The sequence below is a fragment of the Chrysemys picta genome, chromosome 13 (assembly GCF_011386835.1).
Source record: "Chrysemys picta bellii isolate R12L10 chromosome 13, ASM1138683v2, whole genome shotgun sequence".
Taxonomy (NCBI): domain Eukaryota; kingdom Metazoa; phylum Chordata; order Testudines; family Emydidae; genus Chrysemys; species Chrysemys picta.
In genome coordinates, this window is record NC_088803.1 from 20,955,535 (window position 1) to 21,027,623 (window position 72,089).

The 72,089-nt window shown below is 46.4% G+C and overlaps 2 protein-coding genes and 3 pseudogenes across 2 annotated transcripts; 1 reads left to right on the forward strand and 4 right to left on the reverse strand.

The window, feature by feature from the left end:
* Positions 1-1,730: 1,730 nt before the first annotated feature.
* Positions 1,731-8,803, reverse strand: LOC135975173 (olfactory receptor 6B1-like; annotated as a pseudogene).
* Positions 8,804-15,575: 6,772 nt separating this feature from the next.
* LOC112060452 (olfactory receptor 5V1-like) lies at positions 15,576-16,501 on the reverse strand (annotated as a pseudogene).
* Positions 16,502-18,690: 2,189 nt separating this feature from the next.
* LOC101941722 (olfactory receptor 5V1-like) lies at positions 18,691-42,950 on the forward strand (annotated as a pseudogene).
* On the reverse strand, positions 25,935-26,900 carry LOC101941979 (olfactory receptor 6B1-like). Its single transcript, XM_008174332.1, has one exon. It carries the CDS (start codon positions 26,898-26,900, stop codon positions 25,935-25,937), a length of 966 nt encoding a protein of 321 aa, XP_008172554.1.
* Positions 42,951-66,596: 23,646 nt separating the features above from the next.
* On the reverse strand, positions 66,597-67,538 carry LOC101941433 (olfactory receptor 14A16-like). The gene has a single exon (XM_005309030.1). The coding sequence runs from the start codon at positions 67,536-67,538 to the stop codon at positions 66,597-66,599; it is 942 nt and encodes a 313-aa protein (XP_005309087.1).
* Between the last annotated feature and the right edge of the window lie 4,551 nt (positions 67,539-72,089).

A 72,089-nucleotide genomic window follows, 5' to 3' on the forward strand; every position in this document is an offset into this window, starting at 1 on the left:
GCCCAGGTTTATTAGTATTGCCAACTCAGCAGAGAGAAACATTAAAAAGAACAAGAAGTGAAGGGGGTGAAGTATGAAGTGGAATGATTACGGAAAACTAGAACAAAGATGATCCTAGTGATTATTGGAGCACTTGGCTATGAACTAGCTGCTCAAGAACACATTGGGGGTGCAAGACATCATGATCAGTGACCTCCTCAAGACAGACACTATGAGAATTTCAAGGTGAGTAAGAGGAGAGTGAGTACAGATGAGCAGCTAAAATGCAGGAATTCTGCAGAAGGTTTAACAACATTCCAGACTACCCAAACCAAAGGCATTAATTTGTGGTCAGCATTTATTGCTGACTTGTGGGGATACATTTAGACAATAGGTTTCTCCTTTTTAAGCTTAAAGATCTTGTATGTTGTGAAGGCTACTTTTTTAAGGAAAATTCTCATGATGTAATACTGAAGGATAATAAGAATAATAAAAATAAAGTTTAAATTGAAGCATTATCATTATTACATTTTTAACACAACATCTTATAATTATTATATCATTTAAACCACCATTAGTAGCGTAAAAAACCCACAACATTTTCTTTAAAAATTAATCTGAGAGAAAGAGAGAGAGAGGGTGTGAGGGAGAGAGAGAGAGAAAGGTCAGTCCTAAATTTTATTGACATATGTTGCTGTTGTAAACCCCGGTGATTCCAAGACTGGAGAGATAAAGAGCAATTAGGGTAGCCTAAAAAACCCACCATATATTGTTTTTAAATCAACCAGATAGACAGACAGATCACTATCAGTCTTGAAAATGTATTGAAAGATGCTGCTGATACAACCCCAGTGAAAGACAACTTCTGAGAGATGATGAAATCCTCCCCTTGGTAAAGGGTCTACACCAGGCGTCAGCAACCTTTCAGAAGTGGTGTACCGAGTCTTCATTTATTCACTCTAATTTAAGGTTTCACATGCCAGTAATACATTTGAACGTTTTTAGAAGGTCTCTTTCTATAAGTCTATAATATATAACTAAATTATTGTTGTATGTAAAGTAAATAAGGTTTTTAAAATGTTTAAGAAGCTTCATTTAAAATTAAATTAAAATGTAGAGCCCCCTGGACTGGTGGCCAGGACCCAGGCAGTGTGAGTGCCACTGAAAATCAGTTCACGTGCCGCCTTCAGCACGCGTGCCATACGTTGCCTACCCCTGGTCTACACAAAGGCTACAGGCCACTTCTTTTACACTTCACTGGTGAAAATAGGGCCTAGGTGGGGAAATGAGTGACACACATGTGTTAGGTAGACCCTCCGCACTGTGGGAAAATTCACCATTTCCAACTCCCTGCTACTCCCATTGATATCAGTGGGTAATAAATGGAGTTGACTGCAGTAGGAACTGGATGGGTTCTGCCCCATTAGCTCACATTTCCCCAGGCAGATATAAGGTCCATCCATCCCAGGGTCAGGGATTGCTTGGCCCTGCTGCCCTTATTTGTACAGGTAGCTCTTCCTGACAGCAGGTGTCCCGTTGTATTTAAAAGAACAGCTCTAGTAAAAAGCAACAGAGGGTCCTGTGGCACCTTTGAGACTAACAGAAGTACTGGGAGCATAAGCTTTCGTGGGTAAGAACCTCACTTCTTCAGATGCTCTAGTAAGTAAGAGCTGTTTGTATGACCTGTGTTTCACAGCATCATGCCACAAGATAAGTTTCCATTATCTTGACTTTATTGCAATGTGCAATAGCTACATACAAAATAATTTGATATTTGTTATGAAATTCATAGCCTCACTAGTAGATTTCCTCAGGGCCTCCTTCACCTCTCTGTTTCTCAGGCTGTAGATGAGTGGATTGGCATGGAGAGTCAGGACCGTGTACAAGAGAGAGAACACTTTGTACAGGTCTCTCAGTGTGTCCGTGTCTGGAAGCAGATAGACAATGATCAGAGTTACATAGAAGATTGTCACCACTCTAAGATCAGAGGAGCAGTTGGAAAAGGCCTTTTGCCTCCCAGCGGTGGAAGGAATTTTGTGGATGGTGATGATGATGCACACATAGGATGCCAGGATTAAGAGAAAGGGAGGCAGTGTTAATATGGAGGAGAACAGGAAGATCACAAAAGCCATCAGGCGAGTGTCACTGCAGGACAGTTTTACTAACAGGGTATAATCACAAAAGAAATGGTCAATTTCATTGGGTCCACAATAAATCATTTGTGAAATCCAACATGTCGTGATGGTGCAAGCCACAAACCCATTTACCCAAGACCCAGCTGCCAGGCGGAAGCAGATGCTGCCATTCATAATAGGGTGACCAGATGTCCCGATTTTATAGGGACAGTCCCCATTTTTGGGTCTTTTTCTTATATAGGCTCCTATTACCCCCCACCCCCATCCCGATTTTTCACATTTGCTGTCTGGTCACCCTAGTTCATAAGGGCTGAATAATACGGATGTTTGCATATCGCTAAATACCGATCATAAGACATTGCAGATAAGAGGCAACATTCCACAGATACCAGAGAATCAAAGAAATACAGTTGTGTGATGCAGTCAATAAATGAAATAGTCCTGTCCCCAGTCAAGAGACCAGCCAGCATCCTGGGCAGGTCTTCAAGCAGGACAAGTTCCCCAGGAAGAAGTACATGGGGGTGTGGAGGTGCTGATCAGCCACCACTAGCACAATGATGAGGATGTTCCCAGCCATGGTCACCAGGGCCGGCTCTAGCTTTTTTGCTGCCCCAAGCAGCAAAAAAAAGCGCCGCCCCCCGAATCCCCCCAACCGAGCGCCGCCGGAACCCCCCCCCAAAGTGCCGCTCCCCCGCCGAGCACCGCGCGCCGGAGCCAGCCCCCCCCGCCGTGCCGAGCGCCGCCGGACTCCCGAGCCCTGTGCTGCCCCCCCCCCCCCGCCGAGCGTCGGAGCCCGCCCCCCCCACCGAGCGCCATACCACGCCGCTGGAGCACCCACCCCCGCGGACTGCTGCGCTGCGCTCCCCCCGCTGCCCCTTACCAGGTGCCGCCCCAAGCATGTGCTTGGGTGCCTGGTGCCTGGAGCCGGCCCTGATGGTCACAATGTAGATCACCAGGAACAGCAGGAAGAGAGGGGTGTACAATTCCTGGAGATTCCTGAATCCCAGTAGGATGAATTCTGTGATGGATGTTTGATTTCTCCAGTCTCCAGTCCATTATAAAGTAAGAGTAAATCCACGGAAGTCTAAAAGGCTCAACATTTGAATAGCTTTGTGTATGGCTAGATTTTCCTCTCACTCACCCCACATGGACAGGTATGGTGGGTCTAGGTCTCCTTTCACTCGCCCCAGTATAAATCAGCAGTAATCCTATTGCAGTCAAGGGGGCTGATTCTTCGGGGGCTCACTTTGGTGTTAATCCAGAGTGACTCTACTGAGGTCAGTGAGCCATATTCTCCTGTCACTCATCCTGTTGTAAATCAGGAGTAACACCACTGAAAGCCATGAGGCTTGGTGCTCCACTCACACAACACACTTTGAATTAGGAATAACTAATGAAATCAATGGGCCCAAATTTATTCTCACTTATGCTGGTGCAAAATCAAGAGAAACTCCAGTAAAGGCACAACAGTTACATTAATATATGAACAATGTTCACAGAACAAGATGTTAACTCCCCCCTTTACACACCCACACATACACCAAAAAACTAGGGTTACCATACGTCCTCTTTTTCCCGGACATGTCCGGCTTTTCGGCAGTCAAACCCCCGTCCGGGGGGAATTGCCAAAAAGCCGAACATGTCCGGGAAAATGGTGGCTCTGCTCCTCCCCGACTCTTCGGCTCTGTTTAAGAGCCGGGCTGCTCGAGCGCTACCGGCTTCGGGCAGCCCCGTGCCTCCGGACCCTGCGCCGCCGGAGCCCGAGAGGGGAAGTGCCCGGGCTGGGGGCGCAGGGTCTGGAGGCACGGGGCTGCCCGAAGCCGGTAGCGCTCGGGCAGCCCGGCTCTTAAACAGAGCCGAAGAGGAGCAGAGCCTCCAGCCGCGGTGGCTCTGCGTAACTTACACTGTGTCAGTTACACAGAGCCGAAGAGGAACAGAGCCTCCAGCCGCGGCGGTTCTGCTCCTCTTCGGCTCTGTGTAACTGACACAGTGTAAGTTACGCAGAGCCGCCGCGGCTGGAGGCTCTGCTCCTCTTCGGCTCTGTTTAAGAGCCGGGCTGCCCGAGCGCTACTGGCTTCGGGCAGCCCCCATGCCTCCGGACCCTGCACCGCCGGAGCCTGGGAGGGGAAGTGCCCGGCTGGGGGCGCAGGGTCCGGAGGCATCGGGGCTGCCCAAAGCCCCAGTGCTACTGGCTTCAGGGTTTGTGGGGCAGCCTCCAGACCCTGCGCCCCCGGCTGGGCGCTTCCCCTCCCGGGCTCCAGCTGCGCTGGGGAAGCGCCGGCTGGGGGCGCAGGGTCTGGGGGCTGCCCGGCAAACCCTGAAGCCGGTAGCACTGGGGCAGCCCTTTCCCCCTGGCTGGGAGTGGAAGGGAGGAGGGGCGGAGTTAGGGTGGGGAAGGGGCGGAGTTGGGGCGGGCTAGGGGTGGGGAAATGGGCGGGGCCAGGGCCCGTGGAGGGTCCTCTTTTTTTATTTATGAGATATGGTAACCCTAAAAAAAACCCCACAACTGATATGTGAACTTCAAAGAATTTCTACATTCTGGATTCAAAATGATATATTTCCATTTGTTGACCAAAACTGAATGTTTTGTGTGGATTTGGGTTGGGTTGACATTGTCCTCTGTGTCTCTCAGAGCCGCTGCTGTATCCTATGGGAACTGCATTCCAAGTCCCAAGTGCTTTCATTCTCCATGGGCCTTCCTCTCTGGCCAGACTACGTCTCCCATGGTGCACAGCAGTCTCTCCCTGTGGCTGAGCTGCTGCAGTGTATCATGGGATATGTGTGGAGAGGGAAGTCCATAACTTTACCCTTTGTTCAATGCTCAACAAACATGTGGCCTGGTTCTTCCCTCACTCATCACCTTTTAGGAAGGGCTGAGCATCAGAGCCGGTTGAAAAAAAACTTCCATCAAAACATTTTTCAGTGAAACATTTCCCCCCACAAGAAATGTTGTCCAAATGTGTCCTTGTTTTTCCAGGCAGCTCTAGTTAGCACCTGGCTTGACTGGATCATGTATTCAGTGCTGCTCTTCATTTAGATCACACTTTGCATTTTATGAGAATTTAGTGAGGACACTAGCTCCTATTATGGCTTGTGGGAGCAAGTTCTATTCCATGCTCTATCTTTGTTTGTCTGTCTGTTTGCAGTAGTGCTGTAGCCATGTTGGTCCCAGGATATGAGAGATACAAGATGGGTGAGGCAATATATATATTTTTGGACCAACTTCTGTCAAAGGAAGGGACAAGCTTTCGAGCTTCACAGGGCTCCTCTTCAGGTCTGGGGAAGGAAAGCAGAGAGTCTGAGCTAAATACAAGTTAGGACAGATTTTTAAGCATAAGGGCTTTACACATGCTGTAGGAGACCACTTAAAATTGAGTGGGCAATTGAGGATTAGCAGGCAGTGGGGTGTGTTACTGAGCCATAAAACTAGTGTTCTGTGGAGTCCATGATTTTCAGAGTTGTGAATATTGATCATTGTAGCAGTGGAGATATGGCTGGCTGTTTTGAATCTGTTATTCTGGAAGGGTCTGGTTCTGCTTTGAGTTGGTGAGTCCTGGTCTGTGGTGAGCATGCATCTGATGATTATCTTGGAGAGGTTGTGGGATTGTTTGAAGGCCATAACAATTGCCCACTTCATTTTAAGTGGTCTCCCAAAAATGTGTTTACCCCTTATGCTTAACAGTCTGTCCCAACTCAGGTCAGGCACCAGAAATGACAGCAGGGAGCCTATCTCTCCTGTGCTCTCATAGACACCCCCCTCCTCACCCCGCTAAGCCAAGACAGCAATGGAGGAGGACGCCATCTCAGTCAAATGCATAGGGGAGAAGATCATACCATGGATAAGGGAATGCAGTAGACAGGGACATGGAGACTGGGACTGGGGTGGATGGGAATAGAAACTAGGCCTGGGAGTTGGGGCAGAGTTGGGCCTGGAATGTTGGAGGTGGTGAAGAGAGACTGGAACCATTTTGGAAAGAAGACTGGGTCTGAGAGCTGAGGGGAGAGATTGGGGTTGGTACCTGGGAGGGGAAGACTGGTTAAAAAAAGGAACTGAGATTGGGACCTGATGAAGGGCAGGAAACAGGTAGATCAGATTACATGAATGAGGGTGCTGGGGCCTGGGATTGGCTGGACAAAGAGTCTGTGACTGTGAGCCAGTGGGGAACAGGGATAGCGTTCGGTGAGGAGGGAAAACACATCTGATGAGAATCTGGGGTTCAGGGAGAAAACTGGGACTGACTGGGCTAAGAGATTGGGACAAGAAGCCAAGAAGTGGGGACCCTGGAACATGGGAGTCTGGTGGTGGTGGGTGACATCAGAGAGGGAGCCCGGAAGGGAGAAGATCTATTAGTAATAGCAATAGCAGTCATATACAAATTAAAGAAATATTCACATATTTTACATACAAATACGTTTATTGTGTACACACGGATCATTCACCCAGGAATTTATAACAAGGGGCATACACACTGCTCTACATACATTCATGGAGGTGTCACTGACGTGATGAAATGCAGAGGCATGTGATAAATTAATTTAATATGCAGCACTGGCTCCCTCACCTGCAGTCTGTGCCCTCGTCCATCTCCTCTAGAGGGTTTTATGTGCAGAGGTTGGGATTTGTAAGGGAGTCGAAGAGCAAACAGCATTACCTTAAAGCACCTAGAGGAGCTACAGAGATCAATGAATGCACAGCATGTTAATGTGCTTTAGAACTCGCACCTCCTATACAGCAACACCACCAGCCCGTCCATGTAGACGAGCCCTCAGTGAGCCAACTCGATTTCCTTAGGCTCCTTGGAAAATCCCATGCATAATCTTTATTCACATGCAGAGTCTGGTGACTTCACTGGGACACATGATTGAATAAGGAAGAACCACAGTCCAATCACTTCATATTTTATTTGACCTTAAACATGTTAGCTTGAATATCGGGATTCTGAGAAACCCCTGATGTTACTGACAGCTTTCCTCAGGGCCTCCTTGACCTCTCTGTTTCCCAGGTTGTAGATGACTGGGTTGACCAGGGGCGTCAAGACAATGTAAAAGACAGAGAACACTTTGTTCAGGGCTCTTGGTGCATTGGTATCTGGTAGCATATAGACACATATCAAGGTCTGTAGAGAGGGTTCGTCAGGGCTCGTCCATATCTGGGGTGGCAGAGAACCACACCGCCACCCTTAGTCCCTACACTGGCCCCTGGGGAATCAGTCGGACCACAGGAATCCTGGCTCAAGCTGTCCGGCAGGGGCTGAGCAAACATAGATAACAGTTAGCAGTTAACAGGCCCAGGCCCTGGGTCAGGGCGGGGCAGTAAAGGGTTCAAGGCTCAGGCCCTCAGGCAGGGGCTGAGCTGCAGTTTATATAGGTACAGCAGAAATGAGTCTAAGACTTAGCTCCTCAGGCAGGGCTGAGCAAACACAGGTAAATAGCACACCTGGGGCTTCAGGATCTGAGCGGCCTGGGAGAGGGGGAGACTGCCACCCACATGTTGGGTGGGAGGGGGGGATGCAGGCCCTCCAACTCCACTGTGTCCCAGCCTGGGGCCCTAGCAGCGGCCAAAGGCCCGCTGCTGTGTCAGTGGGGATCCTGGCCGCAACAGAGTGACATGGGTTCCAGCAGTTTTGTAGCCAGACTCGGGTTGGCTGCCCCCGGGCTACTTCACAACTCCTTCTCTGGAGGTACCTGGGTCAAGGTGGTGTCCTCAAGGGGTCGATCACCATTGGACCCTCAGGGTAGCTGGCAAGGGGTAGGTTCAGCGACTCTCCCACATGCTGGTCCGCGTCAAGTATCAGCCGGTCATGCCAGTCTCCAGGTCCGCCGCTGGTTGCTGGAGTCTCCCCAGTGGGAGCTGGGCTGGAGGCGTCTGGCCTCTCCAGCGGCTGCCTCTCGAATGAACTCTAGGCTTGGGCTCTTATACTTCCTGTCTGGCACCTGACCCTCTGGGGGGTGGGCTTGGAGTTCTCTGGCTTCGCCCATTCTGGTGTCTGGTGGAGCTCATGCCTCTCCGGGGTGACGGGGAAGCACATCGCCTCCCTACAAGATCCCATAGTAAATTGTAATCACAGTAAGGTGAGAGGAGCAGGTGGAAAAAGCCAATTGTTTCCCGGTGCTGGACAGGATTCTCAGGATGGTGCTGATGATGCAAACATAGGATGTCAGGGTTAATACAAAGGAACCAGGGAGAAGGTTCAGGAGCATATGAAAGCCACCACCTTCAGCCCACGGAGATCACTGCAGTTGAGTTTTATTACTGGGGTGAAATCACAAAAGAAACTGTCAATTTCATTTTGGCTGCAGAAAGACAATTGTGACATCAAAATTATTACTACGGTGATAGCTGGAAACCCACTCATCCAAGACCCAGCTGCTAAATGTAGACATAACCTACCATTTGCTATGGCTGCATAAAGTAGTGGTTTACATATGGCTAAATACTGATCGTAAACCATCATGGATAAGAGTTAACATTACGTACACACCAGAGAAGCAATAAAATAGAACTGCGTGATGCAGCTGCTAACAGAAATGGTTCTGTCCCCTGTCAGGAGACCAGCCAGCATCCTTGGCAGGACGGTGGAGGTGTAGCAGTTCTCCAAACAGGACAAGTTCCCCAGGAAGAAGTACATGGGGGTGTGGAGGTGCTGATCAGCCACCACTAGCACAATGATGAGGATGTTCCCAGCCATGGTCACAATGTAGATCACCAGGAATAGCAGAAAGATAAAAATCTGCAGCTCTGGGAGATCCCCATATTCCAGGAGGATGAATTCTGTCACTGTTTGATTTCCCCACTCTGCAAAGTCCATGAACTGTACATAGAAAAATTAAACAAAACCTCTGCACTATAAATTTGATGAAGTTAGAATTTTAATACACAGTCAATAATTAAACACATAAATATTCATAACCCCCTCCCTCCCCTTTCCCTAGTGATCAGTAACACATGTTTGAGCTGAGAACCCTGTAAACATGCATTTTCTGGTCTCTCTGTTGCCTGAGGCAAGCATAAATGCACCGCTTCATTTCATAAGCCACCCACTCTGTTGCAGTCTCCATTTCTTCCAACCCTAACTATAAGACCCTCTGGGATTAGAAACTGGGCCCATAGGCCGGGGTGGGCTTCTGACAGTTCCACATTGCACTGCAAGCTTAGTTGGGAAGAGTCTGTGAAGCTAGGCAATGCAAGAAATACCACCCAGTAGGGCCTGAGTGGTGGACCCTCACAGCTCAGTGATTGGCTGATGCTGGCTGAACAACAATGCAGGCTGCCTGTCTTATCCTGCACCAGACCCAGTTTGATGTAGATCCTAGACTCTGGCTTCTGACTCTGTTTTTTCTGTGATTTTACTGTTTGCTTGCTGTCTATAAACTGGTGCCTGACCCTGACTTCCTGACATCCTGACCTGGTGGGACCCTGACTCTGCTATTTGCAACTTGGTGCTTGGCTCTGACTTCCTGGCATTTTGACTTGGCTCAATCCCAGTCCCAATGCTTGTCTCCTGATTATGATTTTGCATCTGATGGGTGGGCACAGCCTGCCTTCAGCCCGGCCATGACACTAACTCTGGTCTTGCAGACACCTTTATTCAACTTTTTCCCACTTGTTTGGACAGAATGCAAACCCGTGTTGAAATAAAGCAAATCTAAACTCAACCTCCTTTCTTTAGCAATGTGGGACAGGGTGCAGATTTTCAAATGTATTTGAAGCTTGCTAGGGACCTAACTCAGTCAATGGGATCATGTACTTAGCATGTGTAGACGCTTCTGAAAATCCCACACTGGGTACCTATCTGCATCTTTAGGTGTCATTAAACTCCTTTAAAAATCTTCACCCAGGCCTTCAATTCGTGTATATTGTCAGAACTGCAACAAATTCCAAGAACTATGCCAATGTACACCTGCTGGAGGTCTGGCCCATTAACTTCAATGGAGCGCCTCTGATTCACATCAGCTGGCCAACAGATTTCCAAAGTTACACTGGTTTACCACAGGTGCTCCATTGACGGTGGTGGCATGGACCCTGTGTATTTAAAAATGAGACAATCAGTGTTTAAACAGCTCCACCTTGTGGAAGAACTCTACCTCTTTTTCTTCTGTTAAGATTTCCTTGATCTTCCAACTTGTTCTGCTCACATTATAAATACGAAACGGTAGGGCATGCCAGTTAATAGGCGAAAGCACACTAAAGCCATTTCTATCGCCCTTCTTAAAGAGCAAGATATTGATATTTGATTCATATCCTTTAATTATATACTTGTGACATTGACATTTCTCAACAGCTTTGCAAGAACTGGAGCCCAGCAGCTAGCTTCAAGATTATATGTGTATCAAGTGGGGATGGAAAAAAGCTTTCTGGTGTCTTATATTTGTTTGACATGGGAAGCGTCTATAATTGGCAAAGGTGCCTACCAGTGAAGAAGGTGGATCACATTTGTTATTCAGGCTGGGATTTTGAAAGGAGCCTAAAGTTCTTAGGCACTGAGAATAACATTTTCCAAAGGACTCAGAGGTCAGATTTTAAGGATATTAACAAACTTGACTCCTCTTGATTTGACTCTGGCCTGAAGTGACTTAATTCACAGCACTCGCACTTCATAAAGATATGAAGGTGAGGTTCCCCACTAAATCCTCTAGCCCACAGACATTTCAGATCTTCAGAAATAACTTGTCTAAAACCCTAGGTAGATTCCTGCCAGCCAAGGAGCCATCAATTTCATCACAGGTTATAAGAAGTGTATTAAATCGAACTAGCTGAAAAATTTTGTTGACTTCTTTTTTTTAATGAAAAATGGCTAATAAATTAAACAGAAGGAGGGCTCTGGGGACCTCGAAAGGTTGGCTCTTTCACCAAAAAGAAGTTGGTCCAATAAAATACATTACCTCACCCTCCTTGTCTCTCTAAATGTAAAATATCAATGTTCATTTAAATATTTGGGCTTTTCTTTGAAAAAACAAAATCTAAATATCATTTATTTCCCTTTGGCTCTCCAAAAATCTAAAAGAGGATTACATTCTTGGGTTTGCAGGTTTTTGACAAAAACATGAAGAAAAAAAAATCACAGAAAAATGTTGACAAAAGTGATTTTCATTTGCTTTGAAGTTTTGGTCAGAAATTGAAATGTATTTGTGGGCAAGCTCTAACGTTCAATATCTAAATGTTTTTCAAATAGATGACTTCAAATCATGAAGAGAACCCATCGAAGCACTGAAATCTCAAGGAAGGAACAGCGCTATTTCAGGGTCTGTAACCAACCAAGTTCAAGTAAAAAAGTCTGGATCTTCCCAAGTAAATTCCTGCTAGTTCTGACTCCATTCCAGGAATTGATGTAAAAACATCAATTTACCCAGAATAACTACAAGAAGTGGGCGTTTTACCCATAAAAGCTTATGCCCAAATAAATCTGCTAGTCTTTAAGGTACCACTGGACTCCTTGTTGTTTTTGTGGATACAGACTAACACGGCTACCCCCGATACTTGTCACCCAGAATATTAGTTTTCGAGGCCTGAATTTTCAAGACACTTTAATAAATATACCACAAGGCAATGAGAGAAGAGACATTCTTGCTTTCTTAATACAGTCAGAGTGAGCCACATACATCTACTGCTAAATAGATTCCCAGTGGGAGATAGTCTAAGACAGAAATTGAGAAGCAGGGGAAGAGAGTCTCTGATATACCTCAATTATCTCAGTTGGTTCCATTGTGTGAGGGAAAAATCTTGCATTTGGTAGATGGGAAAGAAGATCGATTTATATATATTTCATCTTCTCTAACCCCTCAAATCAGCAAGGCACTTATGATGTGACTGACATCAAATGAAGCACTCATGTCCTTAAAGGCGTGCCCATACTTCTTGTTGAATCAGGGCTTTGCTTTCATTTCAGAGATGAAGGTTGGTTTTACCTTTCTGACAGGTGAATTACAAGCTGATGCCAGTCCTTGATTCAGGTTTTCTGGACCAAGACACAGGATCTGCAGTCTGTTTTCTATCAAATAAATCAATGCTTTCAGTAGGGAGTCTGGTATCTTCCTCAGTCTTTTAAGTTCTGCTGACCTGGTTGGTATATTCCGGCCTGTGTTGTTTACAAAAGGGAAAAAAGGATTCTCTTGATTCATTAATAATCCTTTATGGGAGACGGTGAGCTCTCCAATGGCATTTCGGGTCCTGGGAATTTTAAATTGATGAGCATGGAACATTTATCACAGACAAACTTAAGAGGGTGCAAACAACAGTGTTAATGATGGAGAACTTCCAACCTCAAAGAGAAAATCATGGTGAAAGGAAAACTAACCTCAATCTCCTGATAGGATAGATGAGGTCTATGCCATGTTTCCTATCTATGGAACTTACCAACACCAAAGTATCTGAGCACCCCCAACATTTAAAAGGTTTATATCCTCACAGTTCCCCAGAGAGGTACAGAAGGATATTATCCCCAATTTACACATGGGGAACTGAGGCACAAAGAGAGAAAGGATAGATGTAAAAAGGTGTAAAGATGGAGATAGGCATCATGGGGTAGTCACCTAAGTGATTTAGGTGCCTAAGTCACATCAACTTTCAATGAGAGTTAGAGTCCACATGTTTAAAGGTTTTGGGGCATCTAAAGATGCTGACAGAAACCTAATGGGATTTTCAAAATGGCAAAGCATCTAACTCCCATTGGTTGCAGACACACTACTGCTCGTAGTGCCTATTATATAGGATAGATCAGTGGTCCCCATACATTTTAGGGTTGCGCCCACCCTTTACCCCTGTCCGTGCCCCCCCCCAACCACCAGAGCCGGGGCCGGGAGTGGGGCCATGGCTCCGGTGGGCGGGATGCAGACAGAGGTAAGGGGGTGAAGGCTGGGGCCACAGCAGGGAGTGGGTCTGGGGTCAGAAGTGGCGCCTGAGCTGGGACCAGAGCCGATACCAGAGGCTGAGGCCTTGGCTTCAGACAGGGCTGGGACCAGAGCAGAGCTGGGAGCAGAGCGGGGCTGGATGGTGCCCCCTCCCTGCTCCCCATGGGTCCTGTCCCCTTGGATGTTACAAAGAAGCCCCATCTATGACTTCTCCTTTTATACATTGATACAATAAAGTTACGTATCACACTCCAGATGTTAGTTACCACCCTTATTCTCTTACTTGCTAGTTTGCACAAAACATCTTCATCCATTATCCTGTCATTCGCTCCTTACGTTACGAGGGGTCAGTGTCTTCTTATACTATCTCTTACAACTGTGTTTATGCAGTTACTTAAGAGATCTGTATGTTTTTGTACCATCCTCTCATTTTGGGAATGTGCTTACTTGGTTATCTGATACCTGGTGCATTGCTATTTTGCCAAGGCCAGGCCTATTCCAGTTCCCAGCCTTTGGTTCACACTGTTTCTTATGTTTAGGGCTCCAGCAATCCTTACAGTCACAGCATCCATTATACATTTGTCTCTTAACCTTTTGTGTCATCTTATAACCAGTATAGACCCCATTTTACCATTTGTTACTATTCTTTACCATTTCATTTATTAATTAGTCTAAAAGCCTTGGAAAATAAAGCTATATTTTTTAATTTGCTATGTCATTTTTGTTCTCTGTTTTGTGAGATGAGCTGGTGAGTTGCTTTTCATTGTTTTGTTTTGGTTTTCATTTTGTTACTATGGAGAATGTGACGGGTTCCCCCTGGGGTGCCACATGGAACTGGGGTGCCGCTGAGCCCTCTGACCAACCAGCCTGGGCTCCCTCTCTCACACTGTGCTTCTGTGACAAGTTGCAAAGACCTCCAAGCTTGTACTTTCACCAGCCTTCACCCAGTGACACGCAGGCTCTCTAACCACCAGCATCCCAGCCTAGGAATCCAGAGCAGTACCGTCCTGTCCTGGTCAAATCTGGCCAGTATATGGGTTTAATACCTGGTCCATCTCTCCCTCAATGTGAAGAGGACCATGCACACTTGTGGTGACCAATCTTAGTTTTCCCCCAGACACCTTAGTCAAATGCACATTGGTTTGCATTAAAAAATAAAATAAGTTTATTAACTACAAAACAATAGATTTTAAAAAAAGAACAGGAGTACTTGTGGCACCTTGGAGACTAACAAATTTATTAGAGCATAAGCTTTCGTGGGCTACAGCCCACTTCTTCGGATGCATACGAAGAAGTGGGCTGTAGCCCACGAAAGCTTATGCTCTAATAAATTTGTTAATCTCCAAGGTGCCACAAGTACTCCTGTTCTTTTTGCGGATACAGACTAACACAGCTGCTACTTTGAAACATGTCAATAGATTTTAAGTGATTATAAGTGATAGCAAACAGATCAAAGCAGATTACCTAGTAAATAAAACCGCAAACTGAGTTTAACATACTAGATAGGTAGGATATAAATTAACAAATTCTCATCCTGAGAGATAAACAGGCTGGCAGATTCTTAAGGTACAAGCTGCCTCAGCTTTGCAGCTTGGGCTTTTCCTAGGTTTTCATAAACAGGCTAGAAATACCTTTGCCTGGAACCGTCACTTTTCCCCTGTTGAGTCTTTATTCCTCAGGTGTTTACAGGTGTGTTGTTGTAGGGAGAGTGAGTCCCAGCGTGATGTCATTTCTCCCCTTTTATATCTTCTTCCCACTGCTAGAAAGCTCTTTTTCCTGTGACCTGGGTCAGACAGTTCCCATTGTGCTATCTCTGAGAGGTTTCTATTGTACACAGTTCTGTGGTAATCTTTGTGCTTCTGTGCATTTTCTCAATAAGCCATTAACATTGTTTGGCATTTTTACTATTGTACCTGAAAGGCTGCTTGTGGGTGTTTTCAACCTCACAATATGTTTCAGTAACACATACATAGGCAAACTTCAACTTCACATACAACAATAGCACATACAATCCAATGAGATATTAATGTCTAGCAGATCAACACTTTTAGAATCACAAGGCCTACTTTGTACAAAACATATCCTAATTACATGATAGTGGAGAATGTTGGGGTGCCAGGGTGTCACAGATGAGACCAAACATTTTGAAAGAGAAAAGAAAATCCTAATAAAACAGCCTTTCATAGATTGTGTGTATGTGTATGTGTGAAAAGTTGTTAAGTTTTTAATTTTTGTAGGTTTTTTTGCATTTATTTTTGTGATATAAACATTTATTGAAATAGATTATCATTTTTTTATTTACCTAAGCAGTTTCAGTAAATAAAAAATTGTGCTAACCATTTAGAGAATACAATTTCACTAAAATATTGTAAATAAAAAAAACCTGTCAGTAGTAATACAGTACAAAGTTAAATAAAAAAAGACAAAAATGGGACTATTTCAATGTTCAAATGAAAATAATGTCTAGGCTTTTATTGTATATTATTGTAAATTTTATTTTTTTGTGTTTTCAGCAATGTTATTGAACATAGATAGGAAAACACAAAGGAGAGAACTTTAGCACCCAAATAACGTTGAGTGGCCCCTAGACCAATGCGGGGAAATTTGCCACTTTCATTGCAAATCCAGTTTTCCATGAAAACTTTTCTCAGTGCCCCTTCACATCTTTGTTCCTCAGGCTGTAGATCAGTGGGTTCAACATGGGGGTTAATATCCTGTAAAGCACCGAGATCAGTCTGTCATTGTCCAGCGAGTAGCTGGAGATGGGCCTGACGTAGGTGAGGATGGAGCTCCCGTAGTACATCAGGACGATGGTCAGGTGGGACCCGCAGGTGGAGAAAGCTTTGAGCCTCCCTTCTGTGGAGCGTATCTTCAGGAGGGTGGAGATGATGTAGATGTAAGACAAGATGATGCACAGGAATGGGATCCACCCAATGAAGACCCCGACGGCAAGCAGGATGATTTATTGAAGGAGGTGTCTCTGCAGGAGAGATTGAGGTGGGGCGGGATGTCGCAGAAGTAGTTGATCTGCTTGGCCCCGCAAAAGGGCAGCCGGAAGGTAAAAAATGTGTGCACTCCAGAGTTGAGGAAGCCACTGGCCAGGAGGCACCAGCCAGCTGGAGGCACAGGGTTTTCCTCATGATGACCAAGTAATGCAAGGGGATGCATATCGCTACGTAGCGGACATAAGCCATCACCACCAGGAGGATGCACTCCATACTCACAAAGGCCAGGAATAAATAGAGCTGGACAATGCAGCCTGCATAGCTGATCCTCTTCCTTTCCACCAGTAGGTGCACCAACATCTGGGGACATTGGTGGTGGTGTAGCAGAGGTCCAGGAAAAAGAGGTTCCCCAGGAAAAAGTGCATGGGGGTTGTGGATCTGGACATCCATGCAGACAATGATGATGATGGAGATATTCCCCACCAGGGTGCACAAGTAGGTGACCAAGAAGACCCCAAAGAGCAAGAACTGAAGCTGCTGGAGGTTGGAGAACCCCATGATGATGAACTCAGTTGGGGCAGTTTCATTTGCCATTTTCTTCACAGCTGAGAGGGATGACTCGAAAGGGAATAAATTTAAGGAATGAGGCTGAGGTTGGATGCCCAGTCTTTATTACAGTTTATGGGAACTGAGCATCTAAATCCCTTAGGTAGATTTTGAAAAACTCAGATGTAGGTTGTTTGTGAACTAGGACAGAACATTTTAGGGGATAATTTCAGCTTAAATTGTGCAATATCAAGGCGGGCAAGTGTGTCTGTGTGTCTCCTCATGTGTGTATTTGTATTTGATTGCATGATTGTGTTTATTACTGTATCTGGTTATGTGTGTTTGTGTCTGTGAGAGTTTTATTGTGTATATATATGATCTGTTTTGAAAACATCCACTCAGTGTGCAGCGGCAGTCATCTGAAAACATCTACTCAATGTGCTACAGCAGTCAAAAAAGTGAACAGAATGTTGGGAATTAGTAAGAAAGGGATAGATAATAAGACAGAAAATATCATATTGCCTCTATATAAGTCCATAGTATGTCAATTCTTGAATATTGAATGCAGATGTGGTCGCCCCATCTCAAAAAATATATATTGGAATTGGAAAAGGTTCAGAAAAGGGCAACAAAAATTATTAGGGGTATGAGGAGAGATTAATAAGACTGGGACTTTTCAGCTTGGAAAAGAGATGACTAAGGGGTGATATGACAGAGGTCTATAAAATCATGAGTGGTGTGGAGACTGTAAATAAGGAAGTGTTATGGAAGTGTTATCTAGGGGCGACCAAATGAAATTAATAGGCAGCAGGTTTAAAACAAACAAGAGGAAGTATTTCTTCATGTAATGCACAGTTAACCTGTGGAACTTGTTGTCAGGGGATGTTGTGAAGGTCAAAACTATCACAGAGTTCAGAAAAGAACTAGATAAATTCATGGAGGATAGGTCCATAAATGGCTATTAGCCAGTATGGGCAGGGATGGTGTTACTAGCCTGTTTGCCAGAAGCTGGGAATGAGCAACAGGGGATGGATCACTTGATGATTACTTGTTCTGTTAATTCCCTCTGGGGCACCTGGCATTGGCCACTGTCAGAAGACAGGATACTGGGCTAGATGGACCTTTGGTCTGACCCAATATGGCCATTCTTATGTATATGTTTGTCATAGTGTTTGTGATTGCAGTAGTGCCTATTTTCTATTATATATGGATATGGTTGTGCTGTGTGTGGTGTTCTTCATGTATGCGATTGTGTATGTGATTCTGTGTGATTGTGGTAGTGTCTATTGGTGTTCAATTGTGTATGCATATAGTTATGAATTTTTGCTAATTTATATGTAGGTGTTCGTTTGTACAGTTGTGTGTGCTTTTGTGTGATTCTGGTATGGTCTCCATGTGTGTTTTTCAATGTGCATATATATGATTGTATGTGTGTATTTGTGGTAGTGTCAGTGTGTGTGTTTAATTGTGTTTGCATGTGTGTAAGTGCAGCAGAATATGTGTGTGGATTCTGTGTCTGTATATGTCTGTGGTTTTTTTACTTACCTATTTCTACTCAATACAATTTTGGGTTGCAGATATAAAATTCCTCATTGATCAAAGAGAGGCTAATCCCTATCTATAGGGCTGTGGGATGCTATTTCAGTTCTGGGTTGGGCATTACAGGAGGAATCCTGTCTCAGATACAGCTCTGATACTAAAGTCATAAAGCTCTAAAACACTCTCCTATGGCTGGTGTGTGTAACATTTTCATACCAACCTTTCCCACTGCCACCTCCAGGCATTTTCCATTCCACCTCACAGCCAGGCAGCCCACACCATTTCCTTGTCTATATCCCACCCGGGTTCATACCCAGGTACATCACTGAATATGACAAATATGAATGAATATGAATATGAATAGCACGGATAAACCGAATAATACTTTTCAGCGGTACAAGAATGAATCAACTCGTTCCCCTTATCTCTTGCTAATCACTCATTCACTCACTAACTCCTATCTATCTATCTATCTATCTATCTTCATCACCTTTATCAGGACTCTATGTCTTTCTTTCGTTCGTTCTTTCGTTCTGTAGCGGGGTGAACACCCGCTCCAGCCCTGAAAGGGTTGGGAAAGCCCTGCAGAGGGCTGGGGCTGCGAAAGGGAGCAAAACCCTGGCTGATTGGGGGAAGTGGCTGCAGCTGGGGCCTTATAAAAAGGAACTGGGCCTTATAAGAAAGCCTGGGAAGCCAGAAGGAGCAGTATCCCTCTGACTAGAGAGAGAGACAGGCCTGGCTGCTTGGGAACTCACCCAGGGGACCTAGAGTGAGGCAGGGCTGGGGAAAGGCTTTAGGAGCTCGGAGGCCCTAGCCAAGTAACTCCCCAGGCTGCAGGGCCTAGTTCAAGGCCCATCTAGGTATTGGGCTTGCAGAGGGGCAGCCTGAGGGTGGGTAAAGGCAGCCAGTCTAAACCCCTTGTTGCCTGTGATGATCGGCTGATAGACTGCAGTCCGCCCTAGGGCGCGGGGGCTAAACTGAGACTGGCAGTAGCCACGACTGAGGCGATGTGGGGATAGTGGGTGGGGAAACCCAGTAAGACTGTGGGGTACTGCAGGAGGCAAAACCCTGAGACAAGGGTCCTGGGAGGGAAACGGGGGACAACGGCAAGCGGATCACCGGCCTGCAGAGGGCACTCGTGGGTTGAAGAGCTAATTCCTGAGGATTACTAGCAGGAGGTGAGTCTACACTTCTTTTCTTTCTAGAGTGTCTGTTTCTCTTTTGCTCACTTTCTATGTCCTTCCTGTCCGGGGCCACCCCCTATTCTCACCTCCTTACCTAATTAATATCCCTTTCCCACCTGTGCCATAAAGCATGCAAGCCCCAAGACTTTCAGACCGTCACTAAGGGCTTATCTACGTGGACACTTAGTGATGGGGTGTAAACCTACCCCACACTAGACTGCTGTGTACCCAGAGTATGTCTAGACATTGCTGCCACACACTAACAGTTCCCCTAGTGTCATTTGATCTAGCCTGCTTTGCAGCGGGAGTAACTGAAAGTGCACTCGGGAACTATTATTGCATGAGAGCAGCATCCACTTAGATATTTTGGGCACGGTAGAACACCCCAGCTCGTGGCAAACTAAGTGTTCATTTAGACGAGACCTGACTCTCACACTTAGTCAAGTTATACTGAGTTCCCAGGAACTGTGGATTTGCCTTGGGATGCAGAGACCTGGCAGACATAAGGGAGGGATGGGAAGTGTAGAATATGGGGCTGCCCAGATGAGCAGAAGCCCAGCCAACATATTTAATATGGCATTCAGAGTTGGCACTGGGGAAGGGGGAGGATTTGTAAAGACATGAGCTGTCTTTGAAATGGGAGCTGGATGCCTAGCTATCCCTTGTGCCTTTGAAAAATCTCCCCCTCTGAGTAAGATTTTTCAAAGCTGCCTAAAAGATTAGAGTGGCCCAATTTAAGTCACTGTAAAGGGACATGATTTTGCAGTGGGTGGTGCTCAGTACTTTCTGAAAATCAGCCCCCTTAAAGGCAGCACAGATTAGACAACTGAAAATGGAGGCATCCAAAATCACTAAGATCCAAATTATTTCAATGTGTGTTAGACACTTAGATGTTTGAAAATCCCACCAGGTGCCTAAATGGCTTTAAAAATCTGGCCCATCACTTCCTTTGAAAATTGTGGCCTTAGTTATCAACATACAAGCACAACGGTCTGCCACAAACAAATTCACAGATATAAATAGACACAGAATCACAGAAATGTAGTGCTGGATGAGATCTCAGGATGTCATCTAGTCCAGCTCCCTGTGCTGAGGCAAGACTAACTAAACTTAGATCAAGTCTAACAGCTGTTTGTCCAACCTGTTCTTAAAAAATCTCCAGTGACGGGGATCTCACAACCTCCTTAGGTGACCTGTTCCAGTGCTTAACTATTCTTATAGTTAGAATTTTTTTCTTAATATCTAACCTGAAACTGTCTAGATGCAAATAAAACCAATTCCTCCTTGTCCTAACCTCAGTGGACATGAAGAACAATGGATCCTGTCCTCTTTGAAACTACATAAGAATGGTCATACTGGGTCAGAAAAAAGGTCCATCTAGCCCAGTATCCTGTCTTTTGACAGTGGCCAATGCCAGGTGCCCCAGAGGGAATGCACAGAACAGGGCAATTACCAAGTGATCCATCCCCTGATGCCCATTCCCAGCTTCTGGCAAACAGAGGCTAGAGACACTATCCCTGTCCATCAAGCTTGGGTGACCAGATGTCCCAATTTTATAGGGACAGTTCCAATTTTTGGGTCTTTTTCTTATATAGGCTCCTATTACCCCCCTATCCACTGTCCCGATTTTTCACATTTGCTGTCTAGTCACTCTACTAATAGCCATTGATAGACCTATCCTCCATAAACTTATCTAGTTCTTTTTTGAACCCTCTTATAGTCTTGGCCTTCACAACATCCTCTGGCAAGAAATTCCACAGGTTGACTGTGCATTGTGTGAAAAAAATACTTCCTTTTGTTTGTTTTAAACCTGCTGCCTATTAATTTCATTTGGTGACCCCTAGTTCTTGTGTTATGAGAAGGAGTAGATAACACTTCCTTATTTACTTTCTTTACTTTTTCTTTACTTATTTACCTTGCAGACTATTGTTATAGTTTTCCTGTGGACTGCCTTATGCTGGGGGCTGTGCTTCAAACCGAGGACTTGCCGGTTAAGGATTGTCTAAGAATCCACTGAAGGTGGCCTCAATGTCTATATAAGTATTTCTGGAGTTTCTGCTACTTACCATGCAGGAGTAATCAGAACTGTGCATCCAATTACCTGGGTGGCTTTGAAAATCTCAGCTGTTGTTCTGTGCTGAACTTTTGTTACTAAGTTTTTTATTATTTTTATTTTTATCATATATCCTTTTGAATTAATTCAGGCTGTGCCAATTTGGCTTAGTCAGTGCTGGTGTCACAGGCACACGTGTCTAAATATTCTTACATCTTGGAGTAACGTATATTTATTATTATTATTATACCTGATCCAAATTTAAGATATCATCTCTTTCAATTCATTCTTGTGTACCACAGGATTATGTATTCATTGAAGTTCTCTCTCCTAGGAATAATATGGAATCATTCAGACACAATGGCAGTCCATGCTGGACTGTGTCTTCTCTTCTTGATATTCTGTATTGATATTTTGTATGATACTGAAAAATGCCAAACATCATGGTATCTCCACTCTTCTACTGGAGATTGCTTTCAACTGTGTCTTGATGTCTTGGCATATCTTCTGCATCTTTTATTGCTCTTTCTTCTTATAAAGCTTCCTTAATATCCCAGTCTCTGGATCTGGACAAAAACTGGTGAACATAATTCACTTAAAATTTCTCATGAGAAAATTCAAGTTTTTAACAGGGGCTGAGTTTTGTAGGAGTTGGGTACGTATGCTCCTTGGAAAATCCCAGCTCACTTATATTATATTATGAGATTTGTCCCTTTTCTCTATTCAGATTTGTCTTATTCATCTTCTTCCACTTTATACAAGTCTCATGTATAATACTTCCCAGGGCTCTCTAGAATGGATGAAACATTTCACTTCATTCCACAGACCTGTCTGGGCAACGTGCCATGGTGGTCAGGGTGAGACTAGTTTCTCCCATTCTCTGACACAGTGACAGAGAAGTTCCCTGCAGTGAGAGTCAATGTGCATGAGAAGCAGCTTATTATATTCTATTTATCGTCCCTTGAGTACTAAGTGCATAAGAACGTCCATAGTGGGTCAGACCAATGGTCCATCAAGCCCAGAATCCCGTCCTCCAACAGTGGCCCCCACCAGATGCCCCAGAAGGAATGAAAAGAACAGGGCAACTACCGAGTGATCCATCTCATGTTGCCCAATCCCAACCTCTGGCAGTCAGAGGTTTAGGGAGACCCAGAACATTAGACCTAAGTGCCTGACCATCTTGGCTAATGGCCATTGATGGACCTACCCTCCATGAACTTATCTAATTCTCTTTTGAACCCTGTTATATTTTGGGCCTTCACAACTTCCCCTGGCAATGAGCTCCACATATTGACTGTGTGTTGTCTGAAGAAGTACTTCCGTCCTTTTTTTTAATCTGCTGCCAATTAGTTTCATCAGATGACCGTTGATTCATGAGTTATGTGAAGAGTTAAATAACACTTCCTTAATCACTTTCTCCACACCGTTCCTGATTTTATAGACCTCTGTCATATCCCCCCTTAGTCGTCTCATCTCCAAGATGAACAGTTTCAATCTTTTTAATCTCTCCTCATATGGAAGCTGTTCCATACCCCTTATCATTTTTGTTCCCCTTCTCTGATCTTTCTTTAATTTTAATATATCTTTTCTGAGATGAGGTGATCAGAACTGTATCACACACACTCTCTTGGAGAGAAAATAATGTTTCACTGGTAGCTAATTGTAAAAGGAAATATGGTGTGTTTGAAAATGGTCATGTATTTGTAATTGTGCCAAATCACAGAGATGGGAGTGCTACAGCTGTGAGAACCTTAAACCTCCAATCCTGTGTGGTGCTGAGCAGTTGCTGAGTACCTGTTATTCCCATTGTTTGCAGAGGGAAAGATATCCAATATGGTTAGCATTGTTAAGTGCTGAAAGATGTTATTGCTGCTGAAATGTCATTACTGTTCTTAGAGCTCTTATGTGAGCAACACTAGCAGACAAGTTACCCGACCAGGGGTATTCTATTTGCTACACAAGATCCATAAACCTGGAAATCCTGGATGCCCCATCATCTCAGGCATTGGCACCCTAACATCAGGCTTGTCTTATTGGACTCTATCCTCAGACCCTACGCTACCAGCACTCCCAGCTATCTTCGAGACACCACTGACTTCCTGAGGAAACTACAATCCATCGGTGACCTTCCAGAAAACACCATCCTGGCCACTATGGACGTAGAAGCCCTCTACACCAATATTCCACACAAAGATGGACTACAAGCTATCAGGAACAGTATCCCCGATAATATCACAGCTAACCTGGTGGCTGAACTTTGTGATTTTTGTCCTCACCCACAACTATTTCACATTTGGGGACAATATATACCTTCAAGTCAGCGGCACTGCTATGGGTACCCGCATGGCCCCACAATATGCCAACATTTTTATGGCTGACTTAGAACAACGCTTCCTTAGCTCTCGTCCCCTAATGCCCCTACTCTACTTGTGCTACATTGATGACATCTTCATCATCTGGACCCATGGAAAAGAAGCCCTTGAGGAATTTCACCATGATTTCAATAATTTCCATCCCACCATCAACCTCAGCCTAGATCAATCCACACAAGCGGTCCATTTCCTGGACACTACTGTACTAATAAGCGATGGTCACATAAATACCACCCTATACCGGAAACCTACTGACCGCTACACTTACCTACATGCCTCCAGCTTCCATCCAGGACACACCACACGATCCATTGTCTACAGCCAAGCTCTAAGATATAATCGCATTTGCTCCAATCCCTCAGATAGAGACAAGCACCTACAAGATCTCTATCAAGCATTCTTAAAACTACAATACCCACCTGCTGAAGTGAAAAAACAGACTGACAGAGCCAGACGAGTACCCAGAAGTCACCTCCTACAAGACAGGCCCAACAAAGAAAATAACAGAACACCACTAGCTGTCACCTTCAGCCCCCAACTAAAACCTCTCCAGCGCATCATCAGAGATCTACAACCTATCCTGAAAGATGATCCTTTACTCTCACAGATCTTGGGAGACAGACCTGTCCTCGCTTACAGACAACCCCCCAACCTAAAGCAAATACTCACCAGCAACCACACATCACTGAACAAAACCACTGACCCAGGAACCTATTCTTGCAACAAAGCCCGATGCCAACTCTGTCCACATATCTATTCAAGTGACATCATCATAGGACCTAATCACATCAGCCATACCATCAGGGGCTCGTTCACTTGCACATCTACCAATGTGATATATGCCATCATGTGCCAGCAATGCCCCTCTGCCATGTACATTGGCCAAACCGGACAGTTCTCCGCAAAAGAATTAATGGACACAAATCTGACATCAGGAATCATAATACTCAAAAACCAGTAGGAGAACACTTTAACCTGTCTGGTCATTCAATGACAGACCTGCGGGTGGCTATATTACAACAGAAAAACTTCAAAAACAGACTCCAACGAGAGACTGCTGAGCTGGAATTGATATGCAAACTAGACACAATCAACAAAGGATTGAATAAGGACTGGGAATGGCCGAGCCATTACAAACATTGAATCTATCTCCCCTTGTAAGTATTCTCACACTTCTTATCAACCTGTCTGTACTGGGCTAGCTTGATTATCACTTCAAAAGTTTTTTTTCTCTTACTTAATTGGCCTCTCAGAGTTGGTAAGACAACTCCCACCTGTTTATGCTCTCTGTATGTGTGTATATATATATATCTCCTCAATATTTATTCCACTCTGTATGCATCCGAAGAAGTGGGCTGTAGCCCATGAAAGCTTATGCTCTAATAAATTTGTTAGTCTCTAAGGTGCCACAAGTACTCCTGTTCTTTCTACTAGCAGACAGTTCAGCAAGCTAATTCAGCCGACCTCTATGTTACTCACAAAGAAAGACCATAGGCATGGTTCAGTGGCAAAGGCACTCGATCAGGTTTATTGTCCTCATGGCACAGCCCTAGCTTCCCATAGAAGCTACAGGTATGCTAACACATGAGTGCCCCATGGCAAGGAGCAGCTCAGTCAGCAGCAGGAATGGTCTGCTGTCCCCTTGGCTTCACAAAGGGTTAAAGAGAAGTACCCCATCATTTATAGACTGAGACGAACAACATATGTACCACCTCACATGTTTGTTCACCCTCAGCTTGTTACCTCTCCTTGTACCTTGCTCCAGGTGTCTTGGACAAAACATCCCTATCCATTACTTCTGTCAAGCCCTCTTATCTGATGTTAGGTCAGGATATATCTGGATTAATATTTTGAAGTGTGTTCTCATGCGCACACACACAGACACACAGTATCTGTTGCTTCTTAGGAGTTCCTGTGTTTTAGCAGTGCCCTTGCCAAGGTCATGTTTCGGACAGTGAACTTGTAAGCATCTGATTTCATACATGGCCTGAGTTTAGTTTACTGCATAGCCTAACTTTTCTGATTATGGTTCAAGCCTCATATCTTATATCAGGCACAGTGCTTCAGGATCTCTCTCTCTCTCTCTCTCTCTCTCTCTCTCTCTTACATTCTGTGGGATTTGACCCTCTGTCCTCATTTTGCACTAATATTGTATCAGATGCCCAGAAGTAGGGAGCACCTAATGTGTGCTTTCTGATAAAGGAATGGTCTAACCTAGGAAGTCATACTCATGTGAATTCACATGAGGATTCTCAACTATATATCATTAGCTCAGATTGTCTCTATTTCATTCTATCTATATCTATCTCTATATATCTATATCTAAAAAGACCTTAGTTTATCTGCATTCTTGTGAAAGACAGAAATTTCCTGACAGCTTGTCTCAGGGCCTCGTTGACCTCTTTGTTTCTCAGGCTGTAGATGAATGGATTGACCAGAGGAGTCAGGACTGTGTAGATGACAGAGAATATTTTGTTTAGATCTCTCATTCTGTTTGGTAGCAGATACACAATTATGAGAGTCCCATAGAAAATTGTCACCACGATGAGGTGGGAGGAGCAGGTGGAAAAGGCCTTTTGCCTCCCAGTGGTGGAAGGGATTCTGAGGATGGCAGCGATGATACAAATATAGGATGTCAGGGTTAGTAGAAATGGGGGCAGTGAAAACACAGAGGAGAAGATGAGGGTCACAAGTTCTAACAGATGTGTGTCAGTGCAGGACAGTTTAATCATTGGGGTGAGATCACAAAAGAACTGGTCCATTTCATTGGGGCCACAAAAAGTTAGCTGTGATATCAAATATGTTGTCACAGAGCTAACCAGAAAGCCACCTATCCATGACCCAGTTGCTAGCTCAGTGCAGAACTTGAAATTCATGAGGGTTGAATAACACAGTGGTTTGCATATTGCAAAATACCGATCATAAGACATCGAGGCTAAGAGATAACATTCTGTAGACACAAGACAGCTAAACAAATTGAACTGCACTAAACAGCTGTTAACAGAAATGGTTCTGTCCCCTGTCAGGAGACTGGCCAGCAGCCTGGGCAGGATGGTGGAGGTGTAGCAGGTCTCCAAACAGGACAAGTTCCCCAGGAAGAAGTACATGGGGGTATGAAGGTGCCCATCAGCCACAACTAGCGCAACGATGAGGATGTTCCCGGCCATGGTCACAATGTAGATCACTAGAAACACCAGGAAGAGAAGAATCTGCACTTCAGGGAGAATCCCAAATCCCAGGAGAATGAATTCTGTGATGGTCGTTTGGTTTCCAGATTCAATATTTGTTATGTTTTGCATCTAGCAGGAATAAAATAAACTCTGAAACAAAAGACAAAGAAGCAAAACTTTTGTATTTTAATATAATGTTAAAATTTTAATTCCAAGTTGTTCAAAAGCTTCCATTGTGGGTTACTAGCCCAATGGCTGGCTCAAGAAGCTGGACTGAGAAGGATAATTCTCTAGTCACTCAGACATCTGAACTTTGGTTTTATGTATTTTATGTATTCATAGATATATAGATTCCAAAGCCAGAAGGGACAATTGTGATCATTTATTCTAGCCTGACTCCTGGATAACACAGACCCTAGAACTTCCCCAAAATAAATCCTGGAACAGATCTTAGAAAAAAGAAAAGTCAGCCCAAATTGCTTTGAATTTTTAGGACATTTCCTTTTCATTCATTAGCTGCGAGGGCAGCCATATCACTGAGCCAGGCCCTAATATTTGGCGAGGATTGACTTTTCCATCATTGGCAATTTTATATCAAAATTGTTTTTTTTTTTAAAGATCTGATGTAGTTCAAACAGGGATCATTTTGGGAGATTTCTATGGCCTGTGTAATATAGGAGGTCATGATACCTTCTGGCCTTAGACTCTAGGCATCTATAAAAACCCTTCAAGATCAAGTACTTCTGTCAGGTATTCCTGATACAGTTTTTTTTTCTGTTTCTTTTATATTAAATGTTAGGGTATTTGGAGAAAAATTTGACCTCAGATAAGGGGTTGCCCACAATTTGTTACCCAACTTCCTAAAATAGGCATGTTGTTGGACTGAAACCTGTATTTACATAGCCCAATATAAGTGACCCTGACAACTCTCCCCTGCCTCATTCTTGCTAGGAGCACATAGCACTTTCTTTCTTCTCGCTCCCATTGCCTACAGCACTGTCTCTTCAGGGATAGGTCACTGGTATGAAAAGTGGAGGCACGCTTGGGGTATGATGGATTGCACCCTTAGCAAGTTCGCAGATGACACTAAGCTGGGGGGAGAGGCAGATATGCTGGAGGGTAGGAATAGGGTACAGAGTGACCTAGATAAATTGGAGGATTGGGCCAAAAGAAATCTGATGAGGTTCAATAAGGACAAGTGCAGAGTCCTGTACTTAGGAAGGAAGAATCCCATGCACTACTACAGGCTGGGGACCAACTGGCTAAGCAGCAGTTCTGCAGAAGAGGACCTAGGGCTTACAGTGGATGAGAAGCTGGATATGAGTCAACGGTGTGCCCTTGTTGCCAAGAAGGCCAACGGCATATTGGGCTGTATTAGTAGGAGCATTGTCAGCAGATCGAGGGACGTGATTATTCCCCTCTATGCTGCACTGGTGAGGCCATATCTGGAGTATTGTGTCCAGTTCTGGGCCCCCCACTACAGAAGGGATGTGGACAAATTAGAGAGAGTCCTGCGGAGGGCAACGAAAATGATTAGGGGGCTGGGACACATGTCTTACGAGGAGAGGCTGAGAGAACTGGGGTTATTTAGTCTGCAGAGGAGAAGAGTGAGGAGGGATTTGAAAGCAGCCTTCAACTACCTGAAGAGGGGTTCCAAAGAGGATGGAGCTCAGCTGTTCTCAGTGGTGACAGATGACAGAACAAGGAGCAATGGTCTCAAGTTGCAGTGGGGGAGGTCTAGGTTGGATATTAGGAAACACTATTTCCCTAGGAGGGTGGTGAAGCACTGGAATGGGTTACCTAGGGAGGTGGTGGAATCTCCATCCTTTGAGGATTTTAAAGCCCAGCTTGACAAAGTCCTGGCTGGGATGATTTAGTTGGGTTTGGTCCTGCTTTGAGCAGGGAGTTGGACTAGATGACCTCCTGAGGTCTCTCCAACCCTAATATTCTATGATTGTGACAATGATGTAAAAAACTGCCATTTTTTAAAAAGCTGGCTAAATTGAGTCAGCTATTCTGATCTGAAACACCCTGAGACACTTAATGTAGTCAGAGCTTAAGATCTTCACAGTCACCTTAGCTCAATTAATTAAATAAGGCTAATAAGAATTTTGAAAGCATAGTTTTTCATTGTATAAATAGTGCCATGAAGAGAGGAGAAGGTATAGGTCAGCCGTTCTCTGTTATGTACATTGCCTGTTGCTTAACTTCTGGATAGAATTTATTCTAACCTCTAAAGCCCTAAATGAAATGGAGCGTGCAGATCTGATACCACCTGCCACCCCTAGTGAAAGGAGAAGGTACATGTGTTCCATCATCGAGTTTTCTGGGTAGAATTTAAGATGTTTGCTCTACTCCTATACTGTCCACAAGTAAGACATATAAACTTGAGACTGTCTTTCTGCCCCATATTGATACAACCACAGTCAGTGGAGAGCCTCATGCCACCACCTCCTCAATATAATACAGAAGAAGCTGCTGGAAGAGTATTCTCCATAGGGGACATACATTGCTGGAATTAATTTCCCCGCTTGATCTGAAATAGCCTAAATCTGTTGAGATGGGTAAGGTTGGTAGAATTGGGAATTGATCTGCAATTGTGTTTTGAGGCTCATAAACAAATAGCATTATTCTGCCATGTGACCAAGCACAGCTTTCTAGACGCACATTCAGAAATGAAGCTGAAACTGTCTCCCTCTCTTGATCACATCTGTGGTTTATATTTTAATCCTCAACAAGTGTAGAAATGTTAATAAACTTGTTCTAGCCCCCACCTCCGCCCCCAGGATTTCCTATTTGTTCATATTTCTCATAGACATTTTGCCTGGAATTTTCAAAATAATCCACACTGGTCTAATTCTGATCACCTTTGAATATCCCACCTGAAATTCAGTGGGAGTTGGTGCCTGAATTCATTAGGCTCTTGGGAATATCCTACTGCTCTTTCTGATCTCTCCTATTGGAGAATTGATGGCGCACTGGTTTTTATCAGTTTTTCATTGGCCTTTTTGGCAGGGATATCAAACTCCAAAGTTTAGGTCTATCAGTTATCCCTTATGAAACCTAGCTGATATGTCACTCAGCTAGCATAATAAGGATAGAGAAATGTAAAAATAAATTAGAGTTTTTAATGGGAGCTAGGTGCCCCATGCCCTAAGTCATGTTTAAAAAAATCCTAGCCTAAATAGATAGATAGATAGATAGATCTAAAACTCTAAAACCTAGAAGAGGTAGAACAGTCAGAACCATTACAGAACACTATAGGCTAAATCCTGAGAGGTGCTGATCGTTTACTATGCACCTAGTAGTTTGGTAGGTAGATTTCTCAGCAGTTGATATTCCCAGACCTCTCCATCTTTATCATTATTTTTTATGTTATCCTAGTGCCTAAGAGCCCTAGTGTTGGATCAGGACCCCCATTGTGCTAAGTGCCATACAAACAGAGAACAAAATATGGTCCCTGTCTCAAAAAGCTTGCAATCTAAAACCTGGTCTACACCAAAAACTGGTCAACCTAGCAACTTCACACAGGGCTTTGAAAAAAGTCATGTTCTGTACAATGTAGTTAGGTCAACATAACCCCCACTGTAGGTGCAGCTAGGTTGATGGAAGATTCTTGGGCTGACCTAGGTACTGCCTCTTGAAGGGGTGTATTTGCTACATCAATGGAAAACCCCTTCTGCTGTTGTAGGAAGAGTTTATGGTACTACAGTGCCACAGCTGCAGTGTTGTAGTTGTGCTGTTGTAGCCGCTTTAGTATAGACATATCCTCAGTTTAAGACAGACAAAAGATGGAAACAGACAGATGGGGTATGTAGGGAAACAATCAAAAAGTATTGGTCAATTGATTTACCTCTAAGTCAGGTGTGTTTCATGCTGGATTCCCTGATGTCACGTCTTCACGTTTCCGGAACCGCGATTGTCAGAGCTCATCTTCTATTCACACCTCCTTCCTCTGCTTTGGATCCTTCAATAAAGGGACTTATACATGTCTGAGATGATTTTCCATTTCTTCTACCCTGATTGGTGCGTTTTGCCTCTTAGCAAAGAATGAATCTCTCTCCTGCAGCATTATTTATTCTCTGCATGAAAAAGTGGAATTTCCCTTGGCAGTTCAGTGGTTGGGAATTGTACATGACTGTGAAAGGATAGTAATAATATTGAGTGGGATTCTCAAAGCCACTGGGGGATGTGGATGTCCAATTTTCAATAACTAAAATGAGAACTGGGCATCGAGCTCCTGTAGGGACTTTGTAAATCTCAGCCATATTTATTTCTGGAGATTAACAGGAGCGACGGGAGCACAAATAATTATTGGTCTAAAGGGGAAAGCACTAGAGAGAGAACAGCTAACCTGAAGGGATATCACTCTGTTTGGCAGTTAGATGAGATGAGTGTTCTGGTATAGGGGAACTAATAACTTACCAGTTCTAAGAGTAAAGTTCAAGCACCTGTGTGACAATTTGTGGAATCTGTCTGTAGAATTTATGAATTCTGGATGAGATTATGAACTTTGTATATGTCTGTGTCAGACCACAAATTCCATTTTGATTGCAGAGCTGGTCTTTACCTTCCTACTGTCTTTTGACCTCCATCTTGAACTAGAGTTCCAGAAGGGTGCTGGCACCTGGATAACAAAGGAAGGTCACTGATGTTAATTGCCCTCCCATTGAAATGGAATACCTCTAAATAATAGACTGGCTCCCAACCAGGAGAACTGGTTTATCCGGGAACAGGACCTGAAATCACCTGAGAAAGGGGAGCAGGACCTGACCTGGCAGAAGGGGCTAAATGTTATAAAAGAGCAGGAACTGCTCTTCTTCAGGGCCATTTTCCTCCAGCTCAGGAGGAGGGAGAAGCATCCCCACATGTACATGCTTGATGAGGCAGGGGACCCTGTCTACCCTCCTGAACCCATATGGTCCCTTAAGAACTCCCAAGGGAAGGGTGAGCTAGTGAAGGGTATTTCTGTGTATGTTATATGCTTTGTGGTTTCCACATGTGTCCTGAAATAGTTAAATGGTGACCCAGAGGGCTCATCCCTTTGGTGGGATTCTGGGAGAGGGTGTGTTTAAGCTACGGGGGAAGCGGGGGGGTTTGAAGGATCTGCACTGAGCCCAGGGGCTCCAGCTCTCAGGACAGGGTGCTAGACAAAGGGTCTGTGCCCTAAGAGTGTGCCAAGGGACCCCCGAGATTGGGGCAGTGTCTGGGCTCCATTCAGGTTCTGTAAGCTTAAAGCATCCAGGGACTCAACAGCTGATTTCTCTCACTACAGTGGCTGAAAAGGAGTGCTCCCTTTGGACAGCCCAATCCTAGAATCTCTTTGCGCCTCTATCTCATTCTATTGACTTCAACAGGCTTTGGAGCAGACATTCATTTATCTCTGGTACAGCCTGAATAGGATATGCAAGAGGATGGGATTTTAAATAATTAGCTACAGATTTCAGGCAATAAGAACAAGAATAATAAAATCACTGGTGGCGGTTTTTGGCTGTACATTTTGAAAATTCAGTTGAAAATCTTTGGTTTTCTATTGTCAAACAAAAAAAGGTTTATTTTTTTTTTCATGAAAAATCACAAGTGTCTGCATAATGCTGCTTTCCTCCCACCTCTGTTTTTTTACCAACTTCTGCTATTTCCTCAAAGCTAGTGAACCACCAATTGGTAGGGGGTCTGTGATGTGGGTGCTGAAGGTACAGTTGTCAATCCTCCGCTAGCAGGAGGGTTCTCTGCCAATTGAAGTAACTAAAACACAGGATTTGGGGACTTCAACAGCAGAGTCAAGGGAAGGGTAGGGACGGTTTTGTGGCCTGCAGCATGCAGGGGGTCAGACCAGATGATCATAATGGTCCCTTCTGACCTTAAAGTCTATGAGTCTATGAGATGATCACATTGTCCATATATAAGCAGCTGAGGTTAGTTACAATAGACTCTGTAGACAATATATGTAGGCTAAAGATGATGAGACTGATTCTTCTCTGACTTGTGCCTTGCATAGTCATTGACATCTTTGAAAATTGGAAACTCAACCTCCTCACCTGATGTAAATTGGTTGCCTACAGCTAAGGATGAGGATCCTTGGGTGTTTAAAAAGCTATCATCACTGTGAGCACAGTCTCTGGTTCATTTTGCCCTCACTTCCCGCAGCTGTAAATTGCTGTCATTAAATAAGGAACACAGATGGCCTGGTTCTCATCTCATTCACCCAGGTGTATCATAGAATCATAGAATCAGAGAATATCAGGGTTGGAAGGGACCTCAAGAGGTCATCTAGTCCAACCCTCTGCTCAAAGCAGGACCAATTCCCAACTAAATCATCCCAGCCAGGGCTTTGTCAAGCCGGGCCTTAAAAACCTCCAAGGAAGGAGACTCCACCACCTCCCTAAGTAACACATTCCAGTGTTTCACCACCCTCCTAGTGAAATAGTTTTTCCTAATATCCAACCTGGACCTCCCCCACTGCAACTTGAGACCATTGCTCCTTGTTCTGTCATCTGCCACCACTGAGAACAGCCGAGCTCCATCCTCTTTGGAACCCCTCTTCAGGTAGTTGAAGGCTGCTATCAAATCCCCCCTCATTCTTCTCTTCTGGAGACTAAACAATCCCAGTTCCCTCAGCCTCTCCTCATAAGTCATGTGCTCCAGACCCCTAATCATTTTTGTTGCCCTTCGTTGGACTCTTTCCAATTTTTCCACATCCTTCTTGTAGTGTGGGGCCCAAAACTGGACACAGTACTCCAGATGAGGCCTCACCAATGTCGAATAAAGGGGAACGATCACATTCCTCGACCTGCTGGCAATGTCCCTACTTATACAGCCCAAAATGCCGTTAGCCTTCTTGGCAACAAGAGCACACTGTTGACTCATATCCAGCTTCTCGTCCACTGTGACCCCTAGGTCCTTTTCTGCAGAACTGCTACCTAGCCATTCGGTCCCTAGTCTGTAGCAGTGCATGTGATTCTTCCGTCCTAAGTGCAGGACTCTGTCCTTGTTGAACCTCATCAGGTTTTTTTTGGCCCAATCCTCTAATTTGTCTAGGTCCTCTGTATCCAATCCCTACCCTCTAGTGTATCTACCACGCCTCCTAGTTTAGTGTCGTCTGCAAACTTGCTGAGAGTGCAGTCCACACCATCCTCCAGATCATTAATAAAGATATTAAACAAAACCGGCCCCAGGACCGACCCTTGGGGCACTCCGCTTGAAACCGGCTGCCAACTAGACATGGAGCCGTTGATCACTACCCGTTGAGCCCGACGATCTACCCAGCTTTCTATCCACCTTACAGTCCATTCATCCAGCCCATACTTCTTTAACTTGGTGGCAAGAATACTGTGGGAGACCGTATCAAAAGCTTTGCTAAAGTCAAGGAATAACACATCCACTGCTTTCCCCTCATCCACAGAGCCAGTTATCTCCTCATAGAAGGCAATTAGGTTAGTCAGGCACGACTTCCCCTTCGTGAATCCATGCTGACTGTTCCTGATCACTTTCCTCTCCTCTAAATGTTTCATAATTGATTCCTTGAGGACCTGCTCCATGATTTTTCCAGGGACTGAGGTGAGGCTGACTGACCGGCCCCGGATCCTCCTTCTTCCCTTTTTTAAAGATGGGCACTACATTAGCCTTTTTCCAGTCATCTGGGACCTCCCCCGATCGCCATGAGTTTTCAAAAAGAATGGCTAATGGCTCTGCAATCTCACCCGCCAACTCCTTTAGCACCCTCGGATGCAGCGCATCTGGCCCCATGGACTTGTGCACGTCCAGTTTTTCTAAATAGTCCCGAACCACTTCTTTCTCCACAGAGGGCTGGTCACCTTCTCCCCATACTGTGCTGCCCAGTGCAGCAGTCTGGGAACTGACCTTGTTCGTGAAGACAGAGGCAAAAAAAAAAAATCATTGAGTACATTAGCTTTTTCCACATCCTCGGTCACTAGGTTGCCTCCCTCATTCAGTAAGGGGCCCACACTTTCCTTGATTTTCTTCTTCTTGCTAACATACCTGAAGAAACCCTTCTTGTTACTCTTAACATCTCTTGCTAACTGCAACTCCAAGTGTGATTTGGCCTTCCTGATTTCACTCCTGCATGCCTGAGCAATATTTTTATACTCCTCCCTGGTCATTTGTCCAATCTTCCACTTCTTGTAAGCTTCTTTTTTCGTTTAAGATCAACAAGGATTTCACTGTTTAGCCAAGCTGGTCGCCTGCCATATTTACTATTCTTTCTACACATCGGGATGGTTTGTTCCTGCAACCGCAATAAGGATTCTTTAAAATACAGCCAGCTCTCCTGGACCCCTTTGCCCTTCATGTTATTCTCCCAGGGGATCCTGCCCATCTGTTCCCTGAGGGAGTCAAAGTCTGCTTTTCTGAAGTCCAGGGTCCGTATTCTGCTGCTCTCCTTTCTTCCTTGTGTAAGGATCCTGAACTCGACCATCTCATGGTCACTGCCTCCCAGGTTCCCATCCACTTTTGCTTCCCCTACTAATTCCCTGTTTGTGAGCAGCAGGGGAAGAAAAGCTCTGCCCCTAGTTGGTTCCTCCAGCACTTGCACCAGGAAATTGTCCCCTACACGTTCCAAAAACTTCCTGGATTGTCTGTGCACCACTGTATTGCTCTCCCAGCAGATATCAGGGTGATTAAAGTCTCCCATGAGAACCAGGGCCTGCGATCTAGCAACTTCTGCTAGTTGCCGGAAGAAAGCCTCATCCACCTTATCCCCCTGGTCTGGTGGCCTATAGCAGACTCCAACCACGACATCACCCTTGTTGCTCACACTTCTCAACTTTATCCAGAGACTCAGATTTTTCTGCAGTTTCATACCGGAGCTCTGAGCAGTCATACTGCTCTCTTACATACAACGCAACTCCCCCACCTTTTCTGCCCTGCCTGTCCTTCCTGAACAGTTTATATCCATCCATGACAGTACTCCAGTCATGTGAGTTATCCCACCAAGTCTCTGTTATTCCAATCACATCATAGTTCCCTGACTGTGCCAGGACTTCCAGTTCTCCCTGCTTCTTTCCCAGGCTTCTTGCATTTGTGTATAGGCACTTAAGATAACTCATCGATCATCCCTCTTTCTCAGCATGAGCCAGGAGTCCTCCCCTCTTGCGCTCTCCTGCTTGTGCTTCCTCCCAGGATCCCATTTCCCCACTTACCTCAGGGCTTTGTGGTCTCCTTCCCCCGGTGAACCTAGTTTAAAGCCCTCCTCACTAGGTTAGCCAGCCTGCTGGCAAAGATGCTCTTCCGTCTCTTCGTTAGGTGGAGCCCGTCTCTGCCTAGCACTCCTCCTTCTTGGAACACCATCCCATGGTCGAAGAATCCAAAGCCTTCTCTTCGACACCACCTGCGTAGCCATTCATTGACTTCCACGATTCGACGGTCTCTACCCCGGTCTTTTCCTTGCACAGGGAGGATGAACGAGAACACCACTTGCGCCTCAAACTCCTTTATCCTTCTTCCCAGAGCAACGTAGTCTGCAGTGATCCGCTCAAGGTCATTCTTGGCAGTATCATTGGTGCCCACGTGGAGAAGCAGGAAGGGGTAGCGATCCTAGGGCTTGATGAGTCTCGGCAGTCTCTCCGTCACATCGTGTATCCTAGCTCCTGGCAAGCAGCAGACCTCTCAGTTTTCCCGGTCGGGGCAGCAGATAGATGACTCAGTCCCCCTGAGGACGGAGTCCCCGACCACCCTCCTCCTCCTCTTGGGAGTGGTGGTCGTGGAACCCCCATCCCTAGGACAGTGCATCTTTTGCCTTCCAATCGGTGGAGTCTCCTTCTGCTCCCTTCACTCAGATGGGTCATCTAGTCCACTCTCCGCATTGGTACCTGTAGATACTCGTTTCTCCAGCCCTCGAACCTTCTCTTCCAATATGGAGACCAGCTTGCACTTTGTACAGACAAAGTCGCTTCTGTCCTGTGGAAGAAAGACAAACATGGCACAACCTGTGCAGGTTACAACAGCTGATCGCTCACCTTCCATATCACCATCCTCTTAAGAACTTCCTCACCTGTTGCAGGAACTACTCAAAGAAACCTACAGATGAAAGCCTCAGTGAGCTCTCCCTAGGCGAACTCCCAGGCAAACTCCCGCTGTTAGCCTCTGCTGTTTGCCGCTCCTCGGAGGGGTCACCAGGCACCTGAAGAGGTGCCACAACAAATCCACCGCCTTCAGCTGTGCCCTCTGCAGCCTGCCCTTCGAGTCCCAGAAGAGATGTAAGGCGCACCAGGCCAGCTGCAAGTAAATAAGGAGTAACTCCTCTGGCGATGATAGGGCTGATTCCCCTCTCACTCGCACAGGCATAAATCAGGAATCATTAGTTCGGTATCAGTGGGGTAATTCTCCTCTCACTTAGTCTGGGATAAATTAGGAGTAGCTCCATTGCAGTCAATGGGCCCAATCTTCTTCACACTCACCTTGGCATAAGCCAGGAGTATGTCCACTGGACTCAATGGACACATTGAAAGTACAATTAGTCCCACTGTGGAGTATTTAGGCTGAGATTCTCAAAGGAACCTAAGGGGGATTTTTAAAAATTAATGGAAATTGGGCACCCACTCCTGCAGTGTCTCTCACCCTTTCATGAGTCTGGTTTGTCTGGCGCACCCCAGGTTTTACTACACTTAAAAACTACTTGTTTACAAAATCAGACATAAAATACAAAAATGTCACAGCACACAGTTACTGAAAAATGACTTCCTTTCTCATTTTACCATATAATTATAAAATAAATCAATTGGAATATAAATTTAGATGTATAGTATATACATTTAAATGCATAGTATATAGAGCAGTATAAACATGTCATTGTCTGCATGAAATTTTAGTTTGTACTGACTTCGCTAGTGCTTTTTATGTAGCCTGTTGTAAAATTAGGCAAATATCTAGATGAGTTGATATACCTCCTGGAAGACCTCTGTGTATCCCCAGGGATATGCATACCCCTGGTTGAGAATCACTGCTTTAGAGGAGATCAATTTCACACCAGAAAAAATACAGGGAAAAGGGAGAGTGAGAGAGAGATGAGCACAGGAGTCAATGTAATGGTTAAAGTCCAAAGAGAACACATGGGTAGTAACGTTCAAATGTTGAACAAACAGTCCATGAATTTAGTTCATGATCAGCTTATATCCCAAAGGAGAGTAAGTCTGCTCCTTTTGCAGTGACTTCTCAAATGTCTTAACTTCTCAAAGCCTTTTGTTTTCTGGGCTGGTGCCTCCAGAGCAGTGTGGAGAAAAGCCTCTTTCAGTAACCTGGGCATTCTACTGTTGACTGACTGAGTAGGACAATATATCTCAGAAGGCCTCAATATGCAGCCATTACGGAGGGGCTTATGGCCATTTAGCAACCCTTAGGTTCTTTCCAGTAACACTCTGGGCCAAATGATTCTGGTGGGATAAATCCAACCCTCACTACATTGCTTGGAAATGGGAAATATTAAAATACACAAGACTAACATGGTACCTCCCATTTCAGTTTATGAGTTTTGAAATGCAGCACTGTGAATGATCTCAGAATGAGGTGATGGACTTTATCTCTTTATATTTTATTGGTCTTCCCAATGGTAGAGAAGTCTGACCAGGTTTTACCAGTGGCTAGACACATGAATAATCCACTTTAGTTCATGTTCCAACACAGCAACTGAGATGTGTTTCCCATAGATAAGTATACCAGCCCTGTTTTGCAGATGGAGAGAGATGGAGACATTGTGATATATTGGCTAAGATATGGTCTCTGGGCCACATGGTTTTATTAGGACATAAGTGGTGAACAGGCCTTTTTCTGAAATTCATCCCAGGTGAAGGGGTATCAGTTTACTGGTGTGGCATGCTATTGATGGAAACATGCTCTGACACATTAAGCATTGTAGCAAAGTATTATCATTCTGACACTACTGCCTCAAACAAAACCCACTTGGGGCTACCAACAAGACTTGGTTGTCCAAGGTGTGTTGTAGAATCATAGAATTCTATGATTGGCAGAGGTCTTCTAGTCCAGTCCCCTGCACACAGAGTGACACACTCCACAGAAGCGAGCCTCCTAGCCCAGGTCAAGAGCACTGTCTACACAGCTATTTTTAGAGAAATAGTACTGGCCCCGATAATCCAAGTCTATAGACCTGGGCTGGGATGTCATGGTGTGTGTTGATATACCCATATAGACACCTGAAAGTGACACTAACCAATTGGGATATGACAGGCAGCCAGGTCAGGACCTTGCCCGACAACTAAATGCTTGCCTTTGAGTTTTTGTTTCTTTATTTAAAAGCACAGAGAGACAAATTCTGTTATTTTTTATTTAACTGTTTAGAGATGGATGCTGAGCTTATGGCACGGCTCATCCTGCTCCAAGCAAGTGGCCAAAACTTGTGGACTAAGGCAGGGAAGTGGCTGCAGTACCAACCGTGGTCCCATAGGCTGCTTCAGTGCAGCCTCACCTGACACAAGTTCTCAATCCAATTCCCCCAGAGGTCGATTGACGTCAGTCGGAAATAGACCAGACCCTACACCGCCGTATTACAAAACACAAAACAAAAGTTCAGGAAAGTAAGAATGCGGGGGAAATACTTGAGATGAGTAGAAGATACAAAAGAATCCTTAGGGAGAGTTGCTTTAAGAAAAGTTATGAAGATCTGAAGGAGAAAATATACTATAAAAATAACAGGGAAATAAGTAACAACCTAGGTCTACACTGTTTATTTATATTTAACAGCAATAACAGAAAGGCCATGCTTTGTGGGGAAAAAAGGCAATTTCTGGTTATGGAGTGTGAGAAAGTTCATGTGGTGTGTCCCAACAGTAACAGAATATTTCCTGATAAGTTAACAGTATAAATAAAAATAATTAATTTTTTGGGTATCAGAAGGCTTTCCTAATATAGATCCCTTCTAATTAAGTCTCTAGTTCTTTGCCACTATATTTGCTAGATTGCATAACTAACACAATATTCTCCATTCTTCATCAAACATACAGGGTCAGGTGGAGAGAGCCTCCGAATGCCAGAGACAGTTGTGAACATCGAAAATTATTTACAAGCGTCAGGTATGTGGAAATGTGTTCTTTACCTTGGTTCATTTTGGTAGAAAGTACAGTAAATGATACCATGGGAGTGTAAAGTCAGGGCTATCAGTATACAAGGGTCCTACATTGGTAGGAGCCGAACATCTACCAGCAATATTTAATCTCACAACACCATATGATTCCAAAAGAGTAGAAGAGTGCTAATATTGTGGCAATATTCAAAAAAGGCACAAGGGCTACCCCGGGTAATTACAGCTACCCTGACATCAATCCTGGGAAAAATAATAGAAAAGGTGATATATGATACACTTAAAAATGAATTAAAGGACAAGGATAATAATAATGCTAGTGAACATGTTTTTTATGAAAAAGAGGTCTTGTCAAACACACCTCCTTTTTCATAAAAGTAAAAGTTTGGCTGATAATGATAATTACACAGATGCAATATACTTAGACATCTGTAAGGCATTCTCTTTAGTATTGCATGACATTCTGATTGAAAACTCACCGCTATACAATATCAATAAAGCACACATTAAATGGATTAAGAACTGGTGAACTGACAGATCTCAGAAAAATAGTTGTTAATGACAGTCAAACACTGTTGGGGTTTATGCTCCATCGAAAATGTCAGCCAATACTAGCAAATAAATAAACACTTGGATGCCACCATTATGGGCACGGTACTATTGGATAGATAGATAGACCGTCAATTGCTTGGCTACACTTTGGTACATTATGAAATATATTCAAGAGACCAAATAACCAAAGTCAGTCTTGTTTATCAATATGGTACAGGGAAAAGTTTTTATATGATACCAGTCTACAAAGAGCAGTCCCGTGCAGCAATGTTACATTCGCCTTACACAGAAAGTGTTCTCCCAAGATTACACATTTCAGTTATTACTTATATGATTTTACAAGTAACACATTTCTTTACACATTACTATAATCCAACCCATCAGTTCATTCCAGTTTCCTAACTTGTAGTTCTGTTTCTTCCTTATCTTTGTTTTGGATACTAGCATTCCAGGTACTGGTCAGTGAAGGTACCTTCATAGCTTGTACTAAGAAAGAACAAATGTATCTTATTTTGACAAGTCTCCTACCTATTGTGCCAAATGCTTACTTCAGCAAATGCAAAGTGTTATGGGATACTTAGCATAAGTGAACAGGATTATGGTGTATGACAGATTAAGCTATATCACTGTTACAATATTTGTGCTTAATATTATTGGTGCTTAATGCATACTATATACATATATATATATATATTATATATATATATATTGCTGATAATACATACAATTATTATGATATATATGTATATGCTAGCCAGCATTCATTAATAGATAGATAGATAGATCTATTTAATGCATTAGCTTTACCGCATTCTGCTTTGTTTAATGAACTCACTATCTTACCTTCTTATCTCTACCAGGTCAAGGCCTTTACGAATAAAGGATGATGGAAAATCAAACCACAGTGACTGAGTTTACCCTATTGGGACTTTCAAATGACTCACACCTCCAGATTCCACTCTTCCTGGTGTTTTTAGTTATTTACCTAATCACTCTGGTGGGAAACATATTGATCATTCTGGTAATAAAGGTTGATCCTCATCTCCACACCCCTATGTATTTCTTCCTGAGCAACCTATCCTTTCTTGATATCTGTTACTCTTCAGTCACCGTTCCGAAGATGCTGGAGAACTTCCTGGCAAAGCAGAAGACGATTTCACTTAGTGGCTGCATTGCCCAGATATTCTTCTTTATTTTCATGGTTGGGACAGAGATTTTTCTCCTCTCAGTGATGGCATATGATTGATATGCTGCCATATGCAACCCTTTAAGATACAGCACCACTATGAGCCACCAGGTCTGTGTGAAGATGGTGTTGGGTGCATGGATATCTGGTTTCCTGGATTCCTTGTTCAACACAGTTTACCTTACCGACTTGAGTTTCTGCAGTCCCCATGAAATTAACCATTTCAGCTGCGAACTGCCACTTCTGCTGCAGCTCTCCTGCACCGACACCTTTGCTAACGAGATGGTGATACTCTGCTTCAGTATGACATTAGGCTTTGCCTCTCTCCTCCTCATTCTGACTTCATACATTTGTATCCTCTCCACCATCCTCGGGATCAGATCCTCGGAGGGCAGGCGCAGAGCCTTCTCCACCTGTGCCTCACATCTCACTATAGTTCTGTTGTTCTGCGGGACGGCATTCATCAGGTACATGAGACCTGCCTCTGGATATTCTTTTGCTCTTGACAAGCTAGTGTCCGTGCAGTACAGCATCTTAACGCCCATGTTAAACCCCATCATCTACAGCCTGAAAAATAAGGATGTGAAGCTGGCTTTGAGAAAACTGTTGGGATAGATGATGTCACATGTGTGATGAACCGGGGAAATGTCTGTATTACTTTTTTATGTGCGACTCTGTTTTCCTGTTCAGTGTGGTTGTGGTACCTGACTGAATGCATGAAGTTAGATCAAAAGGGATTGCTAAGGGGAAAGCAAAACAATAGCCTAGATAAGTGTACCTCCTCAAACAATAGCCAACTTGATAACCATGAAGAGGGATGCCTCAGCTCCAAACAGCAACAGGGCTCAGCCAAGGCCGAGAATCTGGAGATCACAAGACAGTGAGCTGTTAAAGGTGCCCCCAGTGGAAAGAGAAGGGAGAAGTGATTGCATGCAATGAGGCTGACACAGACAAAGCTCACATGGCATAGCTTCTGGTTGGCCTTGCCATGCATCCCATTGCCTTGGGCAGTGGCTTCCTACTGTTTCCAGCTATCACTACATAAAGGCACATTTCATTGCTTCTTCCATTTAGCCTGAACAAAGGACTGCTAGTGAGCCCATCAGCTTTAACCACGTCTATGATTCATGGCCGCTATTAACAATATAAATGTCCAATCCTTTTCTGAATTGCACTAATTTCTTGGCAAATCATAGCTTGGAATTGTAGTGAAGACAGCATTCAGGGAGAAATTTTCCTATACTGAGATTTCTTTGACTCAGATTCTTCATTACTGTCAAATCCCTTACACAGACTTAGACTGGAATTCACAAAGCCACCTAGGGAATTAGGAACTTCAATGACATTTGGGTTTATAACTCACTTAGGCTCCTTTGAAAATCTCAATTCTACTTCGCTGATACCTTCTAGTTACTTTGAAAATCGCAAATGCTGCAATGGAGGATACTATATTTACTTAGTCCAGCCTTGAGTGCAGGGGACTGGCCTAGAAGACCTCTTGAGGTCCCTTCCAGTCCTACACTTCTATGATTCTATATTGAGCATTTATAACACTAATAAAATAGGTTACTATTGCACTCATAGAAAGTTTCATTGCTCACTTAACTCTCTTAAGCTCCTTTGAAAATACTAGCAAAATGTTTAAGAGGCATCTGATTCCTTTTGACTGAAGATATTTTCTTTCTCTCTATGTACTCTACCTCCTAACCGACTAAAACCCAAAGTTATTTTTTTAGATGTACTCAGGCAAATGTCTCCTTGGAGTCGATAGGAGTTTTGCCTGTATAAAGATTGAATAAAAATTCATGAGATAGGATCTATCTCAGTTAGAGATGGAACTGAGCTAGGAAAATTGCATCCAGATTTTGAAATCTAAAAAAAATTGGTATGGGTTTCCAGTTTGGGTTTTCAGATCCAGAAGACCCACAGTTTCATAATTCAATGGCTGAAAATTGAAGTTAGGCAAATTCAGACTCAAAATTTGGTGTACATTTTTAACAGTGAGGCTAATTAGCCATTGGAACAATTTACCAAGTGTTGAGATGGATTCTCCATCACTGTCAATTTTTAAATCAAGATGGGATGTTTCTATAAAAGATCTATTTTCATTCAATCAACAGTTTTTTGGAGGAAGTTCCGTTATACAGGTGGACAGACTAGGTGATCCCAATGATCCCTCCTCACCTAGGCATCTACAAAAAAAAAAATACAGGGATTTTCAAAAGTGCCTAATTTGGCTAGTTGTCCAACTCCCATTGGATTTCAGTAGGGGTTAGCCAATTTACTTCCTTGCACTCCTTTGTGAATCCCAACCTCTATTTTTAAAGTTAAGATGTGTAGGACCCAGTTAAAGTCAGATAGACATCTTTCAAGATAACACCTTTATTGTGGTTAGGAATTCACACATTGGCTATGTCTACATTGCAGACCACTTGCAGTGGCATGTAGGGTATGTGTAGCTACACGCCACAGTGAAAAAACAAGGCTGCTTCCACACGGTGGTATGTACACATACCAGTGAAAGGCTCAGTAGCAGTGAAAGACTATGGCAGCAGGGAGGCAGTGGGACACAACCTGGCTAAAAGAAGCCATGCAGATGAGAGAGGCACTGCTTGGGTGAGTAGATGGCCATATAGTGACTCATCATCTACACCGCTATTTATACCCATGCTGGGGGGCAAGCCATATATCTACTCTACACACTGCTGAAAGAAGTGTGCAGTGTCAACATACCTCCAGAGAGAGAGACACCTGCTAAAACCAGAGTGAGGGACTAATTGAAATATTTTGCTTATAATTTTCTTCAGAGATGCTTTTAAGGGAAATGGATTGTTCAACATTATCTATGGGTCTTACCCTCTGTTGCTTTTCTGTTGTTAGCAATAAGAACAAGGTCAAGGAAAGTGTGGGCTCCTTATTGAATGGGGGAGGCAAACTAGTGACAGAGGATGTGGAAAAAGCTAATGTACTCAATGCTTTTTTGTCTCTGTCTTCACGAACAAGGTCAGCTCCCAGACTACTGCACTGGGAAGCACGGTATTGGGAGGAGGTGACCAGCCCACTGTGGACAAAGAAGTGATTCAGGACTATTTAGAAAACTGGACAAACACAAGTCCATGGGGCCGGATGCACTGCATCTGAGGGTGCTAAAGGAGTTGGCTGATGTGACTGCAGAGCCATTGGCCATTATCTCTGAAAACTCATGGTGATTGAGGGAGGACCTGGATGACTGGAAAAAAGTTAATGTAGTGCCCATCTTTAAAAAAGGGAAGGAGGGGGATCCAGGGAACTACAGGCCAGTCAGGCTCACCTCAGTCCCTGGAAAAATCATGGAGCAGGTCCTAAAGGAATCAATTTTGAAATGCTTAGAGGAGAGGAAAATGATCAGAAACAGTCAGCATGGATTCACCAAAGGCAAGTCATGCCTGACTAACCTAACTGCCTTCTATGATGAGATAACTGGCTCTGTGGATGAGGGGAAAGCAGTGGACATATTATTCCTTGACTTTAGCAAAGCTTTTGACACGGTTTCCCACAGTATTCTTGCAAGCAAGTTAAAGAAGTATGGGCTGGATGAACAGACTATAAGGTGGATAGAAAGCTGTCTAGATCATCGGGCTCAACGGGTAGTGATTAATGGCTCCATGTCTAGTTGGCAGCCAGTATAAAGTGGAGTCCCCCAAGGGTCGGTCCTGGGGTCAGTTTTGTTCAATATCTTAATTAATGATCTGGAGGATGGCTCGGATTGCACCCGCAGAAAGTTTGCAGATGACATTAAACTGGGAGGAGTGGTAGATATGCTGGAAGGTAGAGATAGGATACAGAGGGACCTAGACAAATTAGAGGATTGGGCCAAAAGAAATCTGATCAGGTTCAACAAGGACAAGTGCAGAGTCCTGCACTTAGGACGGAAGAATCCCATGCACTGCTATAGACTAGGGACCGAGTGGCTAGGCAGCAGTTCTGCAGAATAGGACCTAGGGGTTACAGTGAATGAGAAGCTGGATATGAGTCAACAGTGTGCCCTTGTTGCCAGAAGGCTAACGGCATTTTGGGCTGTATAAGTGGGAGCATTGCCAGCAGATCGAGGGATGTGATCATTCCCCTCTATTCGGCATTGGTGAGGCCTCATCTGGAGTCCTGTGTCCAGTTTTGGGCCCCACACTACAAGAAGGATGTGGAAAAATTGGAAAGAGTCGAGCAGAGGGCAACAAAAATGATTAGGGGGCTGGAACACAGGACTTATGAGGAGAGGCTGAGGGAACTGGGCTTATTTAGTCTGCAGAGGAGAAGAATGATAGCTGCTTATCATAGAACCATAGAATATCAGGGTTGGAAGGGACCTCAGGAGGTCATCTAGTCCAACCCCCTGCTCAAAGCAGGACCTGAAAGGGGGTTCCAAAGAGGATGGCTCTAGACTGTTCTCAGTGGTACCAGATGACAGAAAAAGGAGTAATGGTCTCAAGTTGCAGTGGGGGAGCTTTAGATTGGATATTAGGAAAGACTTTTTCACTAGAAGGCTAGTGAAGTACTGGAAAGGGTTACCTAGGGACGTGGTGGAATCTCCATTCTTAGAGGTTTTTAAGGTCAGGCTTGACAAAGCCCTGGCTGGGATGATTTAGTTGGGGATTGGTCCTGCTTTGAGCAGGGGGTTGGACTAGATGACCTCCTGAGTTCCCTTACAACCCTGATATTTTATGATTATATGAATCTGTGCTCTCTTACTATGAGCTGAGTATAGCTAATTGTGGTCTTCACTTGCAGCAAAGGGGTATAGCTTTGGGGAAGAGATCTATCCATGTCCATTCTTTAAGGGCTTTTGGGGAATCATCCCCTAGAGCCCTGCACAACTCAGAAGCAGAGGACCAGAGGCAACACTTAACTTGATTGTGCTGTGTGTTTCTAAAGTTTCATCAAACTAATGTGAAATCAGAGACACAGGGCAGAATGGGAAGCCAGGGACTCCTGACTTCTAACCCTGATCATACGGGAACGATGCATGTGGTTCCTACCCACTGACAGTATGTTCTTATCATTTCTCTATCCAGGCATTGTACATATTGTGACAGACCCAGACCAGTGGGGTACAGGAGTCTGGTAGAGGGCAAATATACTGGTCACTGGATGAGTAGTTTTCTGTTCCCTGAGTGACCAGACCTATTGGGATCCAGGAAGTGGGCGGGCGAAGCCCGCCCACTGCTAAAGGATCCCCCCCAGCCTAAGGGGGGGGGGGTCCACAGGACCTGGAGACCAAAAAATTATGGGGGACAACTAATAAAAGAACAGGGACAGGAGTGAGGTCAAAGGGTCAAATGAAGCGAACCAGACGGGGACACCGAGCAGAGAAACCCGGACAGTGCCCACTGCTCCTCGAAGGCGTCAAGGGAGCCAGTGGACGCCGCCCAGAGGAACTCTGCCCGGATACATGAAAGAATGGAGGACCTGAAATACACCCCACAGTCACAGGAAACTCCATCGGCCAACCTCCTCACTCTGGTTTTATAGATGGCCATTTTCGCTAGGGCCAGAAGGAGGTTGACCAGGAGGTCTCGCGACTTTGTGGGGCGATGGATAGGGAGTGCATAAATAAAAAGGTGAGGGGAAAAGTGCAACCAAAACCTTAACAAAATATCCGTGAGGAGCCGGAATAGGGGCTGCAGCCTGGCGCACTCCAGGTAAACATGCGCCAGGGTCTCCCTCACGCCGCAAAAGGGGCAGGTGTCTGGGATAGGGGTAAACCGCGCCAAGTACACGCCCATGCTCACGGCTCCGTGAAGGAGCCGCCAACTGATGTCCCCAGTGGGCTTCGGGATCACAACAGAATAAAGGCTGGCCCACCGGCTGGCTCCTCACCCTCCAGAGGTGGCAGAAGGTCCCGCCACTTCGTATCGGGGCGGGACGCGAGGGTGAGGACATGAAGAACATGGAGCACGAGCATGTATAGATGTTTCCTTGGCGCAGTCCGGAACGGAACAGGCTGTAGATGGTGCAGCCGGCTCATGGCGAATGGACGGGGAGGGGGCTGGTTGGGTCCACGGGGCAGGGGCCCGATTAAAAAGTCTGGAGGGCTCCGAGTGGAGGGTGGGCGTGGCGTGCCCTCTCGCAGGACCCGGTCGAGATAGTCCCGAGCAGCAGGCGGCAAAGCGGCCCTCACCTCTTGAAGTACGCGCCGGGGAGTACGAGGTCTGGAGAGCCCCATGCGCTGAGCGAGCGTCAGGGGATCCAGCCAGTCTCCCCAGTCGTAGTCCAGGAGGTCTCCGACTTTGGTGACTTCTGCTGGCCTCTGGCGCACCATGGGGGACTCCGCCACCTGCACACGAAGCTGGGGGTTGTATAGCAGGTGCTCCGCGAGGAGATCTGCCCCCACGGTGGCCGCCACCGACCTGGTCACTGAAAACAGTTTCCAGGTCCAGAGGAGGTCCTGGTAGAAGACCGGCAGCTCAGAGAGGCCTCACGGAAGACCTCTCGGATGGAGACAAAGGAGCTGCCAGTCATATCGGAGCCCTCAGAAGCGGCGCAGGAAGGCGTGCGCCAATACGCTCCATGCCGGACTACCTGCACCATAAAGGAGCCTCTGCAGGGCCTGGAGGTGGAAAACATGGACCTGAGCGTGCAGACACTTCAGGCCCTGCCCTCCCTCCTCCAGGGTAGATGGAGAACCCCCGCAGAGACCCAGTGCAGTCCTGACCAAAAGAACTCCAGAATCAACGTCCGGAGGGTGGTCAGGAAGCCCGGGGCTGGGACCAGGGTTTTGAGCCGGTACCAGAGCATGGACAAGACTAGTTGATTGAACACCAGTGCTCTCCCTTGAAGGGAGAGACACCGGAGTAGTCCTGTCCATTTCCGGAGCCGCTCCGACAATCTGCCTTCTAAACCTAGCCAGTTCTCTGGCGGAGACGGATGCGTGGCAGAAAGGTAAACGCCGAGATAGAGCAGCGGACCCGTGCTCCACCTGATGGCCTGAAGCACGGGTGGAAGGGAGCTCGCCTGCCACCCGTCCCCTACCACCAGGCCAGAGCTCTTGACCCAGATAACCCGGGCGGAGGAGGCCGCCGAATAGATGGTCTGGCAAGCCTCCACCCGCACCAAGTCACCCGTGTCCTGGACAACGAGGAGCACGTCGTCGGCGTACGCCGACAGGACCAGCTGGAGAACCGGCTCCCGCAGCACCAACCCTGCCAACCTCCTACGGAGGAGACAGAGGAAGGGCTCGATCGCCAGAGCATACAGCTGGCCCGAGAGGGGGCACCCTTGACGTACTCCTCGCCCGAAGCTGACCGGTTTGGTCAGGGTCCAGTTGAGCCTGACCAAACACTCTGTGGAGGCGTACAGCACCTGGAGAAAATCCACAAACTGGGGCCCAAAGCCAAACGCTCGCAGAGTGCCCAGGAGATACCCATGGTCCACCCTGTCGAACGCCTTCTCCTGATCCAGGGACAGGGGGGCGAACGACAGACCATCCCTACACCCAAGTTCCAAGAGGTCCCGGACCAGATACAAGTTGTCGAAGATGGTGCGGCCCGGGACGGTGTAGGTCTGGTCTGGGTGGATCACGTCCACCAACACGGACCCTAGCCGCAGCGAGATGGCCTTCGCTATGATTTTATAGTCCGTGATGAGGAGCGAGATGGGACGCCAATTCCGTAAAGCGCGGAGGTCCCCCTTCTTCGGCAATAAGGTGAGCATGGCTCACCTGCACGAAAGAGGGAGGACCCCGCCCTGCAAGGACTCGGCCCAGACGGTGACAAGGTCCGGGCCGAGGACGTCCCAAAACACGCGGTAGAACTCCACGGTCAGCCCGTCCATGCCCGGAGATTTATTGGTGGGCATGCGGCGGAGGGCTTCCGAGAACTCGGCCAGAGTGAGAGGCAGCTCCAGCCGGTCTCGGTCGCCCGCGCTGACCGTCGGGAGTTCATCCCAGAGCATTCTGCAAGCGTTAGGATCGGTCGGATCCGGGGAGAAAAGGCCTGCGTAGAAGGCCCTGGCCCTCCCGCACATTTCCGCCGGATCCATGAGGGGGGTGCCATCCTCTGGTAGAAGGCAGGTGATGTGCTTCTTAGCCCCCCTCTTTTTCTCCAGGGCGTAGAAGAAGCGGGAACCGCGATCCATCTCACGAAGGAGGCGGATGCGGGATCGAACAAAGGCACCTCGGGCCCGATGGTCCTCGAGGGTCCGCAGCTCTTCCCGCTTCTCCCGGCACACTCCGCAGAGGGATGGATCACTGGGGCTGGCGGCCAGACGCCTCTCCAGCTCTAAGACCTCCCGTTCCAACTGCCCTATGGCCGCATCCCTCCGTCAGCTGGCGCCCCGAGTGTAGTCACGGCAGAAGAGCCGGGCACTCACCTTCCCCAGGTCCCACCACCGTCGCGCCGAGGGAAAGGCATGCCGCTGCCCTCGCCAGGCTAGCCAGAACTCCCGGAAGGACGCCACGAAGCCCACATCCTCCAAAAAGCTATTATTAAAGTGCCAATAGGCCGGCCCCGGCCTCTCCGCGCAGAGAGAGGCTGTCACAGTGGCTAGATGGTGATCTGAAAAAGGGGCCGGACGGACGCTGGAGGAGTGGGCCCGGGAAAGATGGAAGCGTGACATATAGATGCGGTCAAAAGTGAATGTCGAAACGTCATCTGGGTGGTTGTCGCACCAGACGTCCACCAGGGAGTGATGTTCGACGATCTCCCGGAGGACCTCCGCGGCGGCCTGGTGCTGCTCGGTCCCCGAGCGGTCCCGTTCCTCAAGGGTGCCGTTAAAGTCCCCACCCGGAATCAGGCACTCGCGAGGATCTAAGGTGCCGAGGAAGGCGGACGCCTGCTGATAAAAACACAACCTCTCCGGGCCCAATGTCGGGGCGTAAACATTGACGAGATTAACTACAAGCCCCTCCATGCGGACCCGGAGGTGCAGCAGGCGGCCCGGCACAACCTCGGTGACCCCCAGCACCTCGGGCCGTAGGTCGGGGGAGAACAGGGTCGCCACTCCAGCCGTACGAACTGTGAGTTGGCTAAAATAGACCCTGTCCCCCCACTCCAGCAGCCAGCTAGCTTCAGCGACCGGATCCGTATGGGTCTCCTGCAGGAAAATCACAGAGTACCCCCCCTCCCGAAGGAAGGAGAGCACCTGGCTCCTGCGGAGACCCATCCTACAGCCCCGGGTGTTTAATGTTGCGAAGATGATCGGTGCCATGAGGAGGGCTCGGGCGGATCCTCGCTAGCAGAGACACCCACGGCCTCCGTCGGGCCGCGCAACAATCCGTGACCTACCCCATAAGCGATTAAGGAGTCACGGAAGAGGCGGACCCGTTGGTAGGCCGCGGCGGCCTGCCTCCCGGTCCTCTTACCCTCCCCCATGAGGGCCCTCGCGGCCCGGAGGATCTTATGGAAATCCCCCCATCGCTGGAGTGCAAGCTGTACCTTGTTGCGGGAGCCACGGACGTCCTCAAGAAAGTCCCGTAGCTCCTCTCTCAGCGTATGGGGGGGTGGGGTTATTGATATATGGCTATCCCCCAGCGGGGCCCCTGTCAAAGCCCCGTGGCCCACCGAGACGGGCAAGCAGGGGGCAGACCCTCGACGTGGCGTCCGATGGACTGGCGCCACGTGGCCCACCTCAGACCCTGGCTCAATGGGGGGCGGCGGAGGGAAAATAGCAGCCCCTGGTGGGTCGGGACAGGGAAAAACAAAGGCCGCTCCTTGGGGGTCATTCTCTGGGATATGGAAGGAGACGGCCCAAGGGGCGTTAATAGCATCATGGGAAGTGGAGGGGACAGGGACGGGGTCGATGACAGGGGCAGGGTCAGAGTCAGGAATAGGGACAGGGGAAGGGGCGATAGTGGGATAGGGGGCCTCAGCAGCCAGGTCACTGGGTGGGGGGGGTGGCACCCCACAAAGGGGCTCAGGGATTTGCAGGGAGGGAGGTGGGCCCTCGGCGATGCCGGACTCGTGCTCCAAAGCAGATGGTAAGGTCACGGCATCCGTAGGTGGAGAATCAACGATGGGGCCCCCACCCGGAAAGGAGGTCGGCTGTCCCTCAGCCATGAGGGAGTCTCCTGGCGACTCGGGTCCCGGTTGCGTGGCACTGGCCGTCGCCTCAAGAGGTTCGGCGGCCGCTAGCGGGGTGCCATCTGCAGCTGGGATGGTGGAAGAATCCAGGAGCTCCTCGGAGGCGGGAGTGGAAGCAGTGGGTAAGGGGATGGAATACAGGGAAAGGGGGGCCGAGGCGAGGTCGCTCAGATCGAGGCCCGCTGGCAGAGGGTCGTCCTCCCCCTGGGTAACCGGGGTCAGACCCAGGGCCTCGATCTCCTCATAAATGGAAGGGAGATCACCTTCCACCACCCCAGGGCACTCCCCTCCTGCACCCGAAGCGACGTTCGAGGGTCCCTGATGTCCCTCCGTGCCGGGCCAAAGGGCAGTCCCTCCGGACGTGTCCTATTGCCCGGCAGAGGTAGCACCGGGTCTCCCCCATTGAATAATGTACCTGGTAGCGGGTCCCCTGGTAGGGGACCAAGAAGGACCCCTCGAGTGCCTCACCGTCACGTGCCGCCGGCGGCAGTTGTAACTGTACCTGCCGGCGGAACGAGAGGACGTGATGGAGGGCGGGGTCTTTGCAGCCCAATGGGAGAGGGCTGACCACAGAGATCGGCCTCCCCAGGGTAGAGAGGGCTGGTAACAGGGCGGCATTTGGAAGGAAGGGAGGGACAGAAGTCAGGACCAGTCGGGCACCCAGGTCTTCTAGTGGCTCCAGGGGGACGTACACACCCCCCACCGCCAGGCCCTTCTCCACTGCCTCCTGGGTGGCGGCCTCCGATGCTAGGAAGAAGACGACCTTTCCGTACATCTTGGAGGCCGCCACAATGGCCGTGGGCCCCACCACCCTCGCCAACGCCCGCACGTAGGTCTCCACGTGGGGCAAGGTGGGTACCAGGAGGCAACGGACGCCATGCTTCCTGGTCAAGGTGGGGAAGGGGCCCCGGCCGCTATAGATGGTAGCAGAGGTGGTGGATGGGGGAGATGACATAGCGGCAGGCGGGGGGGTTGACGCCACCTGGGCCTATGCCCTGGGAGCTGGGGGTGGGACACCCATAGAGCTGGTGGAGGGAACAGCAGGGAGGGACGCCGCGGCCTGTTGCGGGGCCGCGGCAGTGGGGGCACCCCCTGCCGTGGAGGGCCTGGCTTTTTTAGCGGGTCCCTTTACCCTTCTTCGTGCCCTGGCCCTTCCTGCTGGCTGGGGGGACTCCCCCAGAGTCAGAGGGGGCGAGGGACGTGGCAGCAGCGGAGGTCACCTCGTTACCCACCGCTGCCGGTGCTCCAGCAGGGGTGGTAGTAGGTGGCTCGGCAGAGGCGGTTGAGGTAGAGGCTAGGGGGGAAGATGGTGGGGCGGTTGGAGGGGGGGTAGCAGGGCTTGCCCGAGGGGTCTCACTCTCCTCGTCCCCTGCCATAATGAGGACGGAGGGAGAGCAAACACTGGAGGGGGGTTAGGGAAAGGGGAAGCAGGTCGACCACTCCTCCCCGCTAGGCTGTAGGCAGGGGAGGAGGGCGCCAAAAAAGGGGGGGTGGATGGGGGGCTATCAAGGGATAGGGGTCAGTCACCGACTCTGGGAAGGTTTCCGGCTCCTCTTGTTGCACCAAGGAAGGGAGGATAACAGCATTGGGGGGGTGCATTGAAAAAAATCAAACTAAAATGGGGAGGAGCACAAGCGCATAGGAGGGGACATGGGCGCACGAGGGGAGGGGCTAATCAGGGCAAGGGGACCGCAGGGGGAAGGGAGCAACCAGGTGGGAAATGGGGCAGAGAAACCACGGGGCTAGCTTCGGAGGCTGGGGCGGGGTCAAACAAAGGCTGCAGAGGGAAAGGGCGGGACAGACAAACAAACTGGAGCTAGTGAGGGGCTGGGGCAAGGGGAAGGGGCAAAAGGCAGCAAGGGGCAAATGGGTAGGCAGCAGGGGCAAAGCTGGGGGCTTGTTGCAGGGGGGGGAAGGGTCAGTCCAAAATGGGGGGGCACGTGCACCCACGTGCGCTTGCAACAAAAAAAGAAAGTCCTTGCAAGCTGGCTGCTGCGTCAGGCCCAATGGTGGCAACAGGGTGTAGCAAGCCTTGGGGTGCAGCTGAAATCCCAGAGGCAGGAGCTGAAGGTAGATGATAAGTAGCCAGTGGGGGTGGTGGAGGGGCCAACGATGATGGTGGTGGGGGGGAGGGACACGGATGGACCAGGGGGCAGGTGCCAAGCCACACCCCCTGTGTCCCCACAAACACAGTCTAGACCCCCACCACAAGAGCACAGTTCAAAAGTTACTCAGTCCGGGAGGGCCCCCTTCACAGTGGTCTGTAAAATTCCTACGCGCTCCCCCACTGGCGGATGGTCCTCTTCTTCTGCTGGAGCCCTGCTCCTCAGGGCTCCAGCAGCTCCCCAGCAGCAAACACAGCAGCTCCAGGCAGCAGTCTGGTGGTCAGCAGGAAGGACCCTTCTCAGGTGGAGGTGGAGGTGGTGGTATCCCCAGCAGCATGAGCAATGGTTGGGGTCTCTCCCTCCCCTCCTCTGGGGAGTGGGCCAGCAGGCCCCCCCAGGGGCTGTAGCTGGAGCAGCAGCACCTAAGGGTGTGGGTGGGTCTAGCAGCCTGTCACCCAGCAAGCAGGTAGCAGAGAAAGAGGAGGAGCAGCTCCTTCCCTCCAGACCAGAGAGCTACAGGAGAGTGATCTATGATTCCTAGGTTAGACAGGGTTTCTGTTCCCTGAGTGACCAGAGCAGGGGCTGTACTAGAATAATCAGGAACCTGCTAGAACCAGTTAAGGCAGGCAGGCTAATTAGGACACCTGGAGCCAATTAAGAAGAAGCTGCTAGAATCAATTAAGGCAGGCTAATCAGGGCACCTGGGTTTTAAAAGGAGCTCACTTCAGTTTGTGGTGCGAGTGTGAGGAGCTGGGAGCAAGAGGCGCAAGGAGCTGAGTGAGAGGGTGTGCTGCTGGAGGACTGAGGAGCACAAGCATTATCAGACACCAGGAGGAAGGTCCTGCGGTGAGAATAAGGAAGGTGTTTGGAGGAGGCCATGGGGAAGTTGTAGCTGTCATGCAGCTGTTACAGGAGGCACTATAGACAGCTGCAGTCCACAGGGCCCTGGGCTGGAACCCGGAGTAGAAGGCAGGACTGGGTTTCCCCCATACCTCCCAATTGACCTGGACTGTGGGTTCTTCCAGAGAGGAAGGTCTCTGGGCTGTTCCCCAACCCACATGGTGAATCTCTGAGGCAAGAAAATCCGAAAATAAGCACAGGACCCACCAAGATAGAGGAGGAACTTTGTCACACTGGGTGCAGAAGTGGGATCTTGGGGTGCACAGCACGGCAGAAGAAGGAGGGTGATTTAAAAAAAAAAACAAAAAAACAAAAAAAGGGAGAGGGTTTATTTTTTTTTCACCACAATGGATGACGTAGTGCGGGCACTGATAGAAGCTACGGTGGCCCTGCAGGAGGCTACCCATGTCCAGGGAGCCGCCCAACAGGAGGCAGTGCAGCTGCAGCAAGAGACTAATCGCCTGCTGATGGACCAGGCTGCTCAAGACCGAGCTATGTTGCGGGAACTGGTAAACCAGGTAAAGTCCCTTACAGAGCTGAATCGTGGCCATGATGGGACGCGGCTCATATGGGCCAGCCATTGGCTGCAGAAAATGACACGAGAGGATGATGTAGAGGCCTTTAAGAAGACAGCCCTACAGGAGGCCTGGCCTTGAGATCAGTGGTCTGGCATCCTTGCCCCATTCCTGTGTGGGGAGGCCCAGAAGGCCTACCATGATCTGCCTGAAGAGGCTGTGGCAGACTACTCCCAGCTGAAAGCAGAGATCCTGGCCAGATCTGGGGTAATGACAGCAGTGCGGGCCCAGCAGTATCACGGTTGGAGGTACCAGGAAGACAAAACCCCGCGGTCCCAATTGTATGACCTCATCCATCTCGCACGAAAGTGGTTGCAAACAGAGTCCCGGAGTCCGGAAGAGATACTAGTGGTTCTGGTCATCGACCGATACATGAGGGGACTACCAACAGACCTTCTTGCCTGGGTAAGCCAGAACAAACCCTCCACCTATGACGAGGTTGTTGCCCTGGTAGAGAGGTGAAGGACAGCGAGGGAGCTGACCCGACCAGTTAAGGAAGAGGCACCCCGGGTTAAACTAGCAGCACCAAGCCCTAAAGTTCGAGTGACTGGGCCACCAGAAGGGCCCAGGTGGAAAAAGAGAGAGGCTGAAGGCCCATCAGAGACCACAAAGAGTCAGAGCACTGAGGGAGAAGAGGATTGTGATGTTAGACTGCCCAAACCAAGAGACCGGGGAATGCCTAGGGCTCCATACAGATGTTATGCCTGCGGGGAGTGGGGACACATAGCTGCACAGTGTCTCAATGCTGAGGAGCCTATGCAGTGTAAGCTGGGGAACTGGGCAGATCCATGCTCCCTAATCCACCTTGTGAGGGTCTCACTAACCCCACATATGCATATCAAACAAGTGAAACTAAATGGGGTAGGGACCACGACACTTGTTGATTCGGGGAGTGCTATCACGCTTATCTCAGGGAAGCTTGTGAAGCGTAGTCAGCTGCTGCAGGCTAAACGTACAGGGATAACATGTTAAACGTACAGGGATAACATGTGTCCATGGGACAGTTAGTTACTACCCCACCATTCCAGTAAAAATCGAGATCCAAGGGAACACTACTGAGGTAGCAGCAGGTGTAGTCCCTAAACTCCCATACCCGGTGCTCATAGGGAGGGACTTCCCAGGGTTTCGAAACTTACTCCCAGTAGGGGGACTGGAGAAAGATGGGGACCCTAAAATTGGTGAGGCATCCACAGCAGACTGTCAACCCCCAATCTTATCTGAAATATCCCCAGATTTGTTCCCCACTCCCAGACAGGGTAAAAAGACAAAAAAGGAAAGAAGGGCAGCTAAAGCCTTGGGAACCCGAATACTGACCCAAAGCCAGAGGATCACTCTTGTAGGTAAGTGGACCCGCGCAGCTGAAAAGGAGGCCATGCAAGAGGGAGAAGCACCTGAGTCTGACCCCCACCCTAATGCTTCTGAACCAGTAGAGGCAACAGAGACTGGGCCCCTAGATCTTGGGCAGATTAGCCCTGGGAGAGGAAATTTTGGACGGGACCAGGCAGAAGACCCAAGGTATGACAACATTAGGAAGGAGGTGACTGAAATAGATGGGGTCCCCGTGGAAGGGAAATCCCAGGGACCAGGACCCTAGTTCATAATGAAGAAGGATCTCTTATATCGGGTTGTACCAGTACAGGGGCAGAAGGTACAGCAGATCCTAGTACTTCAAAAACACCAGAATGCTGTATTAAGTCTTGCTCATGGTCATCTTTTTGGGGGGCATTTGGGGGTAGAGAAGACCCTGGCACGAGTCCTACGACAGTTCTTCTGGCCCGGAGTACATGAAGTGCGGAGGTACTGTGCCTCCTGCCCGGAGTGTCAGCTGCACAGTCCCCGTCCCCACTTGAGGGCACCTTTAGTACCCCTTCCCATCATAGAGGTCCCTTTTGAGTGAATAGCCATGGACCTAGTGAGACCCCTGGAGAAGACGGCTCAGGGCCACCAATATATACTTGTTGTTTTGGACTATGCTACTCGCTACCCAGAAGCAGTCCCCCTGCGGAACACGGCCTCTAAAACTATAGCCAAAGAGCTGGTGGGGATCTTTGCCCGAATGGGGCTACCGAAGGAGATATTAACCGACCAAGGAACCCCATTTATGTCGAAGCTAATGAAGGACCTCTGTACACTGCTCCATATATATACCCTGAGAACTTCGGTCTACCATCCGCAGACTGATGCGTTGGTAGAAAGTTTAACTGAACCCTCAAGACTATGATAAGGAAGGTGGTAAATCGGGAGAGGAAGGATTGGGACACCCTACTACCCTATCTTATGTTCGCTATCCGGGAGGTACCTCAGGCCTCAACTGGGTTTTCCCCCTTTCAGTTATTATACGGGCATCACCCCCGTGGCATACTAGATATCGCCAAAGAGATCTGGGAAGAGGAACCCAATGAGGGGAGAAATATAATAGAGCATGTAATGCAGATGCGAGACCGGATAGCCCGGGTTACCCCTATTGTATGGGAACATTTGGAGAAGGCACAGGAGGCCCAGCGAACCCATTACAATCACCAGGCAAAAGTGCGACAGTTCCAACCAGGGGATCGGGTTATGGTGTTGGTACCCACGGCAGAAAGCAAGCTTTTGGCCTAATGGCAGGGGCCCTATGAGGTGGTTGAACCCGTGGGGGAAGTAACCTACAAGGTGCGGCAGCCAGGATGCAGAAAACAAGAACAGATTTATCACGTTAACCTTCTGAAACCCTGGCATGCACAAGAGGCATGCACAATGGTCCAAAAAGACCTAACCCAGGAAAACAAGCCTTCCAAACAGGTGAGAGTGTCTCCTGATTTAACACCAGACCAGAAGAATGAGGTGTCTGAGATGATCTTCTGGAATCAAGATGTGTTCTCGACAAAACCGGGTCGAACAACCGAGACATATCACCACATTGTCATGAACCCTGGGGCCAGAGTAACAATGAGGCCCTATCAGGTGCCAGCGGCAAAAAGGAAGGAAATAAAAGCAGAAGTAAAAAAAATGCTGGAGTTGGGGATCATCGAAGAATCCCACAGTCAGTGTTCCAGCCCAATCGTGCTGGTGCCCAAACCCTGATGGCACCACAAGATTTTGCAACAACTTCCGGCGACTAAACGAAGTATCCCAGTTTGACGTGTACCCCATACCTCGCATAGATGAGCTAGTGGACCGTCTGGGTAATGCCCGCTACTTGACTACCCTAGACTTGACAAAGGGGTACTGGCAGATTCCCCTGGCAGAAGACGCAAAGGAAAAGACTGCGTTCTCTACACCAGAGGGTCTTTTTCAATATACTGTCCTCCCTTTTGGACTACATGGGGCCCCAGCTACCTTCCAGCACCTCATGGACAAGCTATTACACCCACATAACAGTTATGCTGCTGCCTACGTGAACGATGTGGTCATTCATACCCCAGACTGGGAAACCCACCTGGAGAAGGTGGAGGCAGTCCTCGATACCTTCAGGCGAGCTGGCCTTACAGCAAACCCTGCCAAGTGCGCTGTAGGGTTTACAGAGGCCAAATATCTTGGTTACATTGTGGGAAAACGTCTGGTAAAACCCCAAGTGAACAAGTTAGAGGCCATCCAAAATTGGCCCCGACCAAGTCGCAAGAAACAAGTCCGGGCGTTCCTAGGTGTGGTGGGGTATTGCCAACGATTTATCCCCCACTTTGCCACAAGGGCAAGCCCCCTGACAGACCTAGTGAAAGCCCGTGGACCTGATCTGGTGAGATGGTCTGATGCAGCAGAGGAAGCATTCACAGACCTATGGACTGCCCTTTGCAGTAACCCCGTACTGATAGCCCCTGATTTCACCAAGGAGTTTATCCTGCAGACGGATGCATCGGAAGTAGGGTTGGGGGCCGTTCTATCACAGATAGTCGGGGAGGAGGAACACCCAATTCTATACCTCAGTCAGAAACTCCTTCCAAGGGAACAAAAATATGCAGTGATGGAGAGAGAATGCCTCGCTGTAAAATGGGCCATGGAAACATTGTGCTACTACCTGCTCGGGCGCAGATTTGTCCTCATGACCAGCCATGCCCCTCTTCAATGGATGCAGTGGAACAAGGAGAAGAACACAAGGGTGACCAGATGGTTCTTATCCCTCCAACCTTTCCAGTTCCGTGTGCAACACAGAGCAGGGAGCCGTCATGGCAACACTGATGGCTTGTCACGTGTGCACTGTCTGGTGTCCCAAGCTGCCCAACGCCTTGGCGTTGAGCAGGGGGAAGGGATATGTGACAGACCCAGACCAGTGGGGTACAGGAGTCTGGTAGAGGGCAAATATACTGGTTACTGGATGAGTAGTTTTCTGTTCCCTGAGTGACCAGAGCAGGGGCTGCACTAGAGTAATCAGGAACCTGCTAGAACCAGTTAAGGCAGGCAGGCTAATTAGGACACCTGGAGCCAATTAAGAAGAAGCTGCTAGAATCAATTAAGGCAGGCGAATCAGGGCACCTGGGTTTTAAAAGGAGCTCACTTCAATTTGTGGTGGGAGTGTAAGGGGCTGGGAGCAAGAGATGAAAGGAGCTGAGTGAGAGGGTGTGCTGCTGGAGGACTGAGGAGCACAAGCGTTATCAGACACCAGGAGGAAGGTCCTGCGGTGAGAATAAGGAAGGTGTTTGGAGGAGGCCATGGGGAAGTAGCCCAGGGAGTTGTAGCTGTCATGCAGCTGTTACAGGAGGCACTATAGACAGCTGCAGTCCATAGGGCCCTGGGCTGGAACCCGGAGTAGAGGGCGGGCCCGGGTTCCCCCCAAACCTCCCAATTGACCTGGACTGTGGGTTCTTCCAGAGGGGAAGGTCTCTGGGCTGTTCCCCAACCCACATGGTGAATCTCTGAGGCAAGAAAATCTGCCAGTAAGCACAGAACCCACCAAGATAGAGGAGGAACTTTGTCACAATATGCAGTCTGTGTCCTATGCTTGTCCATGATGTCTGGTGAGGCCAGTGCACAGGCCATCTCAAACCCTCGTGTAGGCCCACTTCTTTATGCATAAGAGCTTAGCATGTAAGTAGGGCTGGGAGGGATTGAAGAACAGGATGACGATTTAAACATGACCTTCCTCATGGTAATAAGGCACGTAGCTTCACTAGAAATGGTTTAAAAAAATCCTTTGGCTGGAACAGTTTTTCATTGGGAAATGCAGTTCTATCAAAACACAAATATTTGTTGGAAAGTGTCGATCTCAACAACACTTTTGAGGAATATTTTCAACTCTCTTGTTTTGTTTTGATTATGGCAGAACATTTTGTTTCAACTATATCTTTTTGATTCATTTTGCTTTGAATTTTATATTATATTAAAATAAAACACAGAAATATACATAACAGGTCCTGGTTCGGAGATTATACTGAGCTTGAGTATCATGTGATATAACAATGCTAAGGAAAATAAAAATAATGACGGGCAGATGGCAAAAGGTTTATACTGGTCTTATATAGAAGGAACTCAAGCAGCAAATGTAGAACACAAATATTAAAAAGAAGAAGATGAATCAGAAAAATTCCCAAGGGAATCATCCAAATCATGTGGATCAGAGCAGAAGAGATTTAGTAACTTTGGGATGTTGAAAAAATATTACCAAGAGAACGTAAGAATGGCTTACAGGGTCAGGACAAAAGTCCATCGAGCCCAGTATCCTGTCTTCGGACAGTGGCCAATGCCAGGTGCCCTAGAGGGAATGAATAGAACAGGCAATCATCAAGTGATCCATCCCCTGTCGCCCATTCCCAGCTTCTGGCAAACAGAGGCTAGGGACAGCATCCTTGCCATCCTGGCTAATAGCCATTGATGGACCTACCCCCCATGAACTTATCTAGTTCTTTTTTTAACCCTGTTATAATTCTGGCCTTCACAACATCCTCTGATGAGGAGTTCCACAGGTTGAATGTGCATTGTTTGTTTTAAATCTGCTGCCTATTAATTTCATTTGATGACCCCTAATTCTTGTGTTATGAGAAGGAGTAAATAGCACTTCCTTATTTACTTTCTCCACACCAGTCATGATTTTATAAACGTGTAGCATATCCCTCCTTAGTCATCTCTTTTCCAAGCTGAAAAGTCTCAGTCTTATTAATCTCTCCCCATATGGCAGCTGTTTCATACCCCTAATCATTTTTGTTGCCCTTTTCTGAACCCTTTCTAATTCCAATATATCTTTTTTGAGATGGGGCGATCACATCTGCATGCAGTATTCAAGATGTGGGTGTTCAATGGATTTATATAGAGGCAATATGATATTTTCTGTTTTATTATCTATCCCTTTCTTAATGATTCCCAGCATTCTGTTTGCTTTTTTGACTGCCGTTTCAGATTGACTGGATGTTTTCAGAGAAGTATCCACAATGACTTCAAGATCTCTTTCTTGAGTGGCTACAGCTAATTTAGACCCCATCATTTTATATGTATAGTTGGCATTATGTTTTCCAATGTGCATTACTTTGCATTTATCAACATTGAATTTCATCTCCCATTTTGTTGCCCAGTCACCCAGTTTTGAGAGATTATTTTGCTCTTCGCAGTCTGCCTGGCACCTATCTTGAGTAGTTTTGTATCGTCCGCAAATTTTTCCACCTCAGTGTTTACCCCTTTTTCCAGATCATTTATGAATATGTTGAATAGTACTGGGTCCAGTACAGACCCCTGGGGGACAACAGTATTTACCTCTCTCCATTCTGAAAACTGACCATTTATTCCTATCCTTTGTTTCCTGTCTTTTAGTAGGAAACTTCCCTCTTATCCCATGACAGCTTACCTTGCTTAAGAGCCTTTAGTGAGGGACCTTGTCAAAGGCTTTCTGAAATCTAAGTACACTATATTCACTGGATCCCCCTTGTCCACGTGCTTGTTTATCCCTTTGTAGAATTCTAGTAGATTGGTGAGGCATGATTTCCCTTTACAAAAACCATGTTGACTCTTCCCCAACAAATTATGTTTGCCTATATGTCTGACAATTTTGTTCTTTATTATAGTTTCAACCATTTTGCCCAGTACTGAAGTAAGGTTACCAGTACCAGTAAGGGATCACCTCTGGAGCATCACATTAGCTAGCCTCCAGTCATTTGGTACAGAAGCTGATTTAAATGGTAGACTACAGACCACAGTTAGTAGTTCTGCAATTTCACATTTGGGTTTCTTCAGAACTCTTGAGAGAATACCATCTGGTCCTGGTGACTTATTACTAATTAGTTTAGCAGTTTGTTCCAAAACCTCCTCTAATGACACCTCAATCTGGAACAGTTCCTCAGATTTGTCACCTAAAAAGAATGACTCAGGTTTGGGAATCTGCTTCACATCCTCAGCTGTGAAGACCAATGCAAAGAATTAATTTAGTTTCTCTGCAATTGCCTTATCGTCCTTAAGTGCTCCTTTAGCATCTCAATCATCCAGTGGACCCACTGGTTGTTTAGCAGGCTTCCTGCTTCTCATGTACTTAAAAAGAAAATTTGCTGTTACTTTTTGAGTCTTTAGCTAGCTGTTCTTCAAATTCTTTTTTGGCCTTCCTAATTATATGTATCTTTAGTGTCCTCATGGCCAAGATGGAGTCTGCTCTGCAGGCAGCTCTGGCCAAGAGAAGGCGTGTGCAGGAATGCAGCAGGAGAAATCCCTTCCAGCCCAGGGGCACCTGTTCCAACCCCCCCAGAGTGAACACACACCCCCACAGGAAAAGTACAATGGATATGACAAAGGGAGATATTTATTTACAGAGGGATAAGAGGAGAAATACAACAAGGGGAAATATAGGGGGAGCAGTAAAACAGGGTTGCATCCAAACCAAGGCCCCACGGACCCAGTGGCAGCACAGTCTGGAAGGGCAGACACCGAGCAATGTGTCTGCGCACAGAGTTCAGGAGTCCCGAGCAAAGTTCCAGTCCAGTGGTGAGTCTTGGGTACTCCTGGTTGTCTTCGGCGCCAGTGAACTTTCCCCCAACAAACCCCTCTGGTGCCCTCTTCTGCCGCTCTCTGCAAAGCCACACAGAGCGACCACCTCCCCACTTAACTAGCTACAGCCTCCCTCCTTGTTCCCAATGCAGAGTCACAAGCCCCAGTACTCACAGTCCCATGCAGCTCTGGGCAGCCGTGATACTGGGTCCAGATCTGGCCTGTCCTTCTTGGGCAATTCCTCCCTGGCACAGTGCTCCTCCTGGCTCCTGTCCTGGGGGGTCCCCGATCAGCCCTGTCCTTCCCAGGCTTCAGGCAGGTTCTGTACTGCTTCCCTTTTCCAGGGACTGCAGGCTGCCTCTCCCTCTCCCTGGAGCTCCAGCGCTGCCCCCTGGAGTTTCCCTCCTTTTTCCTTACTCTCCCCCTCCCCCTTAAGAAAAAGATTTAAAGGGGCCGTGCTCTCTAAACCCCAAAGGGGTTACATATATTTGTACACTACATTTGCCAGAGTTTATGCTCCTTTCTATTTTCCTCACTAGGATTTAACTTCCACTTTAAAAAGGATGCCTTTTTGCCTCTCGCTGCTTCTTTTACTTTGTTGTTTAGCCAAGGTGGCACTTTTTTGATTTTCTTACTATATATATATATTTTTTTTTTAATTTGGGGTATACATTTAAGTTAAGTCTCTATTATGGTGTCTTTAAAAAGTTTCTATGCCGCTTGCAGGGATTTCACTTTTGGCGCTGTACCTTTCAATTTCTGTTTAACTAGCTTCCTCATTTTTGTGTATCCCCCTTTCTGAAATTAAATGCTACTGTGTTGGGCTGCTGTAGTGTTTTCTCCACCACAGAGATGTTAAATTTAATTATATTATGGTCACTATTACCAAGCGGTCCAGCTATATTCACTTCTTGTACCAGGTCCTGTGCTCCACTTAGGACTAAATCATGAAATACCTCTCCTCTTGTGGGTTCCAGGAATAGCTGCTCCAAGAAGCAGTCATTTAAGATGTCATGAAACTTTATCTATAATGGGCATGTTGAACAGACTTCAGGCTATGTAGCTCATGTGTGTATGCCACTCATATTGCCATGCTATCTCTCAGCACCCCACAGTTTTTAACACATTTATCCCCATACTATCCCGGTGTGTCAGGCACAGATATTAATTTTATTCCCATTGTATGTCTGGGGAACTGAGACAGATTTAAAGGCCAGATTTTTAAGGGTATTTAGGTGCCTAGTAGGGTTTTCAAAAGCATCTCGACACCTTACACCCATTGAAATCAATGAGTTTTAGGCAACTAGGCACTTTTGAAAATAGCACTAGAGGCCTAAATACCTTTGAAAAGCTGACCCTTGGGGACTCACTCAAGGTCACAAAAGACGGTTGCTGCAGAGGTGGTAACTGAAACCTGTTTTCCTAAGTCCCAGGATAGCACCCTAACAAGTGGGCCATCCTTTCCACACCAGGCTCTGCCAATAGACCCAAGCTTCCTACTCTTAATTCCCCAGGTTAAGTCCCCAGATAACATCAGCACAATTTATCATCTATGGGGAGACAAGATATGGCTTTACACAGAGAGAATTTTAGTGCACAACATAAAGGGTAGGTCTACACTGTACACTCCTTACAATGGCATGTAGAGGCACATACACTGCACACAGGTAGAGTAGACAGTGAGGCCCTGTTGAGGTGAGTAAAGACAGACCAGAATCTTAGGGTCTGCCTACACAGCTCTCTACATGCCCAAGCAGTGCCGCCCACGACTATACCAAGCAGTGACTATCTCTCACTGACACATGTAGCTACACACCACTTGCTTTTCACTGCTGTGTGCAGCAACACATATGTTACACATCGTCACTGTGCTGTGTGCTGTGTAGAGTGTGACATGGGGAATTATTTTTTCTTGGTGAAAAATACCCTCCCTATCAATTTTCTCAGCACACTTTTTTATCTCCTTGTTTCCCACAGTCCTTAGGCTAGGTCTACATTGTTACCTTGCCTCAGTGAGTCACAGCTGAGAACACCAAATTCAGGAGAAACTGCTGAGAAATAGGGCAGACTCATCCCAAACTGGAGGTTATTCTATCGTTAGATTATAGCAGGCCAGGACCATAAGTAAACTTCTGTCTCACCACATTTTGGTTAACAGGAAGTCAATAATGCAGTCTCCTTAGGCATATAGAGACTGGACTCTATGATGAGTGGTTACTGAAAGCCAATTTCATGAAATATAGGGTCCTTCCAATCTCAAGATATCAGCCACTTAGGTCAATATAAACCTCAGATCTACCCAATCATCATGTTGGTGCCAAACCTTTAGTCACTAAAAGCTAAAGGTTTAATAATAAAAGAAAGAATAAGAGAGTTAATAATGGTTAATAGATCATATACATACAATAATTGCAAAATCCTTATACCAGGTTTATAGCAGCGATGGTTTAGGCTGCTGGCTTGTAAAGTCTCTCTGGTAGCTTCCAAAAGATTGGAAGGTCCTCAGTCCATAGTTCTAAATGCTCCTTTTTGCTGTAAATCCACAGTCCAGAGAATCAGGGCAGGAAAGAAGCAAAATAGAGTCATCTCGGGTTTTTTTTATACCCTTTGCCATGTGCCTGTAAATTTACTGGCTCAAACACAGCTCACAGTCTCTGTTTGTGGAAAGTTACTGGCCTAAGATGGAATCCAGGATCACATGAGCATATCACATATCCTTACGTGCTTTGGTGACTCACAGAGGCAGCCATTACCCGTATTCTGGCTGAGGCATCCACACAAAGGCTTACTGGGAGGGATAAGTTTCTTCTATGGCCCATTGTTAGAGTGAAGTGTCTTTAGGAGGCCATCAAGCTTGAATAGTCCATTCACAATGGACTGGTGAGACTGGATGTAAACTACTTTGTGGGTGTTACCCCAGGAACAAATGCATTTGAGATACAGATGTATAGCCAATATTCATAACTTCAGATACAGTGATGATACCTGGATTTAAACAGGATAATCTTATTTAGCGACTCATAACTTTTCTATTGTCATGTTACAAATATACTTTGCTCAAGATATGTTGTATTGTATAACAGTGGCAATATCAATCATACAAATGGTCTTACTTCAATCATACAGCATCACATACATTAGAAACTTTTGCGGGTGTATCAATGTCAGTTAGGGGTGCTAAAGCCCTAGACACATTTGCCAGCATAGATTATTTCATTACTGAAATATGGTAATGGCTTTACTATTCAATATTATTCAAACTTCTATATTGCATGAAGAAACTTGCAATTCACAACACTCAGCCATGGAATATTCCAGGCTATAAAGAAAGGATAGTGCCTTGTGAGTGTGTAAGCCCTTGTTCCAAGTGATGGGGTTTGAGAACAAAAGTGTGCCCAGGACTGTGATGGGAAATTAGCACTATCTGAAAAGGTAATTTAATGCACCTCTGCCATCCTTCTGCCTGCAGAGAGGTAGAGGAAGCCATGCTTGGATTTGCTGTCATTGCACATGCTGCTGCCTTGACATGGTTTCATGATGAATTTTTGATCCAGACTATCCTGAGTAGCATTTTCCCCAGGGCATCTTTTATCTCCTTATTTCTCAGGCTATAAATCATCGGATTCAACAGTGGTGGCACCACAGAGTAAAACACAGCAGCCAGCAGGTCCTGATACAGTGAGGACATTGACTTTGGTCTCATGTAGGTGAACATTGTGGTGCTCATAAATAATGAAAATACAATCAGGTGGGGCAGGCAGGTGGAGAAGGCTTTGTATTTGCCCTGTGCGGAAGGGATTCTTAGAATCATAGAGAAGATGTGAATATAGGATACAAATATTGAAACAACAAAAAGGAAACCAAAAAATAAAACACAGACAATAACCAAAATTTCATTAGCTGATGTATCGTAGCAAGAGATCTTTAGTAGCTGTGGGATATCGCAGAAGAACTGCCCAATAACATCAGAGCGGCAGAAAGATAACCTAAATGTGTTACTCGTGTGCATCACTGAATAGAGGACAGCACTGATCCAGCACCCAGATGCCATCTGGGCACACATTGTCTTGTTCATGATCACCCTGTAATGTAGGGGACGACAGATAGCAACATAGCGGTCATACGCCATGACCACAAGAAGAATCATTTCTGCAAAAGCTAAAGTGAGAACCAAAAAGACTTGGGCAACACAACCAGAGAAAGAGATCAATCTGGTGTTGGTTAAGGAATTGGCCATGGATTTAGGGACTGTGACAGAGATGTAGCAGATATCTAGGAAGGACAAGTTTCCAAGGAAGAAGTACATGGGGGTGTGAAGTTGGTGGTTGAAGACTACAGCCATGATGATGACCACATTCCCCACCAGGGCTGCCAGGTAAATGACTAGAAATACCACAAAATGTAGAATCTGCAGCTCCCGGACATCAGAAAATCCCAGGAGAAGAAACTCGGTCAGGGTGGTTTGGTTGGACATTTCTTGCCTGGGACACACTCTGTAGAGAAATGGACATGGAAAGAAAGAAAGAAGATGTTAAACAGTTTATACGTATTGTGTAGCAGAAAAGATACAGGGGACTGAAGAACTACAAATGGACTCTCCATTTTTTTTTACTTTGCTACATGGATGTACATTTCTTATTATGGTTAAGAGGAGGTTTTATTTTGAAAGATAACAATTTAGAAAATTTATCTTTTTATTCAACAGACTGACTAGCTGTATATATTCCAAATTATATCTGCTGACTCTACTGACCAAAATGAGTTATATTATTTCTTTTCCTGTGAAACCCATAGAAGCAACACAGCTATAGAAGATTAGCATGTATGATCTTCTGGTTGATTTATCTGCTTCAGCAAGAGCATTCTTAGCTAAGTTTCAAATACAGGCACAGTTTTGCCCTCACTTACACCTGAGGTATCACACTCTTAAATCCCACACCTACTGACATCTGTGCAATCCAGCTGCCTTTAAATTCCTCCCTCAGTGACACACATGCTAAATACTTATTTTACAGTCTACCTTATACAACTCCATTGTCTTTATTTTCTGCCCTCAGTGACATCTGTGCAACCGAAGTTGAGATTTTCAAAGTGGCCAAAGGGGTTTAGAAGTCCATTCTGCTATAATTAATAATTGATCATCCAAATCCATTTGGTGACTTTGAAAATCTCAGTCTATATTTTTGCAGATGAAGATATGCCTCAATGAAGAATATCTGTATATCTCTATAGGCGTTGTATCCCACATGGAAGACTTAGTACTTTGTCTCTTTATGATCTTAATTAAAGATTAGGAGAAGTAAAGGATGGAAAAATCTACTAGATCATCTAACCCATCTTCCTGAGTTCTACCACTAGGCCTTTTTCTTGTATCATATCCAGTGTTGTTTGTGAAATATGAAGCAATAGGATTTCCAATATTTGTTCCGTGCATTTTAACTGTTTATAGCTTCAGGCCAATTCCTCTGGTACCACCCAATGCAGCAAAATCAATAGTTCTCTTAGCAACTCAATGTCAGAAATATTTTGGAAACATGGACTGAGTTGAGAGATAAGCATTAAAAATTAATTTGAAGACTGTATTTGTTGATTTAGGAAGAAAATTTAGAAGACTGAAGTATGTAGTAAATAGTGACATATTTTCAGAATGTGAACACCAAATAGGAAGATGAACTATTTAACACAAAGAAAAGAGGGACAAGTAAAACTGATGGGATAGAATTAAGATAGGGAAATTTAGCTGGAATGTCAGAAAAAATTCCTGATATTGAGGCCCATGAGCCTCTAAATTAGACTTAGAGCATCGTTGGCACATTCAAAACCAGAATAGACAAAATCAATGGTAAATATCCTATATGTCTGCATGTTTCCATATGCAAAGTAGGAAATATGTGATGCAGATATTGAATTGTATTGTATATCTGAGCATTGCTGTAGATCAAATATATAATAAAATATTGATGTTGAGAGAGTGAATTGATATGTCTTTTTGTTCCTAGCTAAAGTTGCTCTTAAAAGGTGTACATTAAATTTGAATGGTTCAATACTGGTCAGATTGTTAAAGTAAGAGTACATGTGCATAAATTGATTTAAATACTAATTTCCTGTGGTCTTAATGCTTCACATTATTTTAATAGTAATGCCACAATTTATGCATTTTGTTTAAGGGGTACATTAGTTACTTCAGATAATTAACCCTAATTTAACCAACACAAAACTTAAAAGTGAGGAAATGTCTGTTCTGTATCATCCTGGAGAAAAATCATGAAAGTATTCACTGTGAATGGGACACCATGTCCTATCCCAACATACATGTACAGATAGAGAGAGAAAAAGAGAGAGAGCGAGAGATGCACCTTCCACTTCAGAGAATTGTAATTATAGTTATAATGCTGTAGATCAAACATACAATAAAAATAGTGATTTTAAAGGAATGCATTCCGTTTAAGAAAGTGATTTTCTTTTAGCAGTAAAAACAGGAAATAGTTTACATTTTCTCTGGAATTTGTCTTGTTAATTTTCCTCACTGAAATTAAATACATTTCCAACAATTTAATAAAGCCAAGATTAAAGGAGTGCAGGACACTTACTGTGCTGATGTATGCGGGTTTCTTCCAATGTACAGTGTCTTTCCTCCTCCAACCTCAAGTCAATAAAAAAAAAATCTGTCATTACACCTCTACTATCAGTAAAAGATTCCTGGTGCTGGGGAAGGAGATTTATCCAGGTCTATTCTCCCAGGGACTATGGGACATGCTCTCCAGAGCCCTTCATAGAGCAGGGCCCCAAGCAGAGGCCCCAGGGCAAAATCTAACTTCTCCATCCCATGTGTTATTGCAGTTAATTAAAATAAAGTGAGAGCAAAGACAGAGACCAAGGTCTAGAGCAGTGGTTCCCTAACTTTAACAACATGTGAACCCATTTCACTAAAATGTCAAGTCTCGCGAATCCCCTCCTAAAAATGAACAGGAGTACTTGTGGCACCTTAGAGACTAACAAATTTATTAGAGCATAAGCTTTCGTGGACTGCAGCCCACTTCTTCAGATGCATACCAAAGAACGGATGCATATTTTCGTGGGCTGTAGTCCACGAAAGCTTATGCTCTAATAAATTTGTTAGTCTCTAAGATGCCACAAGTACTCCTGTTCTTTTTGCGGATACAGACTAACACGGCTGCTACTCTGAATCCTAAAAATGAATATTTCCAGGGATTTTTTCCTTTACCTGAGTATAAATTATAAGAGCAGTGATCTTGGAAATATAAAATTTGTTTTTATTACATGCTTATTACACACTCTTTATTATTAATTATTATTTATCATTACAGTATTTTTATTACATTATGAAAGTGGCAACACTCTTCCAAGATCTCACTTTCATAGCTTGTATCACTTTGAATAAGTCTGTTATAAGACAAGGCTCCTATGTTTCATCAAGGAGTTTCATCAAGGAGTATCAGATGTGAAACAGCATGAAGGTATTTAAAAAGCCAACTCAAAGAGTTCCTCCTACACAAGCATTCAGGTCTTGAGCATTCCAGGCAAACAACGCATGTTACAACAAAGCTTAAACTTGTTCTTCATAATAATTTTAAAAACAATACTAGCTGCCTATTTAATTTTAAAACCAGCAAAAAATATCCACCATCCTTTCCATTTCTTATAAGGAGTCTTGAAGTTTAAATCTCCTCAGTGTGATAGAGATGCTTGCTTTGATCTGCTTAGCTCTTGGAAGTCCAGGGGCTTTGGGCTGCTGGTCCCTAGGGACAGCTCTGTCCACCATTAGGGAATTTTTTCCTGAGAATCCCCTGTGACATTTTGCGAACCCCCAGGGGTTCCCGAACCCCTGTTTGGGAACCACTGGTTTAGAGGACTGAACTCAGGGCTTGGACCCAAAGCATCCTGAGTTATAATCCCAGTCATGGATACAATAAATATGTGTTTGTTATCTACTGACAGAAATGTTCCAACTTTCTACTCACACAAAACTGAACACCCTTGCCCGTCCCTCCTCCAAGGCCCTGCCTCTCTTCTGAGGCCCCGCCCCCCACTCACTCCATCCCTCCTCCCTCTGTTGCTCACTCTCCCCACCCTCACCCGCTCACTCATTTTCACCAGGCTGAGGCAGTGGATTGGGATGCAGGAGGGGGTGAGAGCTCCAGCTAGGGGTGCAGGCTTTGAGGTGGGGCCCAGAATGATGGGTTTGTGCTGAAGGAGGGGGCTATGGGATGGGGGGTGGAGCAGAGGGGTTTGTAGTATGGGAGTCGGCTCTGTCTGAGGCAGGAGGTTGTGGTGTAGAAGGAGGTGTGGGCTCAGAGCTGGGGGTGTCGGTTCTGGGGTGGGGCCAGAAATGAGAGGTTCAGGCTGTGGAAGGGAGCTCCAGGATGGGACAGGGAGTTGGGGTGTGTGTGTGGGAGGGTGAGGGCTCTGGCTGGGTGTGCGGGCTCTGATGTGGGGCTGGGGATGAGGGATTTGGCATGCTGGAGGGGGTTACAGCCCTCTGGCTCCAACATGGAGGTGCGGCCAGGTGGCTATGCACACTGCCCTGTCTGCAGGCACCGCCCTGCAGCTCCCACTGGAGCTGTTTCTCAAAGACCAAGACCAAGTTGACGCCTGGCCAGTTGTCCTAAAAGCTGATGAGCCATCACCTATTAAGTGGCCATTCTTTGGCAAGAAACAGGGGTTGGCACAAACAGATCTGCATCGGAAGCTTGGTCTATAGGACAAACTTATGTCTGAATAACTACATCGCTCAGGGTTGTGGATTTCTTTTGTTGACATAGCTTCCACCTCTCGGGGAGGTGGAGTACCTGTGCTAATGGGAGAAGCTCTCCTGTTGGCGTAGGTAGCATCTTCGTTAAGTGCAACACTGATGCTGCTGCACTGATGTAGCTATGCTGCTGCAGTGCTGTAAGTGTACATCCTTTGCAAACAACTTTGCAAGCCTCCCCCCACACTAGACTGCAGATGTTGTATATTCCCTTACTGGGATAACAGACCTTTGTTATCTGAACTGTCCGGGAGA

Bases quoted from the DNA above. Each gene is read 5' to 3' on its own strand.
- LOC101941979 (XM_008174332.1), bottom strand. From the start codon at position 26,900: ATGCAAAACATAACAAATATTGAATCTGGAAACCAAACGACCATCACA.
- LOC101941433 (XM_005309030.1), bottom strand. From the start codon at position 67,538: ATGTCCAACCAAACCACCCTGACCGAGTTTCTTCTCCTGGGATTTTCT.